This window comes from Spinacia oleracea, chromosome 3 (assembly GCF_020520425.1).
Source record: "Spinacia oleracea cultivar Varoflay chromosome 3, BTI_SOV_V1, whole genome shotgun sequence".
Lineage (NCBI taxonomy): Eukaryota > Viridiplantae > Streptophyta > Magnoliopsida > Caryophyllales > Amaranthaceae > Spinacia > Spinacia oleracea.
The window spans coordinates 31,744,020-31,816,108 of NC_079489.1; the positions used below are offsets into that span (position 1 = coordinate 31,744,020).

At 37.1% G+C, this 72,089-nt stretch overlaps 4 protein-coding genes across 5 annotated transcripts; 2 read left to right on the forward strand and 2 right to left on the reverse strand.

Moving 5' to 3' along the window:
* Positions 1–8,038: 8,038 nt before the first annotated feature.
* On the forward strand, positions 8,039–10,674 carry LOC130468916 (uncharacterized). The gene is made up of 2 exons (XM_056837968.1): positions 8,039–8,519; positions 9,919–10,674. Exons 1-2 carry the CDS (start codon positions 8,493–8,495, stop codon positions 10,252–10,254), a joined length of 363 nt encoding a protein of 120 aa, XP_056693946.1. The 5' UTR covers positions 8,039–8,492; the 3' UTR covers positions 10,255–10,674.
* A 14,216-nt stretch (positions 10,675–24,890) lies between these two features.
* Positions 24,891–30,569, reverse strand: LOC110788041 (adenylyl-sulfate kinase 3). Of its 2 annotated transcripts, none has more exons than XM_056840076.1 (7): positions 30,440–30,569; positions 29,187–29,329; positions 28,093–28,242; positions 26,777–26,895; positions 26,615–26,699; positions 25,426–25,472; positions 24,891–25,291 (listed from the first exon to the last, which is right to left on the reverse strand). In XM_056840076.1, exons 2-7 carry the CDS (start codon positions 29,308–29,310, stop codon positions 25,190–25,192), a joined length of 627 nt encoding a protein of 208 aa, XP_056696054.1. In that variant the 5' UTR covers positions 29,311–29,329; positions 30,440–30,569; the 3' UTR covers positions 24,891–25,189. The 2 variants fall into 2 exon arrangements, with proteins under 2 accessions (XP_056696054.1, XP_021848372.1); XM_021992680.2 differs by having other exon boundaries at positions 30,294–30,524.
* An 11,681-nt stretch (positions 30,570–42,250) lies between these two features.
* LOC110788039 (uncharacterized) lies at positions 42,251–47,294 on the forward strand. Its single transcript, XM_021992678.2, has 3 exons — positions 42,251–42,668; positions 46,304–46,372; positions 46,475–47,294. The coding sequence occupies exons 1-3, from the start codon at positions 42,432–42,434 to the stop codon at positions 47,072–47,074; spliced, it is 906 nt and encodes a 301-aa protein (XP_021848370.1). The 5' UTR covers positions 42,251–42,431; the 3' UTR covers positions 47,075–47,294.
* Positions 47,295–47,561: 267 nt separating this feature from the next.
* On the reverse strand, positions 47,562–48,424 carry LOC110788040 (uncharacterized). The gene is made up of 2 exons (XM_056837969.1): positions 48,053–48,424; positions 47,562–47,954 (listed from the first exon to the last, which is right to left on the reverse strand). Exons 1-2 carry the CDS (start codon positions 48,221–48,223, stop codon positions 47,850–47,852), a joined length of 276 nt encoding a protein of 91 aa, XP_056693947.1. The 5' UTR covers positions 48,224–48,424; the 3' UTR covers positions 47,562–47,849.
* Positions 48,425–72,089: the final 23,665 nt, after the last annotated feature.

Here is a 72,089-nt window from a genome sequence, read left to right on the forward strand (position 1 = left end):
TTTGAGAGGTAACTTCAGCTGGATTAGAAAATGCTTGGGTATATGTTGTTGGATCAACAATAGCAGCAGTACACAAACTTGCAGGCTCCGTTGGAACAACAACAGAAGGTTGAGGAGCAATGGTAACAACTGGATTGTTACTTTCACCAAAAATACCATCCCAACCATTTGGTAGATTCTTCACCAATTGATGAATCTCCACCAACTCATCAACCATCTTTTGATAAGTGGAATTCTCCAAAATATCATCGCCATGGCTCTGCGTCGGCATCGAAGCCTTTATTTTGAACAGCTATTCAGCATGGATGGCTGAAACGACATCCAAATCTCTCTTCATCAACAACCACTGACCATGAAAATCCTGTAAAACAAAATACATAAATTTAAATATGGAACATATTAGGAAATTTTAATTAAAAGTACAACAAATATTATAAGAAAAGGTATCTATAGTATATAAATATAACTATGTAAAAGGTAACTATAGTATATGAAAGATAACTATAGTGAATAAAAGATAACTATAGTAAATAAAAGGTAACTATAGTATATAAAAGATATCTATAGTATACAAAAGATAACTATAGTACATAAAAGATAACTCTAGTATATAAAATATAACTATAATATATCTACAATTACTAAAACAAAGATAATGATAACTATAGTGTATAAAAGATAAGTATAGGATATTTCATGAAATGCCCCCGAGTTTTGCTGTAATTCACCAAACGCCCATCAAGTTTCAACAATTCATAAAATACCCCTCACAATCTGTACAAATACCCACCATACCCTTACTAATGACGGGCCGTTAAGTCCGTCGTTAGCCAAGTTTCCAATTCTCCAAATACCCCTATTCTGAAACTTAATTCACTAAACACCCCTATTCTGAAAACTTATTTCACCAAATGCCCCAAACTTCAAAACCCCTTTAATTTGTTGGATTGTTCGTGCAATTTAGATGTTGTTTTGTTTGCTTTAAGATTTTTGTCATGAGTTTGTTATAATTGCAGCAATCTAGATACTGTAATTCCAGTGTTGCATCAGATATTTAAATTTATGACTTTTATCCTTGTGTAAATGTTTCATTTTATTTTGGACCTGAGTGGACTCGAACCACCAACCTATTTGCTCTACCATTTTGAGCTTACAGTTCCAGAATTATATCAGAAATATTTGAACATTTATCATCATTGTCACCATCACATTAAAGCAAGTTTTTCACATTTTCAAGGTTGAAACCCTAACATCGGAAGCAAATAAGAGCCTAAGTTGTCCTCAACTCTCATTGCTTGAAGTGTTTGAATAGGAAAAAGAAGGTTTCGTTTCAGCAAAACCAATCAAACCAATGAGCACACAACACACTTTGACATTTCCAAATCTAGAACATAGTTAGTGAATCAAATAATTAATCATAGTGGTCAAATCCATAGAAATTTGGAGCAGAAGAATCAGGGAGCAACCCATAAAGAAGTGCAACTAAAGAAGTTGAATCCCACACTATAAGAGTTGCATTGACAACAGACAAGCATCAAGTCTAATCCATACAACAACAACAACAACAACAACAACAACAACAACAACAACAACAGGAAAAATACTAACATTATGACAGGACTTGTGATAGCTATGTTAACAACAATATGTCTGCATCAAGCTCACAGTACATATCATACAGATAATCAAGTCACCATACTAGCAGAAGCTACACATTGCCCAAGGTGTAAGGATTGATTGAAGTAATTTATGAAGCTGAGAATGGACAACGAAACACATGAATAAACAATAATCAAAGCTCAAGTATCCACCAAAATTTTACTCCTCATCTATTCATTCCATACTAATCACATTTGAATATTTGATTATACTCAATCTCTAAAGTTCATTTTGTTTACCAACAATCAATTTTTCTCTCTTTACTATTTGCCAAAAGAAAAAAAAAATTCTCTCTTTACTAAACATAAAACCCCAAAATAGAATGAAAATCATCAAACATTCAAATACCACAACCAATCAATATCCACTAATAACTAAAGCACGATCAGTTGTCTTTTTGATAGAATTCCAAATAAACATAAATCCCGAAAAAAGAGCAAAAATCATCAAAACTTCAAACACAACAACAAAATCAATGAACATAAAACACGGATGAAGTACAAAGGTGGTCAAATTAACATTAAAACACAACTAGTGCTAAATAATACCGCATAAAAATAAATGAAAAAACATTACAATTAACCCTAATTCCACGATTAGAGGAACAAGATTTCCAAAAAAAATTAAAAATTAGAAAAAGGATAAATTAGAGGGGAAACTTTAGGGTCTTTGATGTGGGCGTTCTTACAGAGCTGAGAGGCGATGGTGGTTCGAAGCTGAGAGATGGTGGCGACATCGTCAAGATTGTAGATATCCATGACTTTTGGAAGTGACATGCGGGCTAATTTGAAGAAATCGAATACTCGTTTTCTACTTTCTTCTAGATTTGCTGAGTTTGGGGCACCTTTGCTCTAGATTTGTGTTTTTTGGTGATTAATGGATGCTATTATGGTGGACAAGAAGCAGTTGAAGGAGGAAGAACATGGGGGAGAGAGAAGTCAGTTGAATAAGGAAGAATAGGAGGAAGATCGACCAGGGATGGGTAAATAACATCAAAAGAGAAAATAAGGGCATAAAGGTAAATTCACACTAACAGCGACTTAACGCCTGTTATCAGTAAGGGTATGGTGGGTATTTGTACAGATTGTGAGGGGTATTTTATGAATTGTTGAAACTTGATGGGCGTTTGGTGAATTACAGCAAAACTCGGGGGCATTTCATGAAATATCCGTAAAAAATAACTATAGTATATAATGACAAATATATCAACTATAAAGTAAACTTACATAAGTGGCTTTGGAGAGAATTTCTTCATCAGTAGGATGAGATTGAGGGAGCTCAAACTGAAGAATCCTAGGACGCCGACTTTTAAGTCGACGACCAACAGAGGGCTTTTCAGCTCTTCTCCCACTGCTGCCAGGTTCACTTTCTTTGGAAATAGATTTTATTTGTGTCAAATCTATTTGACCATCAACAAAAACAATTTTTTTGGAAATTGGATACTTCTCCTTCTCCAAAATTCCAGAACCATATAATGCACTCATATTTGCATTTTCAGCATGAATCCGATCGGTTACCATCTTCGATGTCCAATGCTGAATAAGAAGTAATTGATCAGGAATACTACTGGAATTCCTAAACTTAATCCTCTGAAAATAAACAAGTTGCAAAAACACAACACAGCCTCCAAATGTCTTTTGATCTCTGCCTTTCAATAAACAATTTTTAAATTTCACAGTTTCCTCACATAATACGTCAAGAACGTATTTACACCAATTGTATTTGGGAATCATTTTAGGATCTTCCAAAGCCTTAGCCAATCGTAAATCTACAGTCATATTGGCTGTAGGAGTCATAAATGTAGAAAAAGCAACAAAAACAAACAATTGTTTAAACAGATCACCACCCTCTGTCAACAATTTGATTCTTTCCTTAAGCAACCTCACAGGAATTTGAGCATTTACTTCTTCAAAACCAAACTCCTTTCGCCACTTGACCTTCAAATCCAAATCAGGATTAGTAGAATTCCGCCCACGTTTAACCCCTTCAACCTCCAGCTCAGAAAGGGGGAGCATAAACATATCGTACACATCATAATCAGTGATTTCAAACTGCTTGGAATCACTGATAGTGAACAAAGAGCTCACTCCATCAAAAAATTTGATGCACCAGTACATCATTTGAGTATTTTTTCGACTTAATTGCAGGCCTAACAATCCTCCAAAGCCTATCTCTTGCACAACTGCCTTTTGTTCAGGAGAGAAGTCTTTAATTAATTTACACAATGATCCTCCTGAATATTGTGTATCAAAATTAAGCCTGAAAATAATGAAAGTAAGTCAGGTATTTAATATATAGATATGAAAAAATAACTAATATAATGATATAATTGTCATGTTATAATTCATATGACAAAACATAAATCATGCGGAAAAACCATAAAGCCAGGAAAACATATTATTTACACATAATCATTTAGCATAGTTTAGATGCATACACTTTGTTGCGTGCCCTCCCTAGCTGCGCCCGAACCAAATAAGAACAAGTCTTTAGGACTCCAAGTGTCGTCCCTCCGTAGATAATCCACAGCACGTCCGGATCCGCCTTAAGCTTGACCAACTAGAATCGCCCTTAAGGTTGCTTAGGAATTTCGGCTATTTAGGTGCAAGTGTATGGCTGATTTTTCTTCAAAATATTACCTTTAGAATACTTCAATTGTCTCTATAAATTATGACCATAGGCACCTATTTATAGAGGTATGGAAAAGGAATTATAATCCTACTAGGATTTGGATTTATTAATTAGAATCCAACTTGAACTCTAAATAATAAATTTAATCTATTAGGATTAGGATTTAATCAATACACGAATTCCGATAGGATTAGAATTCGTTACGAACATGAGCATCGTATGGCCACGAGCATCGCACCACCCGCGCAGGCCTTGCGGCCCACACGAGCAGTCGCTGCTCGCAGCCCAACAGCACGCTGAGCGTGCGCGCGCCAAAGGCCTTGCTGGGCCTGGCCTTGTGCTGGGCCTGGCGAGGTTGTGGCAGCTCCATGTTGGGTGCTCGGCTTGCTGGGCGCGGGCCTGGCTTCGTGCTGGGCCTTCGTCTAGCAAGCCTCGTCCGATGCTAATTCGTACGATGCGCTTCCGATTAAATTCCCGGTTCCGGAATTCATTTCCGATACGAACAATATTTAATATTTCCGATTCCGGAATTAATTTCCGTTTCGAACAAATATTTAATATTTCCGTTTCCGGAATTATTTTCCGATTCCGATAATATTTCCGATTCTGACAATATTTTCGTTTCCGGCAATATTTCCGATTCCGGTAATATTTCCATTTCCAATAATATTTTCCGATACGTACCATGTTTCCGTTTCCGGCAACATCTACGACTTGGATAATATTTATATTTCCGATACGATCCATATTTCCGTTTCCGGCAATATCATCGTTTCCGGAGTATTCATTTCTTGCTTGTGACGATCTCAGCTCCCACTGAAACCAAGATCCGTCGATTCCGAATATCCATAGATGGAGTATTTAATGTCATTAAATACTTGATCCGTTTACGTACTATTTGTGTGACCCTACGGGTTCAGTCAAGAGTAAGCTGTGGATTAATATCATTAATTCCACTTGAACTGAAGCGGCCTCTAGCTAGGCATTCAGCTCACTTGATCTCACTGAATTATTAACTTGTTAATTAATACTGAACCGCATTTATTAGACTTAATATTATATGCATACTTGGACCAAGGGCACTATTTCCTTCAATAATAACTATTGTACAAATATAGTAACTACTAAAAACATATAGTAACTATTTAAAACATATAGTAACTGTTAAAACATGATATAATAACCATTGTACACATATAGTAACTATTTAGAACATATAGTTACTATTTAAAACATATAGTAACTATTTTAATATAGAGTAACTATTTAAAACATATAGTAACTGTTTAAACAAGATATAATAACTATTGGACACATATAGTAACATTTAGAACGTAGAGTAACTATTTAGAAAATATAGTAATTATTTAAACATGATATAATAACTATTATACACATATATTAACTATTTATCATATAGTAACTGTTTAAACATGATATAATAACTATTGTACACATATAGTTACTATTTAGAAAATATAGTAACTATTTAAAACATATAGTAAATGTTTAAACATGATATAATAACTATTGTACACATATACTAATTATTTAACACGTATAGTAACTATTGACAACATATAGTAACTGTTTAAAATATATAGTAACTGTTTAAAACATATAGTAACTGTTTAAAAATAAAGATACTATTGTACCTATTACAAAGATATAGTAACTACTTAAAACATATAGTAACTATATATAAATTAAATTAACACTTACACAATTGGCAGGCCATCAGCGCCAACTTCTTTCAAAACTTGTGCCTGGAGTTGATGAGATTCAGGCTGTGGAACGTCAACCAAAGAAGAATTTTGTAAAACTAGTTGATTAGATTCTGGTTCTTCAATTGGTTCTGTTTCAGGTTCAAGCTCAATATCTTTTGTTTTGCGCTTGTCAGCCTTTTTGTTCTTTTTTATAGCCACAGAATCCTTAGCAACTGAAAACAAAACAATTATAAGACAAAATATTACTATATAGTAATCATTACAATCATATAGTAACCATTAAAATCATATAGCAACCATAATAGAATATAGTAACCATTAGAATCATATAGTAACTATTCCAAACATATAGTAACCTTTGAATTCATATAGTAACTAATGTACAAATAATAAGTTCTAAAATAGTATAGTAATTATTTAACACGTATAGTAACTATTTATAACACATAGTAACTATTTATTAGACATAGTAACTGTTTAAATTTATAATAACATTTAAGAAAGATAGTAACTATTTATAACATATAGTAACTATTGTACATATATAGTAACCGTTTAAATCATAGAGTAACTATTGTACACATAAGAAACATACAAAAACATACTCTAAAAATATAGTAACTAATATAATAATATAGTAACTATGTTTTAGCAGAAAGTTACTTTAAATATGTTGATAATATAAAAAGCCATATATACTAGTTTAAACACATAATAACTATTTTAAACACATAGTTGCTATTTTAAAATAATAGTAACTGTTGTTAAAAATATAATTAATGTAAAAACTACTACTAAAATAACCACAACGAACATTAAGGTAACTATAAAAACACTTCAAAACATAAAATAAAGGTAACTATATCATTCATATACTAACTATATTAAATACAAACCCTAATTTCAACAAAACAACATGAAAGTCAAATCACTCAAAAAATAAACCATTGAAATCACTTCAAAAACATACCAGAAGGTTGATTACGCCGTGGACGAGTTTGAACAACTTCATTAGGCGGTTGTTCCGACGAAGCGAGGACAACGTCCTTTGTAGAAACAGTAATTGCCTTCTTTTTCACCATTGTAACACAAATTCAAACAACACAATGATTTTTTGATGAGTTTTGAGTGGTTTGTTGAGTTAATTTCGACACAAAACCTAGAAATTATTGATGAAACTGAATGAAAGAGGGAAATTGAGAAACAGTTGAGAGAGGAGAGAGAAATTGAGAGAGAATTGAAGGAAGTTGAAACGCGCAAAAAATGAAATAAAAAAATTCAAATTAGTTTATATATTACACGCAACCGCACGTGACAGTTACAACTTACTCACACACGCAAAATGCCTATAATACCCTGGTCCATGCTATGGACCCGGTTTATTATAGTGTAAATAAATTATTTATCTAAGTAGCACCCAACTTTTTTAATTCAAAAATAAATTAGAAATCTTAATTTTCATTGGACGAAATCATTTGATTTCCTACGTGACGGTGTAATAATTCATCAAATGTGCCTACTTTATTTAGATATATACTAGTTCATGATCCTGGGCGATGCCCCGGGTCATTACATAAAAGACCATATTTATGCCATTACATATAAAACCGTGATTAAATGCTTCTATTATTTTACTCCCTCCATCCCAAAATTATAGTCCCGCTTTCTAAATCGGTCATCCAAAATTATAGTCCTGTTTCTAATTTTGGCTATTAAGGTCCCTATTTTCTCATGTAATATATTAATTAAAAACGAATTGAAAACCCCACCCGTGTACTATATTACACTTTCATATGTACTATATTCTCTTTTCCATCTACTTTATTCCAATTTTCATCAAACTCAATCAACATTTGTACTTATTCTACTTTTCCATGTACTATATTCCATTTTCTTAAATTCGTGCTTTTGGTCAAACGGGACTATAAATATGGGACGGAGGGAGTACTTTCTTTACTATTTTGTCATTTATTAAATTTTGTTTGGAAAAAAAAAATTAAATATGATATGTAGTTTGGTGGATAAGTCTTTATTGTTTGAAACTTGAGGTCAAGAGTTCGAGTCTTATCTAAACATATTTCTATTTTTTTTATTGTAAGCAAATGCATAGAGTAGGAAAAAGGGAGAGCAGCACGTGGCTGATAAACTTGATTATAAAGGCCTTTTAATATATAGTATAGATTAGATTATATTCTTTTACGGAATAATTGGTAATGAGGAATCAATGCAAACCTATGGTTGATATAATCTTGGCGACTTGCCTAACTGATGGCTAGTCAGTGGACTATCCTTTTGCAACTTTTTGGAATTTCTTAAAATATAATTGATGGCCAATGTTTAATTGATGGAACATATGTTTAGAAAGTATCAAATGATACGTTTGTAAAGTTGGTTATGGAATTCTGTCTCATATTCTACTACGGAGTACTATAATGCAAGAATCTTCACCATGGAACAATCCAAAATTCCTTCACCATGGAAAAGCCGAGTAAAGGAATCAAGGTATGACGTACTATGTCAGTTCTTTCTTTGAAAATATACCGATTTATATTTATAGTGTATTTGGGAACTCTAGTTTAATGAGGAAAAGTGTAAAGTTGTAGAGATAGGAGAATTTTTTAATTTCAACTTGCTTGGTAATTTAAATGGAAAATTGAGGAATTAAAATTGTGTGGAAACTCTTGGATGTTATGAATATAATACGGATACTCATTATACCTCATCAATATCTCCGTAATATTCTAGGATTTTTGTTCTCCTTCTTATCTATTTCGTTTATTCACAACACGTTATCAGCACCAACTCTAACCGACTAAAGCAGACAAAAAACAAAGGAAACCCTACCCGCCGATCGAATAGAAAAGAAAGAAATTGTCATCACACCATAAATATAAGTTTACTTTAATTGTTTGATTGTTTAAATTTGATCAATATACTCATGGTAAAATTATATTATTCGATGGTTCTATACATGTTTTAATAATTTGGGATTTGCAATTTATAGAGTCCAACGTGTGCCATAAGTTTATATACTTGGATGAGTTGGATCTGCATGATTCCGCAATTGGTCGTTTTCATGATTTTGATTTTTCTGAAACTTTGTTCAATCATCGGGTACCAAGCAATTTGTATTGAGTAGGAACTTTGTGGCCTTGAAATTACTTTTGTTCTTTGATTCCGATGGAGGTCTATTAAATGGTATTTAATTTACGAAACTCCGATCCGCATTATGATTCTAAATTTTGGTTTTCTTTTTTTGTTTGGCACTCTGCATTAATGTATTATAATAGCAAAAGTTACGTGCCAGATCTGTGCTTTTAGCATAATGTTTATAATCAATGGGTTTAAAGTCATGCTTCTTGCATTGTTTTATTTTGCATCTAAATGTATGCTTCTTATCAAGTTTTATATTGTCGTTTGAGAGCCCTAATTATTATCATTATCTTGTATGGTGAATTATACCTTATAAAACTTGAATTTGGGCTCTTGATATTACTGGAAAGAATTATTTGTCTTGGGTGTTAGATATCGAAATTCACCTAGGTGCAATATAATTTGGTGATACAATCAAAGAAGAAAATAAAGCAACAAATCAAAACAAGGCTAAGGCTATGATATTTGTTCGCCATCACCTCCATGAGGGTTTTAAGATTGAGTATATGACTGTAATCCACAAGTCTTTTGTAGTAATTTAAAGTTAAGGTATGACCACCGGAATATTGTGATAATCTTGTTTTGACCGGTTAAATTTAAGGCTACAAGACTTTAAGTCTGCAACGGAATATAACTCTACTATGTTCAGAATTACTTCACATTGAAATAATGTGGAGAGAAAATTACTGATGCAGAAATACTGGAGAAAACATATTCTACCTTTCACGCAAATAATATTGTCCTGCAGACACAATACCTTGAAAAAAGATTTAAGAAATGTTTTGGACTTATATCTTGTCTCCTTGTGGCTGAGCAAAACAACGAGCTATGGATGAAAAATCATGAATCACGTCCAACTACTTCTGCTCCATTCCCTGAAGCGAGTGCAACATCCATATTGGGAAAGAACAATATCATGCCAACAATAGTGGTCAAGGAAGTGGTCGCGAATACAGATATGATCGAGATCGAGGTCGAGAAGGTTCTTTCAAGAACTTATATTTCTACCAGAAGTGGGACAATAAAAATGGTAACAAACAAGAGAAAGATAAACAAATTCTCTCATGATCAAGTTACTACCTAAGATCCAAATTTCCCTTCTCAAAATAACGAGGGGGAATATGGGGCTAGGGACCCTTCTGCTGGTATCGGGCGTTTGGCTTATGAGATGTAAGAAATCTATGTTACCGCTGTGGAGGAAAAGGTCATTGGTCTCGTACATGTCTTACACTAGAACACTTGGTTGACCTTTATCGACAATTATTGAAGCAAAAGGTAAAGAAAGTAGAAACAAATCTTGTATACGAAGGGGCGAAAGTTACTTTGATTGTGGTGATACAACTCATATGAAATTGCTGATTTCTTCACCACCCCTGAAGGGAATAATTAATCCTTGGAGTCGATTATGGTCATTTAAAGAATAAAACTTTTTTTTTTCTTGAATTCATGTTATTTTATTATAGTTTTTATTTGTTCGTATTATGATATTATAAAGACAGTTAAATTTGGGTAATTTTACTAAGTTATTCTTACATACATGTCTATTAATTTATTTACTTGAAGAATGCCCCTCAAGTTCAGTTAGAAATTAATGGTGAAGATTTATGCCTAGAAGACAGTACAACTACTCATACCATATTTAAAGACAAGAGACATTTCTCTCATTTGACAATGAAAGAAACTACTGTGAGTACTATATCAGGTAGTACAAAGATTATGAAGGCTCTGGAAGAGAAAATATATTATTGCCTATGGAAAGGAAATTTGAAATCATTGATGCATTGTACTCTCTCAAGTCTCAAAGAAATTTTTTGAGTTTTAAAGATATTCACCATAATGGATATCACGTCGAGTGCCTCCAAATGACGAGTTTTACCCAAGACACTAAACATTTGTTAGAGAATTTACATCCATTCTGCACTAGTTTTTCACACACGAAAATTAATACATTTGAAATATATTCTATAGTAAACCAAGAGTTTACATATAATCTCACCGTTTAGCATGACCGGTTGGGAAACCCCCGGTTCAATAATGATGCAAAAAAATAATTGAACCATGTGGACATTCATTGAAGAACCAAAAGATTATTCCTAATTACTTCTTATGTGTTGCTTGCTCACAAGGCAAGTTGATAATACGACTCTCACCAGCCAAAATAAATTTTGAATCTATACAAGGACATATTTGTGGGCCAATACCCAACTTATGGAACATTTAGATACTTTTATGGTTTTCATTGATGCATCGAGTAGATGGTCACAGGTATCATATCCTTGTTATCGACTCGCAACCTAACGTTTGCGAGACTACTTGCTCAATTGATTAGATCACGAGCACATTTCCAGATTTTTCTATAAAGGCAATTCGTCTTGATAACGCTACTGAATTCACTTCTCAAGCCTTTAATGATTATTTCATGGCCATTGAGATACGTGTTTAGCATCTTGTAGCACGTGTTCATACACAAAATGGTCTACCTGAATCATTAATCAAACGCCTAAGTTGATTGCTAGACCATTACTTATGAAATTCAAACCCCCAATGTCTACCTGAGGACATGTTATATTACATGCAACATCATTTATTCGCATCACGACAACGAGTAATTAAAAGTTCTTCCCATCACAATTGGTTTTTGGGCAGGAACCAAATATTTTCCATCTGAATTTTTTTTGAATGTGTTGTATATGCTTCAATTACTCCTCCTAGGGGTGTGCACATGTCCAAAACCGGATCGGATCGGACTGGAACTGGTTGGACCGGTGGATCTGAATTTTCAGAATTCACGGACCGAGGACCAGATCGGAAAGAATCCGGTCGGGACCGGACCCGGACCGGAAAATTCAAGTCCGGTCCGGATTTGGACAGGCTTAGACCGGTTTGTTTTTTAATTTTTGCGATTTACGAGCTTAAACTCAATTTTTTGTTACAATTTTATCTTTTCATAACCTGTATTTCACTTGAAGTATCTCATACATCACATCATAAAGTTAATATAAAGGGGATAAAGGTCAATGACATATAAAAAATACCGAAGGTCTTTTTTTGTGTTGGGGAGATTAATGTACGTGGGTTACAAGTTGGGTTATTCTATCTAAAAAATTTATTATAAAAATTATATTCCGGGTCACCGGTCCGAACCGGAAGATTCCGGGTTTTGACCGGACCGGACCAAACCGAAATCTATTGGTCTGGTCCGATCCGGTCCAATTTTCGGTCCGGGCTAGACCGTGCACACCCCTAGATCCACCACAACTCTCAAAGCTCGGTCCTCAAAGGAGGCTAGGAATATATGTTGGAGATGAATGTCCATCAATAATTAAATATCTAGAGCCATCCACAGGGAATTTATTTAAGGCTCAATTTGCACAATTAATGAGCTAGTTTTTCCAACATTAGGGGGAGAAAATAAACAGATGTAGAAGGAAATCAGTAGGAATGAATTATGATTATCTCATTTGATCATCGTACTAAACAATGTGATTCATAAGTCCAAAAGATAATTCATTTACAAAGCTTAGAAAATCAATTACCAGCCACATTTACTGGCCCAAATAGAGTGACCAAGTTACATCTACCGGCTGTAAATGCTCCAGTTAAAATTGATGTTCAAAAAGGAAAATATCAAACTGCTAGTGAGTCTGCAGCATGCCTAAAGCGTGTTAGACTTATTGGTTCCGAAGATAAGAATCCTTGGAAAAGAAAAGGAGAAGAAATTGAGAACGCCAGGCTGAGGAAGCAAATAATTTTGAAGGATGTCCAGAAGATACGTTAGACATGTACCTGACAATAAAGATATTTCAACTCATTATGTCATGTATGGAATAAAATCGAACTGAAATCAAATCAACGTCGATGAAATTTTTGCATGCAATGTAGTAGTTGATGTTATGGGTGAAAGTGAGGATCATGAACCAAAGTTTATTAAAGAGTGTACACAAAGATATGATTGGACAAAATGGAAGGAAGAAATTGAGGAAGAAATAAAATCTCTTGCAAAGAAACAAGTATTTGGACCAGTAGTTCGTACACCTAAATGTGTAAAACCAGCGGGACATAAATGGGTCTTTGTGCGAAAGAAGAATGAAGATGGGAAAATTGTGAGATACAAAACACGTTTAGTTGCACAAGAATTATCACAAAGACCTGGAATTGACTATGAAGAAACTTACTCTCCTTGGTGGATGCAACTACTTACAGATTTCTCATCAATCTGGTAATAAGAGAAGGACTTGATTTATGTTTTAATGGATATATTCACAACCTACTTATATGGGACACTAGACAATGACATTTATATGAAAGTCCTAGAAGAACTTAAATTTCAATAAGCAACAAAGTCTAGTTCTCGAGGACATTACACATAAAATTAACGGTTTTTTCATGAAATGCCCATGAGGTTTAACGAAATGCACCAAATACACCCGCGTCTTTCGAATCACATAATATAGCCCTATTTTTTCGTACTCTTCACCAAATGCACTTAGACTTAACGTCAGTTAAGTCTCCGTTAGCAGAAATTTACGTTTTTGCCCTTATTATTGTGTTTCACTAAAAAAAACCCATTCATCTGCAACCTTTTTCTCTCCTCCCACTCAACCCACCCAACCTTCCCCACTGAACCAACACTACTCCTCACCGCCGTCACCACCTTCGCCCCCGCTACCGTCGCCAACCTAGGTCCAGTGTTCGACTTCCTTGGTTGCACCGTCCCGGTTAACTCTCCGATCCATTTCCTCCATTTCCGGCGACGGTTCTTCCAAACTCTCGAAAGATGCCCTTCTCAATTGCGCTGGATCTCCGCCCTCTCCGCCATGAAGCTCCTCAATATTGGCTTCGTTGGCCGTTCTCTATCTCTTCAAAAAGGAGAAATTTCACAAGAAAATGGCGAAATTGGTGATACACAGATTGTTCAGGTTAGCCTCCTCTCATTACATCTCTCTCCCAGTATAATGCAATTGTTTCTCTTACCTATCCAAATTTGCGACTTTACCTGCAATTCACTTGTCCATTATATGATTTATTATAGATTACTCTTTTTTTTCCTTTTTTGTTCATCATTTGTGAGATTATTCCTATTGTTCAGTAAAATAATTCGATTTTCCTAAAAGAATACCCAATGGTTATGGGTAGTGAATTATTGTTATTATGGTTTATTTTTGGAGAGAACAGGGTGAAAATGGAAAATTACTGCTCAGTCTTCTAGTTGTGTATTCTTGTGGTTTTTGTGTTTGCATAAGCTGGGCTAATTGTTTAATTATTGTTAGAAGACTGTGTATCTCGTTAATGCCATGAGTTAAAGATTAAAAATTCTAGGTAGCTTTATGAAACATGGTCTTAGCATTGGATTAATTTGTTGTATGGAGAATAACTAGCCGGGACAAATTTGAAGTATTTATTGTTATTCTTAAATCTTAATCTGCCTTAGAATTGAAAACCATGATCTGTAGAATAGTAATCGAATTATGCTAGGACTTCAGTTTTGAGAAAAAAAGAAGTCATGAAATACTTTAGAATGTGGTATCTTCAGAATGTTTGGATTGTAGATATTTACACTAATGCATGACTACTGATGTTTGATTTTCAAATGTTGGTGGAAGTAATGTTGTCGTTCCAATGTCAAATGAGCTAGTGCCACTTGGTTGATAGTGTTAACTCTTCGAGTTGTCTGGTTATTTATGTTGCTATATTTTAGAAGCAAGCAATGTGAGGCTTTATACTTGATATTGTCAAATCTTTCAGTTTTCCGGTCTTTTGCTGCACGTATAGTTTGTGTTGCTAGAAGGCTAGAACATAATAGCAAGCGATGTGTGAGGATTTGTAGTTGTGTAACCATGAGGATAGCATGCTGAATATGGGTTGAACAAGTTATCAGTTATGTAGTCATTCAGAATTTTACTATGCAAGCATTAGGGTCGTAGCATCAGGGTTGTAGATCTGTTAAACGGAACAAATGCTGTGAAAATATCCTGATCTTGGGTTGATTGGTGGAAAAATGTCTTTCTAATCAAAATTGGACTGAAAGATGTCTCTTGTTTCCTTGTGCATTGCAGATGCTTTTATTGGAGTTAATATAGGAACAGACCATACCTCACCCCAATCAAGTGGTTGCGCTTCTGAAATTCCAGCATATCAGACAATAGACATGTTTGACTCTATGATGCAGACAGGGGAATGCTCATTTCCCTTGCCAACACTGGAATACAAGTTGAAATCTCTATTCCTAATGATCAACTCCTTGGTATCGGGAAATCCAACTCCACTGCAGCCAGGTGGGTGTCATGTTTGATGCTCAGTTTGATATTGAGCCATTTGGGGAGAAGGGTCGTGCAGAGACTTTGTTAGGCGGAGAATGAACAATGCCCCTTCGGATGTGAAAATGTTGTAGTGTTTCTCTGATAGCTCTCTGGCCTGAATTGTGATACTCGCATATATAATATATTTGTGCATAGAGGTTATTTTGTAACTGTTGCTGGATCTTATCCATAGCTAATTTATATTGGACGTTCAACCCAGAGGATTCTTGATAGTTGTTAGATGCAATTAAACTAATAACTTTGTGAGCTTCTTTGTTTAGGAATTTCCTAATACTAGTAGTCTTTATGGGATAAAATCTTAACTCATAAGTACCAAATTAGAATAGTTGTAGATATTACTCTGTGTCCTAAGATAATTTAAAATAGTTTGAGATTAAATAGGGAGACTTTGGAGTTTTTGGTGCATTATTGCAACATAACTTTTATTGCCTTCGGGTGTACGATTAGCCGATTGAATTCAGATTTTTTGGCACTTGTATAATTGTATAGTCATACCTTGAAAATCCATTCTTTAACTAATTCGTATAAGAGGGGTGATTGGTGGTTTGCTTACATAAAGATGAAAAACCCCACGTCCTCATAGCTTCATCAATTCATTCTTTTGATTTATAAGCAGCAAGAACATAACAGCTATATTTTGATCCCTAGGTTTAATAAAACTAGCCATTAAATTTAAATTCCTGTAATTTGGGTATTTGGTGCAACTAAGTTCAAAAATATGGGCATGCTGTGAATTATACACATGACTTAACGGAGGACTAACGGAAGGTCATATTAGGGGTATTTGGTGCAAACTTAGGCAAAAATAGGGGTATATTATGTGATTTGAAAGACGCGGGTGTATTTGGTGCATTATTGCAAACCTCGTGGGCATTTCATGAAAAAACCGTAAAATTAAATAGATCTCTTTATGAATTGAAACAATCAGGATGTATGTGGTGTGATTACTTGTTAAGAGAAGGATATATGAATGGCCCTATCAGTCCTTGCATTTTCATAAAGAGATTTGTGTCAAGATTTGTAATAATTGTAGTTTATGTTGATGATTTAAACATTATTGGGACTCCTTGAGAGATTTCACAAACAGTGGAATATTTGAAGAAATAATTTGAGATGAAAGATCCTGAAAAGCCAAATTTTTGTTTGGGGCTACAAATTGAGCACCTAAATAATGGAATCCTTGTGCATCACACAACATACACACAAAAGGTGCTAAAACGTTTCTATCTGGATCAAGCACATCTATTGAGTAACGCAATGGTCGTAAGATCACTTGATGTGGATAAAGACCCATTCCGCCTTGAGAAACAATGAAGAAATCCTTGGTCCTGAAGTACCGTACTTAAGTGCAATAGGGGAATTTATGTACCTTGCTAGTCATACGAGACATGACATATTATTTTCTGTGAATCTGTTAGCAAGGTTTAACTCATGTCCAACTCGAAGGAATTGCAATGGGATAAAACATGCAACTCGTTGCTTCCAAGGTACAAAAGGTATGGGTTTTATAAATAAAAAAAAACGGTACAAAAGGTATTGGTTTATTCTTTTCTAACCCGTCCAAAGAAGAATTAATTGGTTTTGCAGATGCAGAGTATTCGTCTGATCCCGATAATGCTCAATCACAAACACGATAGTGGTGGTACTGCCATTTCTTGGCGTTTCATGAAATAAATTATTACAGCTACTTCTTCTAACCATGCAGAATTTTCAGCTATCCATGAAGCTAGTTGTGAATGCGTATGGTTAAGGTCTGTAATCCAACATATAAGTGAAGTTTGTGGTATTTTCACAGGGAAAGAAGCTCCAATCGTTATGTATGAGGATAATGCAGCATGCATCACACAAATCAAGGAAGGATACATCAAATGTGATAGAACAAAGTACATTTTACCAAAATTATTCTCCACTCATGATCTGCAGAAGAATGGCGATATACAAGTTCTACATATTAGTTCAAGTGAAACTTTGGCAGACTTATTTACCAAGGCGCTTCAAACTGCTAGGCTACTTTGAAATTATTTCACCATATTGGATTGCATCGTCTCAGAGATCTCAAGTTATGTAACCACGAGAGGAGTAAATACGCGTTTCACTCTTTTTTCCTTAACCATGGTTTTTCCCACTGAGTTTTCCTGGCAAGATTTTTATTGAGGCATCATCTCACGTGCAATAGGAAATATTTTATTTTAGGAGAGATTTTATTTTGTGTAATGGACATCCAAGGGGGAGTGTTATAAATATAATATGGACGTCCATTATACCTCCGTCAATATCTACAGAATATTATGGGGTTCTTGTTCTCCAAACAAACCATAACTATATATATATATACATATATATATACCCCGTACTATATGGAATAATACACACAACAATATTCTCTCTCTTATTTCTCTCGTTTATTCACAGCGTACAACTAGTTGTGTTTTCCACACTTTTTCTTTCAAAAGTGACAGAAACCCCGTGAAAAACAAAACTAAACAAGTGAAAAATATGTTATATTTCATTTTTCATAGTTTTTCATAATAATTAGCCAAACAAATTAAAATTTAGAGATCCCCACATTTTTATTCAGATTTATTTTTCCTCATGTTTCCACATTAACTGGATTTACATAGGTTTAAAACTTTAACCGGTTTTAATAACTTACACTCACAAATAAAAAAAATATTAAAATGTATGATTTTGTTACATTCATTTTAATGTGAGGTAAATTCTTAAGTGGATTTGGTCCACACCAAATTTATTGTGGACCATGCCTTAAAATAAAATCAACAACTTGTTCCTAATTTATTTTGGCATTTTATTAGGATTACTATGAAAAAAATATATCAAACGTTGATGCATATTTTGCTTGAATAATGTGATTTTAAGTCACAATTTGCTTTTAAAAATATAGGGTTACTATACTTCAAAAAATGGTTACTATATCTAAGAATTTTGGTGTTTAATTTATTATAGTTACTATATGAACAATAAAGGTCACTATGTGTGGAAAAATGGTGCTAGAAAAAACTATTGGTTTTCGGTCCACACTAATATTATTGTGGACCAGGTCCACGCAAGAATAATCCTTAATGTGACATGATTACCCAACAATCTTCGATAACAACTCCATTGTACGTACACATTTAAGGATAAGTACCCTATGATTATCTAGACCACTATATGATTATTGTTATTTTTTAGAACTCTATAAAATTATTGATTTAAGAAAGACAAATTTACTAAACATAACCTTTTATAATCCAAAATTTGGGAGAAATAACCTTAGAAAAAATTTGCGAAAAACTAAACTATAAAAATTTTGCGAGAGACAACCAACACCCGTTTTTAGGTGTTGACTCAAATATTCCGGCCATTGACTCTTCAATTTGGCTAACCACACCCGTTTTCCCATCAATTTTCCATCTTAAAAGCCAATCCTTTAACAAAAATAACCAAAAAAATAATAATATCTCTGACATTTCACTACCTTAAACAACTCTACGAACTTCCTTCCATGGTTTTCATGAGTCTAAACCGTCTTCTTTAGCAACAGGAAACCTACATTCACATTTTACTACCTTCATAGGAGTCATGGTTACTGCAACTGCACCAATTAACAAGCGTCCATTTCAGCCAAATCGATTCAATTCAAAAATCTTGGGGAAAAAACTCTAACCTTCCTACATTACAATTCCACTAAATTAACAAACACCATACTTACCAAAATCTAGTTCTATACATTCGAACTATGCTGGAGAAACCTTTGGAGCTTGCAATTTCTTCGATTTTGTATGAGCAGGAAAAAAAATGTGGGGAAGAAGAACAGAGAGGAGAAATGTGAGTTTTTTTTTGTTATTTTTATTAAAGGATTGACTTTTTAGAGGGAAATTGGAGGAAAATGGGTGTGGTTAGCCAAATTGAAGAGTCAATGACCGAAATGTTTGAGTCAACGCTTGAAAATAGGTTTTGATTGTGTCTCGCATTTTATTTTCATTTAAGGACTTTTTTCGCAAAAAAAAATAAAAAATGTAGTTTCTCGCAAATTTTAGGTTATAAAAGGTTGTTTTTAGTAAATGTTTCTTTATGAAATCATGTATATTTCTATTCTATTTGGTAGAGTGGATCGCCCTTTATTCGTTAATGTTGGAATTGGATTAATTAGTAAGAGAACCACTCAACCACTAAACAGTTTATTATGCAAATCTGGAAACCCAAAATTTAGGAAAGCCTTACTGACAATGACATAACACCTGTTTTCAATAAGCCATTAGCCTTTTGAAGGTTAATGAATACTGTTAAAGTTGTTAATTATACATCTTAGATTTAATTAATTGATTTTTTTTTTGGTGTTAGCACCCGGTTCACCCTTAAGGCTAATCCGGATTCAGGGCGAGTTTTAGGTGGATAGGTTCCAGTCCCCTCCCAATTGTTGTTACGGGGGATCGAACACGAATTCTCCCTACCAAGTTCAGCCCCAATCACCACTGAATCAACAGGCAATTGGTATTTAATTAATTGATGAATGATGGTTAAGGTCATTTTAGTTGTTTGTCCAATAAGTGCAACCTTTGGGGTTCAATTTGGCTAAACATCACTGACCCACTAAATATATCATCTTTCTACTTCCTCCGATCGTTAATACTTGCAACATGTTGACTTTTACACCCATTTGACTATCTATTAGAATGAATCATTGTTTTTTTTATATAAGTATGAATAACATAAACATATTTTGGCATTTTACAGTGATGATTTCACCCTCGGTTCCTGTTCCCATAGTAGCTTGTTCTTACTGAACCGGAGTAGCAGACACATAATGATTAATGAATAAGTAATTCTTAAAAGGATCTTCCACTGATGATATCCTTTACCTTGCAAACAGCAAAGTGACATCCGCTTCAACGAGCACTCATGGATTCTAGTTTGGTTAATGCTTCATTCATCAGCAAAAAAGTATTACATAGCAGATTAGAGCTCATCCAATCACCCTTGCCTGTCAGTATGTCACTCTTGAAATGATACATAGCAGATTACTGGCCCTGAATAATGTTACTATGCCTTGTTCATTTAAGGATTACTTCGGGAGGCTTATTAGTAATTGATTTAAGGATCACATCACCATATTTGATCCGACTCGAATTACCATAGTCCTCCATATAACTTTGTACAAACATCATTTTAAAGATCAAAACAACCTTTGTAGATATCAATTTTACAGATTCCACATAACCGATCTACTCCCTGTGGCCCTATGTATCACAATTCACAATCCGCTCACCAAAATACTTATGCTTTGCTTTCGATTCTTAAACAAATCTATTGTAAAATGCTATTCTATCTTTTCTTTTTCTTAATGCAAATGATTAAAGGATTTTATGACATGATAAAAATCATGGAAAACAAAGTTAAAGTTTACAAAACTCGAATACAAAAGCCACATAGAAAATACTTGGTACTACTACGTATAAAATAAATACGGTTTTTTCATGAAATGCCCATGAGTTTTCACGGAACGCACCAAATACCCCTCATGTTTTCAAAAACCATAATATATCCCTATTTAAACCTTTTTTTTTTTGAGGGACCCCCTATTTAATCTTAAGTGCACCAAATACCCCTCATTTTAACGGTCTGTTAGGGCTCCGTTAAGTCGTGTTTATAATTCACCAAATACACCTATTAATGAACTTATTGCACTATATATACCCCCTATTTTGAACTACTTGTTCCAAATACCCAATTGGCTTTGTTGAATTAGCTTCTAACAACTAGATTTCTGAACCCTAAAAAACTAAATATAGCCATTATGTTCTTTGTGCTTATAAAAGTATATTTCTTCACATAAATTCTTCATTTTTCCCTCTTTTTCTTTTGTAATATTCTTCTAACTTGCCATGAGTTCTCATTCAAAAACCAAATCCTCTCCCATCACAAATTTATCATGCATAGAGTTCCAAACAAAAATTGCTATTGTGGGAGAATGGTTGCCGTAAGGAGCTAGGAAACGACTAAAATCCACAAAAGCTTTACTATATGTGCGATCCATGTGACAATTTCAAAGCTCGAAAACGACTAAAAATCCACAAAAGTTTTACTATATGTGCGATCCATGTGACAATTTCAAGTGGTGCAAAGGATATGCTGAGCAGAAACATAAAGAAGTGCATAACAAGGGAAGCAGAGATGAACATGGGCATGAAGTAAACAGGGGAATGCACGAAGAATACAAGCAATTGATGAAGAAGATGACATAGCAGAAATAATAAATCAATTTAGCAATAAAAATAGGAGTATTAATGTTAGCATTTCGATTTTTCTAGCAATGAAGTAGAGAAGTTTGTAACAAATTTAAAGCAATAAACATGGATTTTATTCCACAAATACTTGCTTTTGTAAAGTCTTTGCATAGTATCTTTACAAAAACCACTCACTAATTTGTATGTGCACAAATGCCACTGAAACTGCATAAAAACTTATTGTTTACGCATTGGCTTGCTCACAAAAACTGATTCTAACCAACTATGCACCTAACTGACTCACTGATGTTAACTTTGTGCACCTACACTTTACAAAAAATGAGTCCAACACATGGTCAGACATCAAGCAGCTGTCTATGACCTCTTCCTAGACTTTGAGGCCCCTTTGAAGTAATTGATTATGTTGTAGGTCCCTTTGAAATACTTTCTCCTATTGCAGGTCCCTTTGAATTACTTGCTCCTGTTGCAGGCCTCTTTGAAGTACTTGATCCCGTTGCAGCTGCTCCTCCACTCTTACATGTCCTTGAATTGTGATCAACTTCTTTGCACTTCTCACATTTGACAGAGCTATTCCTCTTCCCCTTCTTGGGTTCATTTCCCCCCCCTCTCTTTCTCTTCTTAGTAGGTATGCTGCTGCTCTTTTAATGATTGAAGGTTGAATGGTAGGGAGAACAAAAGCAAGTCACTGAGTTGGATTTAACATGGGGTGAATGTGGTCGATTTGAAGAAAGGGGAGACAAAATCATTAGGTTTGAGCCAAAGGCTGACTTATGATATACAACCAAAGGCTCAAAGAACCTAACGGCTATATTTAGTTCTTTAGGGTTCAGAATAGTAGTCGTTAGAAGCTAATTATCTATGTCTATATATATTATTAAAACTCCAAGGCACTTCATGTCATGTCGCCATATGTCCCGATGACTTGGTAAGTGACATGGTGATGTCGCCATGTCATATGCACATTATTGTTTATTGTGTTCTCACAAAAAATGTTGTCATGCATCATCGAACTCATGACCTCTCACATGTTAATGCAAAGTTTTATCCATCACTCCACAATATACTTATGACTTTAAAACAATTTAAAAAGAGAAAATTTGTTCTTATGTATGTATAAAATTTAATGCCCAAATTTATGTTTATGTAAGTATAAAAATTTAATGCCAAAATTGATGTATTTGAGTAACAATTTATGATAACAATTTTTTTCTTCATTTTTATTCACTAAAAAAAATACTATAAAACTATTGGAGTTAACATAGAAAATAATATAAGAAAATAATGTTGCACTTTCTTTTAGCTAATAAAGTGTGTTATTTTTCCTTCCAAAATGTACTGCGACTTTGTATCTCAATGTACAATTATAACTTCAAAAATTTCTAAGTTATAATAATAGTACAGAAACTAAAGTTTTACACAAATAATGTAAGTTACTCAAAATTTTTGTTTACCGATGGTAGGTTTTATTCTTAAACTGCATATATAATGAAATTCATGATATTCTCAAACTGAATATACAAATAAATTTATAAGTGAATTTAAAATGGGTAAAAGAAACTCAAAATATCCGACACTCTGGGGCATCGCTCGATCCACTGACTAGTTCAACACTTTAAAATCCAGTTATAAACATGACTTAACGGAACTCTAACAGACCATGAAAATGAGGGGTATTTGGTGCACTTAAGTTTAAATAAGGGTATATAGAAAACATAAAGGGTATTTGATGCATTGCGTGAAATCTAAAAGATATTTTAGGGAAAAATACCCTAAATGAATAAATAAATAAAACCCACTTCGTACCTTTATAAAAATAGTTACTTCGTATTCTTATTACATTGTCTTAGTTGTTTCACTCTTGGTGAAGTACGTGACCATTAATCATAGAATGAGCAAAAGGTCTTGCGCACATAAGGTGTACAATAAATTTATTGTACACCAATATAACTTTTATGCAGTTTTTTTTGTAACTTTAACCTAGTTTTTTTATAACTTTTATATTATAAAAAAAGTTGATAGATTAACATTTTAAATGGTTAAATGATTAATACTATACATTATTAGTGATTTTGAAGAAATAATTTTATTAAAATGAAACAATTTATCACTGAAAATAAATAGCTTTTACATATATAAAAGTAAATTTCAAGCATTTTGAATCAACTTTTAATCCAATATACAATATTTATTATATACCACTTGTAAATAAAAATTTGGGTAGAATGAGAGATATGAAGTTATAAAAACCAAGTGAGGTGCACCCAAAATAAAGGCATAAGTGCACAAAACATTAGTACACCAGATGGCAGATAGTCGTGGACTCGTGGTATGGAAATATTTTGGTATTTTTTAATCTTTTTCTCCAAAAAGCAATCTCTTTATCGGTTTTTCTCCAATAGTCTAAGGTAATATTCCAACTTGCATTTACCTCCATGGATCCATATTACGGAGTACCAACTTACAATACCAAGTATGAATATAGGATAATATGATATGAGTATCATCACCGACCATCAATTTCACAAAATTTCTCAATTCCTTGGCAAACCAAAAATTAGCGTCTGAAGAACAAGGTAAATATGACAAGGATACTATGTCCGAAATTAGTTGTCATATTAGGGCTCCGTTTGGTAGGGCGTAAAACGTTTTCATGTAAAATGGTTTTCCATGAAAAACATTTTTCAAGGGAAAATACAATTTCAAACTAGTTTTGCTTTATTTGGTAGCTTAAAGGAAAATAGAAGAAGATGGTGAAGATTGAAGGGAAGAAAGGAGAGGGAGGTAAAGAGTAAAGAAGGAAAAGTGGTTTCCCTCATTTTCAAATGGAAAAGGGTTTTCCACCTTTGAGGGAGTAATGGAAAATTGTTTTCCATCCCTTACCCAACCAAACAACGTAAAATAATTGAAAAGGGGAAAATCGTTTTCCATGAAAACGTTTTACGCCCTACCAAACGGAGCCTAGATCAACAAAATCATTGAGACACGGTTTTCAAATTTTAAGAATATATGTAATACAGAGTGAAACACCAACATCCCGCGCTGTGTAAAGACCAGACAAGCAAAGGTCACTGAACAAGTTTGATGACATCAACTGTATCTAACATACTTGCAAAACCTTGAAATACAGCATATTATGGGCTTAATTCCAAAAATTAAAACGAAACCAGATAAACAACTCTTATAAAAACTTGACTATAACCCAGAATTCCTAGCAAAAAAGATCAAAATACACATGTTACCTTTTAAACAGGAAGAATGAGAGTCATCTGAAGATTCTATAGATACAATCCTCGTAACTTTTACAGCGAGTAAACCTATTGCACCACTTCAGATAAATCCAACATCACAACAATACTTGGATTGTCCTTGTGAACGACGCCTTGTTTCAGAAGCATTCTATGTTATGAGAGCACAAGGTTGAACACGGACAGAAATATTCCAGTGTAGCTAATCATTCATAATGCAAGAAGCCCTTTTCTCCTAAATATGATGCTACTTTCCCGGCCATATCAATTGGTGTAGGGCAGATACCGTCCGCCATTTTCAATTCTATCTGTCAAAAGTACACACCACATAACTACAAGGGTAGAAGCAAAGATTCCAGGTAGGACTTGGGAGATTTGGAAATATGTTGGACTCTATTCAATCGAAAATAATTGGTGCAGTAACTAAGGACATACTCCGTACCTCACAATTCAATGGCGGCTCGTAAGGGTCATCGATTCCAGTAAAACCTGCAACCCATGCACTATTTAGTACATAGTAACAATTTACGAACTAGTTCTTAAAACCAATACTACCAAATCCTTTGTTTTAGAGAAAGATAACCTTTTCTCCTCTATTTTTAGTTGTACAACTTTGACTTTTGCACTTTTACCCTTTTTTTCCTTCTACTAGACAGAAACATCATTATCAAATGTTTCTTCGTATTGGATTTTTCACGATGTATATTTTCAAAAGATCAACTTTTTGTAATTTTTACTGATAGATAAAGATGACCAATGAGGCGGGTTGGTTTGGTGGATTGTGGGTCGGGGATAGTTGACACACGATCAACACAGTGAAAGTCAAGTGGGTCGGGTCGTGGGTTGTGTCGGAAAAAATGGACACAATACGTGATGGGTTGTGCGGGTCGAGTGGGTCTAATGAGTTTTGTGGTTCGGATAGGTTGTCGGGCTAGATGTGGCCCCGATGGGTCAAATGTGTTTGGTGGGTTTAGACGTTTTTGGGGGGCTGATGTGGGTCCGGTGGATCTGGACATTATTTAAGCATTTAAATAAATTACAAAATTCATACGAACTTCAATTAATTATTCTTTATGTTATTGACATACTCACATATATGTAGTTAAAATATATATTAACAATAAAATTAAAATTTATTAGCCTTTTAACATACAAAATAGTTTAAATTAGGATGGCGGGTCGGGTAGGTCAAAGGGGTTAGGTGGGGTGGGTTCGTGTGTCGTGTGGGCTGTCTTCATGTGTGGGGTACTTGGGTGGGTCGGGTGTGCCGTAGTGAGTTGTGTATGGTTGTGTAATTGGGTAGAGTGGGTCGAAATGGGTTGTGTTGAAAAACTCGACTCACAACACATAAAAAAATACTATCTAGGTTGGGCGGGTTGTGTCATGGGTCATAAGTGGGTCCAACCCATGTAACCCACTACACGTTGTGTCAGGGTGGGTTGGGCCAAACCCGGCCCACTGGCCATCTCCACTGATAGACAGTTGAAGGTATTTTTAATGGTCAAAGTTGTATTTCGGAAGTCGGAGGCCTTGGAATCAAAATATGGTGGTAGAAGTAACTTGAGTAATCATAAAGCACAAAAGTTTTGCCTTATCAAGAGATATGCATGAAAATAACAAAAAATGAGAACCTTTAATCTTTCCAGCACGCGCAAGCTTGTACAACCCTTTGACATCTCTTTCTTCACAAACTTCTAAGGGCATGTTCATGAAAACCTGAAGATATACCATGTTAACAGCTCATCTTGAGAGAAATATAACCAAGTTCCACACAGAAGGTAGTCATAGAACACCTCAATGAAACTTCCGTCAGGCAACATTCCACGACAAGCATCACGGTCTTTTCTGTAGGGAGATATCAGACTTGCTATACAAATCAAGCCAGCATCTGCAAATAGCTTACCAACCTCCCCTGCAACATTAGTTATAACTAAATTAGGTCCCGCACACGCACGGATATTTTAAAATTATTTTTTGAGCATTTTTTTACAAAATATTTAACTGAATTATACCTCCAAGCTACTGCAGTGAACATACTTATTTATTCATCTGATATAAAACTTCGCTCTACTGCATATTACATGTTTTATATGCTTAATATGCTAATTTGACTTAAATATTCGATATGCTTAATATGCTAATTTGACCAAAATATTAAGTTAATATATTTTTCATTATATTAATATACCGGTTTGACTGAAATATTACCAAAAAAAATTAGCAAATTATTATTACGTTATATCTATTATTTCCATAATTTATAAACCAATATTTTTTTCCGCACATTAACAGTTTATAAAAAGTATAGATAAAAACAAAAATAAAACAGATACTTCTTAGGAAAATGGTTTTTGGCGAAAAAATTTTACACCGAGAACTGACATGTCTGTTTTAGTATAAAGTTACAGAGTACAGCTTTTGGAAACACCATCCTTTAATGATTATGTAGAGCAGGTTCAAGTGGAACATAGTCCAAATGTCCAATATATCACTCATGAGTCATCACTCTCATAATTAAGTTCTCTTTCTCAAGCGTTCTACACTATTCCTTTCTCTTCGGAGAACATTCCGTTTCTTTCAAATTATATTTTCGACACATGACATATTGCTTATTCCTCATTTGAGATTGAACCTATTTCTTATAATTGTATACCTATTGACAGGGAGAACAGCAAAGTGTGCATGTAACTTGCAATTATGAGTTCTATAATCTAGACACGCAAAAGTAACTTATTTGGAGTAGATAATTTGAAGGACGGGTGAAGGATAAACGGTTCAAAAACAGATCAAGAGGCAAAAGCATGGATTCCAAGGGCTTAATGTTTGTTGTAGTTGACTTCAAAGGTGAAGGATTAAAAAGGAATTTGAATCCTCCGGACAATATCAACTTTCATTCCTATTGTCTTCCCTTGTTGCCACAACCCTTTGTACCAGCAACATAATCCCAACAGTAAGTAATATGGTTGAGCTAGAAATACAATGTTACAATGAGTATCAGATGATATGGATGTTGAATCAAATAAGTGAATCAACTCCAGAAACAAAAGTGTAAAATGTGTAACATCCATAAACTTGAGAAGTAAAACATCCAGTGAAATCAGATACTTACCAACTCTGCGTATGTTTTCAGTACGGTCCTCCGCGGAAAAGCCAAGATTCTTGTTTAAACCATGCCTAAGATTGTCTCCATCGAGAACATAAGATAGCTTCCCCCTTGAATGCAGTTCTCTACCTAACGAGCAAGCTAGCGTGCTTTTTCCTGCCCTCACACAAGAAACACAAGTAACTTAATAGAACCACAATATTCATAGCTTTAACTGAATTCAATTATTCTGATTTGCTACAAAGCTTCCCTCTTTTAAGATGCATGGACTAAGTAGAAACTCCATACAGGAATGGAAACTATTATCTCTTCCACAAGCTGGGTCATTATATTCCATTTTAGAGTATTGTAACAATATCAATAGTATATTCATGGAAGTCAATCAAGTCTCTAACATCAGTAATATGTTCACCTTGCTAAACTTTTTACTTAATTCTGTTGGCATCCGATCACCTCTGAGTTCTGACCCAACCAAAATGACCTAAACCGTATCAGAAAGATTCAGACTAAAAGAATGTATATCATACTAAATCAAATCTTAAGATTCGAGCTAGATCAACTTATCTCGGATGAAGAGAACATGACAGGCCACGTACGTTTCACTTTTTCGGAAACTGAACACTTTTTCAAGTTCGAACTAAATCAAATCACACCCAACACCCCAGACAAGAAAAAATAGACTACACTATATCTTGTTTAAGAAATTACTCAGAACAAACCAGAAAGATACAAACCACACTAGACCCACTTGACCTTAAAACACTTACAATAGATCACCTTATTTGAGAGGAGAATATAACCCAAATGAACCACTAGAAAAAAGATACTTCAGAAACTAGTAGTAAACCAACAATTGAACAATACTGAATTAAGCACCAATCAATCTATCAAGGTCCTAAATTATCAAGGTTTACCCATCTATCAAGGTTTACCTAAATTTTCAATACCAAGATTCCTGAGGTAATCAAAAGTTAAGATTGCAATGTAAAATGGGCAAGGAAAGGCCCTAAATTGTCCAAAATAGAAAATACCGAAAATGTGCAACAAAATCATGCAAAATAAAGAGGGCAAGCAATAACAAATTAACAAGAAATATATACCTGATCCACTGAGACCAGTTATCCAGACAACACATCCCTTCTGATTAAGTAGCTTTTGCCTATCAATATTTCCAACTGCACACTCATGCCAGAAAATATTTGTCGAGTTTCCCACAGTAGACATGAGAAAAATCACTTATTCCCTATTGGAATGCAAAAGTATATCAATGGTTAGACACACAATTTCCACCACATCAATACAGGGTTTATAATCGAAAGAACAGGACATGGGCTGTAATTAGAAAGTGGCAAGGAATCAGAAATTTTGTCGAATGCCAAAGCTGGAGGAGAAGCACAATCAAACAAAAGTCAATCAACTTTGTGGCAATATCATGTAAGCGTGCACAAACCAGATTAAATCTCTCATCATTCACTTCCTATCAATTACGAATTCAGAACATTGCAGCACAAAAACGCCTAAAGTATTCAACTTCGGGTACAAGAAGAAAGGGCACTCAGAAATAGTCAGAACATTCTAATACGAAGTATTACAATCAAACGAAACCTTCAAAACAAAAAAAACCAGAACCCCTCCTCTTGCAACAATATAATATTTAAAACAATGCAGAATCCCCATCTTCATTTAATATTTATAACAATGCAGAATCCCCATCCTCATTCACAACTTCACAATGGCCGACCTATTGCGGTCAGTGAAGCCTTTTTTCTATTTACCTAGACATGCTCACTACATTAACTCAGGAGCTGAGCATATATACCAATGCAGACAATTGGAATGCCTTCATCAGGTTTCCACAAATTATGCATGATCTCATAAATCTTCCTGCAACCCAATACACAAAGATTATTCTTATCCATGAACAAACCCATTTATAGTTGTTTCAATTAATTTTTTTTATTTTTTTCAAAAATTACAAAAATCTGATCAATACCCAGTCACGAATTCATAATCAAAGTGATAAAACACAACAATAGTCATACAAATAAGCCTATTCAATAACCCAATTAACAAACAATTGCAGGGAAAAAACACATTTGCATCAACTAAAATCAAAACAAATTGATTCAACAATCATCAATAACATAATAAAATCAAATCACAGATTAAAAATACTTGTATGATGAGAAAGAGCATTAAAAATTTACCCAAAAATTTTCTCTGATAACGGAGCTAATGTGAGTGAGAAGATCTTGTATATAAAAAAAAAAAAAGGAAAAATAGAGGGGTTTTTAGAGGAAAAACTCCATGAATTGAACGAAATTCGAGGAGAGGTAATTAGACAGAAACGTACGTGGAGTGTGTTTGAATTGAATGCGCCAGGCTCTACGCCCCTCATAAATCGGGAAAATATATTATCAACAAAGTTCCAACTTTCCAATTTTGAACTTTTAATGTTAACTCTTCCTTTCTGACAGGAATCCGTGTTTATTTTACACTCGAGTGTATCTTACGCACAATATATCTATGTTCGCTTTTGAGTTTATATGAAACCCTTTCGAATTATTATATAATAATGAGATTTTGCCAAATACAATCCAATACCTTAAACTTTCAGCAGTGTGTCTCCTGTGTGACTGGCCACATCATTAATTTAAAGGTGAGACATGCGTGTGACATGCGTGTAACACAATCGTGCGAAAAGCGCGTTCAACAAAAATAAACGAAAAAGAAACGTAGTTAAATAGTGGACATCTCTTTCTCCACCGCGCAGTAACACCAAAAACCAAGGTTTCGAGCTGCTTCTACTCGAGATCTACAAAAACAACTCATAATTCCAGATTTTGAGCTACATATCTACTTGGGATTGTTAATAGTGGAGTTCGAACATACTCTACAACTTTCAATGGACAATATACAGCTTTCGGATTTGAATAACAATGGAGAACATGAAAAAACAACAAGCAATGGTGACGATATTGAAGATTTCACCATTGCTGAAGATGGAATTCAAGATTTAACAATTATGGAAGAAAAAATCGAAGACCTAACAATTATGGAAGAAGAAATCGAAGACCTAAATTGACTTCTAACGAAAACAAAGGTATTTCAATTATAGTAACGTGTTGTTATAAAAGTACATGTTCTAACACTATTAAAATATCTGGCCTTAATCTATAGAAGTAATAGCGCTAACACTATAAAAGTACTTGACCTTAAACTTTAAAAGCACATGGGCAAAAAATAAAAATAAAATACATGTTCTAACACTGTAAAAGTATCTGTTGTAAAACTATAAATGTACATGCCCTTAATCTATAAAATAACAACCTTTTCACTACAAAAGTACTTGGCCTAAAACTATAAAAGTACTTGGGTTAAAAATAAATAAATAAAAATATATGTTGTAAAACTATTAAAGTATCTGCCCTTAATCTATAAAAGTAGCAGCCCTCACACTACAAAAATACTTGGTGTAAAAGTATAAAAGTCGTTGTGTTAGAAATAAAAAAGTACCTGCCCTAAAACTATAAAGTAAATTAAAGTAATTGCACTAAAAAAACTATAAAATTAAATGCTTTACAACTATAAAAGTATATGGACTAAAACTATTAAAGAAAATAAAAGTAATTACGCTAAACTATTAAAGTAAGAACCCTAAAACTAGTATTTGGCAGAATACTATAAAAGTACATGGACTAAAACTATAAAAGAGAATAATGAATATAAGTATTGTCTAAAAGTATAATTGTAATTGAACTAAAACTATAAAAGCACGTGCTCTAAAACAATAAAAGTAACAACCCTAAAACTATAAAAGAAAATTAAAGTATTTGGTGTAAAAGTATAAAAGTACTTGGACTAAAACTATAAAAGTACATGTCCTAAAAGAATAAAAGTCAATAAATGTAATTACCCTAAAACATAAAAGTACATGGCCTAAAACTATAAAAGCAACTGACCTAAAACTATAAAAGCAAATGACCTAAAACTATAAAACTACCTGGTCTAAAAGTATAAAAGTACTTGGAATAAAACTATGAAACTACCTGGCCTAAAACTAAAAAAGTAATTCACTTATAACTATAATAGTACCTTCCTTAAAAATATAAAAGTACTTTCTCTAACATTATAAAACTATAAAAATAACTTCACTAAAACTATAAAAGTACTTGGCCTACAACTATAAAAGTAACTTCCCTAAAACTCTAAAAGTACCTGGTCTACTTTGATAGCTTATTCAAAAAGTTTTGGTGGGAGATAAGGAAATCAAGGATAGATGGAGGTTCTACTTTGATAGCTTGTTCAACGGGGATCAAGGGCGCGATATTGGGGATACAAATATCCCTAGGGATATGGTTAACCTAGACTTTATGCGAAGAATTCAAAAGAGAGAAGTCGAAATGGCACTGGAAAAGATGGGACGCAAGAGGGCAGTGGGGCCCGATGGTATACTTATCGAAGTCTGGAGATGCTTGGGAGAGAGAGGGTTGTATGGTTAACAACTCTTTTCAACAAGATTTGGGGAAGTAATAGGATGCCATTAGAGTGGAGGAAGAGTACTATCATCCCCTTGTACAAGAATAAGGGTGATGTCCAGGATTGTGCCAACTATCGAGGAATCAAACTAATGAGTCATACTATGAAACTTTGGGAGCGGATTATTGAGCAAAGACTGAGGAAAACTGTGAAAATTTCGGAGAACCAGTTTGGATTTATGCCTGGGAGATCGACTATGGAGGCCATTCACCTTATAAGGCAACTAATGGAGAATTATCGGGATAAGAAGAAGGACTTACATATGGTTTTCATAGATTTGGAGAAGGCGTATGATAAGGTACCAAGGGAAATCCCTTGGTGGGCATTAAGTAAGAAAGGAATTCCGAGGAAGTATATTGATATCATCAAGGACATGTATGAGGGAGTTAGCACGAGTGTGAGAACTAGTGTTGGTAAGACCGAAGAATTCCCCATTACGATTGGAGTGCATCAAGGTTCCGCACTTAGCCCGTTTCTTTTTGCTATAGTCATGGAGGAATTGACGAGGTCAATCCAAGATGGTATTTCCTGGTGCATGATGTTTGCAGATGATATTGTGTTGATTGATGAAACAAAAGAAGGAGTGGAAAGTAAGTTGGAGTTATGGAGACAAACGTTGGAATCTCGGGGTTTTAGGCTGAGTAGAAAAGAGACGGAATATATAGAGTGTAAGTTTAGTGGAGTCCAAGTTAGAGAGACAAGGGAGATTACCTTAGATGGGAAAATTGTCCAAGGCTCTGAAATGTTCCGTTATTTAGGATCTATTATCCAAAAGGATGGAGAATTGGATGGCGATGTGGCCCATAGAATCAAAGCAGGTTGGTTGAAGTGGAAAGGTGCCACGGGGTTCCTATGTGATTCAGGCATGCCCCAAAGTTTGAAGGGAAAATTTTACCGCACGGCAATTCGACCGGCTTTGTTATACGGCACAGAATGCTGGGCAGTGAAACATTGTCACGTGCACAAGATGAATGTGGCGGAGATGCGCATGTTACGTTGGATGTGTGGGCATACAAGAAAGGATCGTTTTAGGAATGAGATTATTAGGAAGAAAGTAGGGGTTGCACCGATTGAGTTTAAGATGATGGAAAATCGTTTGAGATGGTTTGGACATGTGAGCAGAAGACCAAGTGATGCTCCGGTTAGGAGGATAGAAGGGGGGCAAAGTGATAGAATTGCAAGGGGTATGGGAAGACCTAAGAAAACTTGGAGGAAGGTGATTGAGCACGATATGAGCTTTCTTGGGATTGAGGAAAATATGGCGTTGGATAGGACAGAGTGGAGGGAGAGAATATACATTGATGACTTCAGTTGATTTATACATATTTCATGTTTTTGTTTCTTTCTATTTTTATTTTTATTTTTATTTTTAAAATTCTTTAAATTTTTTTTAATTTACATGCTATTTTGAAATATACTCATTTTACTTATTCATTTGTTTTAAACTTTACTTATTTTTTTATCATCTCTTACAATATTTCTTCTATAGTATATATACATTTTTATCTTATCTTACTTTCATTAATTCCACTTTCTCTTCCTTGTTTTTTTGACGATCTCATACGACGATTCATGTTAGCCGACCCCAAATCATGTTGGGACTAAGGCTTTGTTGTTGTTGTTGTTGTTGTTGTTGTTGTTGTTGAGTGGTGCTTGGTTTTTTTTAGATGTGTAGGTGCAAGATCGAGTTAATTCCGGAAACTTTGATGCATCGACAAGCCGCAAGCTCGCAAAACCCAGCGCCTACCAAGCGTGCGCGCTGGCCTATATCCTCTCCAATTGAGTGCCCCTGCCTTGCCCGCTGGCAATCAAGCGTGAGCGCTGGACTCGTCGCCAGCAAGAGAGCAGTCGACGCATCGAGCGAGCACTCGATGCCTTCGCTGCCCATGCCTGCCAGCCCACGCACCAGCTCAATGCTCGCAGCAGCCTGCGCCCTGCTCTTCGTCTCTCGCCGATGCTCGCAGTACCAGCGAGCGCTGGCTCGACGCCAGCGATCGAGATCGCGCAGCCCGCTCGTCTGCCAGCCTTCACTGCCCCTCGCCAATGCCCGCACTCGATGCTCGCAGCTCCCAGCGAGCGCTGGCTCGACGCCAGCGAGAGAACTCGCGCAGCCATGCCTGTCAGCCGACCCTCATGCCTCGCCATTCCACATCCATGCCAGTGCTCGATGCTCGATGCTCCAGCGAGCGATGGCTCGTCCACAGCGAGGGATCTCGCGCAACTCTTCATTGCCCCTCGCCCACATGCCAGCCCACCCAAACAAAACACTCTCACTCTCTTGCCTCACGCAAACAGCCACCCCCACCTTACTTCGAACTCCCCTTCTCTCTCAACCTCACCTTCCAACACCAACCCCATCACCCAACATCCCATCGCCACCCACGCCGCCGGCGACCACCCCTGTTGTCGGCGCCGCCCCAACCCAGCCACCCGCCCTCAAAAATCCTTCACCTTTTCCCCCCTTTAACACCATAAACCCTAGACTTAATCAATTTGGGGGTTTTTGTTTCTCATGGTTGGAGTTCGGATTGGTTGAATTGTGAACTTCATAAGGGTCAAAGGAGGAGATTTACATCAATTTCATTCTCTATTCATCACCAAATTGGTAGTAAGATTTGAATTACTCCCTCTATTTTACTCTTTGACATTATTCAAGAATTTCTATGCTTATGGTTAAATTGAATTACATGAATTACTTGATTGTCAATTGAAATTGATTGAGGGACAAATTACTTCCTTGTGAATTCTGGTTTCATTGATTTGATTGTTGCGTGGAGTACCGGAGTTTTGATTTACTTGGATTATTGGCATTGTTGATTACGGTGACACTTATCACAGATTTCATACACCATGACACCACCAAGACGCTCAAATCCTAAGCGTAATGCCACTAAACCAACTGCACCCAAACAAGCCACATTCAAAAAGCCACCCACCCCAAAAGCCCCACCACCAAAAGTCACCCCACCCATATTACCACCACCCTTACAAGCCCCCACACCCATAATACCACCACCACCACCACATCTAAATCCTGAGCTTCGCCAACAAACTTTGCTAGCCGCCTTGCACAAAAGACCAGTTTGTTCTACACTTTTCTACTCCATAGATGCGGCTACCAAATTTGGGACTTCATTCTAGTATTGTCGAACTTCTTTCTGGTTTGTCTTGGGAGAAATTTCTTGGTATTACTGAGCTTACTTTTGCAGATTGGACTTATGAATTCCTAGCTTCCTTTGAGTTTAAAGGAGAGCCCTCAAAGCTGTATTTTAAACTTGGTGGTGTAGCTCGTGAATTGACTGTCAATGAGGTAAATGATATATTTGGATGGGGGAAAGGATGCATAATTGATTCATACGGGTTCACCACCTTCTTGGATGACAAGATAACTGAGGATGATACGCCTTGTGATCTCTCTCACTTTTGGTTTCGAATAATTGGAAAAAAGGATTGGAATCCCGGCCATAGCAAGTGTGGCTCGATCATCAATCCATCCTCAGATTACTCCATCTGGTGATTAAGAGTGTCTTCTACCCTAAAAAGGAGATGAATCAAGTCACCACATCTGACCTCAGACACTTATTGGCTTTCACTATTGAAAGGCACCCGGACCTTCCTACGATTGATTATGGTTCTTTCTTGGTCTCAGCCTTTCATACTGCTGAGATGTTGGAGATATCCATTGTGGCGGTTTTATCACTTGTATTGCCAAGCATTTTGGGTTGTCAACTGAGGGCAAGAAGCCGGTTTCATCGAAAAACTATTTGCTTGACATTAAGGCATTGGGTCGTTTTGGTTAGCTCAAATAGACAGGAGATCGTTATGTTTGGAACGTGAAACGAGGGGGACACCGCCTGGCCGACTCCCCTTATGCCTATCTCCCGTGTTCTCGGGCAGATCTCACTACCTCGGGATGTTTGACATTCTCACCTGACTTTCGACGATCGGGGAGCCGGACGGCAGACTCCGCGCATCCACCCCCCGGACCCTCAGTGAGTACTCCTGCGTCTCACATTGCTGCTACCCCCGAGGGTCCAGCATCACCTACTCCTGTTACCGGCTCTGTACCACTTGAGCACCAGCTGGGAGCCTTTGTTTCGCTTTGCGAAACTTTTCATACTGCTGTCTTTGAGCGTCTCTCTGCTCTTGACGACCAGGTTGCCTCTTTGCGACAGGATGTTTCCACCATTCTTGCACGGCTTCCAGCTCCTGCCCCGACTCTTGCTGAGTGAGACGTTCCTTTTCTCTTTCCCTTGCATTACTATGTATTGTCGCAGTGGGGTCACTGCATCATTCTAGCTTGGGGGGAGGGATATCCTATCCTTTATTGCTTTCTTAGTATACTTTTTATCGCTTTCATAGGTGTTGTACGCTTTGTACCATCCATTAGGGGTGGGAGTTTACGTGCAACGAAAAAAATGTACTGCTTTCCTAGTATTATTGATTAGTTTAGTTGTTTTTCTTTACTTGCATTCATACTTCTTTATACCCTGCATAGTGTATTTGACTTTCAAACCATGTTCGGACTTTATTTGACTCTCTGGAGCTTCTCTTGAACTTAGCTATGATTCTGAAATTCAGTCGGTTGTGCTATACATTGATAACTGCTTGGCATTTTGTGAACCAATTGAATGGTATGCGGTAAGATGTTGGTCTCGTGTCAAGAATAGCTAGCCAATTACCTTGTAAGTCACCTTACTACGTGTTTGTGTGATTGATGTGACTTGTTATCATATGATTCTGGCTTGAGATTCATTAGTAGTTTAGTTGTAACTCACGCATGCCGCGTATGACAGAGGCCATTCTCTTAGGAAGCCTTCAGACGAATTTAGAAACATCAGTTCCTGCCTTTCATACCCATGTTGTAGCCTTATCCGTTTATTCTTTTAACTCCACAAAATTAAGCCCTATTAGCCCCGTTGGTTACTTGTCCCGAGTCTAGCTTGGGGGAGCTTCGGTGTTCGTAATGGTTTCATTGATGTTGATTGATTGGCACACTAAGCCAATAGTTCGTGGTTCGAGGCTATGGTTGGATATGTGGTTTGGAGATGGTGCATATTATTGTTGGCACCCAAGCTTGTAATAGTTAGCATTAGATTTATATATGTCATTTCGTTTTCATTATTTTGTTTCAATTTCATAAAAAAAAAAAAAAAAAGATAGAATCAAAGAAAAAAAATGTATGTTTTTCGTTTTTGTATATAGTTTGAAGGCAAGGAAAGGGGATTGAAGAAAGATCATTTGACATTATATTATGTTCTTCCCCTTGGTTATAATTTAGTTGATTGTTCGGATTTCATGTTTCGATGGAGTTGGATTTTCGGCATTATCGCCGACGCATATAGTTCACCTTTGCTCCCCAAGTTGGACCTTACTCTCACTTTTTCCCAAATTATATCCTACCCTTCCTTTTCACCTAGCCCCATTACAAGCTTATTATAAAGACCTCTTGATCGGCATGTTTGTTTTGTGATTGAGCGAAAATTGTTTCTTGCTATTGTCATCTTACCCCACGTTGCATCATATATTTATATTCTACAAGGTATGCGGCGACGACTAGCTTGATTGAGAACAGTTTGTGGCTAAGCTTGGTTGTTTCAATTGTGGATCATGATGCTTTGTGGTTCTATTTGTATCCGAACTAGATTTCTGTCTTAATAACTTTGTTTGATTGTTTGCCCAAGAGTTGAGTAGGGTTGTTCAGGTTCAATGAAAGTCATGTGCGTCTCATTTCTCTATCTTTGGTCTAGTGTTGCTTGGGGCAAGCAACAGTTTAGCTTGGGGGAATTTGATGAATCATATTTATACAGGGTATTCTAGGCTCATTTAGGTTGCATTTCTAGGCATTTGTCTCATTTTAGTTGCATTTAGAGTCATAATTGCATAAGTCTTCGTTATTGTACTCTATAACGCTCTGTTTGTGTTTCCTTTGATATTTCAGGTGATTTTACAATTATTTGGGTGCTTTCAGAGTGTTTGGAGGTGGATCGAATGATCACCGGATGGTTTGAGTCCGAGACGAAGTGTTTGATCGGAGAATTGAGCTTTCCGGGGATGATTAGCTCGATGTATCGCTTGTGCATAGCCTCGCAAGATCTCTCGTTGGCTCGCAAGATCTCTCATTGGCTCGCAAGATCCCTCGTTGGCTCGCTACATCTATCGTCGTGCCTCGTCGCTTCATGGCAGCCTGCTATGCATCTCACTAGGCCAGCGAGGGACGGCTCGCTAGCTCCCTCGCTGCCTCGTTGCTCTGCCTTGCATCACTTCAATTGGCCAGCGAGGGATGGTGCGCGAGATCCCTCGCTGCCTCGTTGCTCCGTCGCCTTGTCTTGCCGCACTTCACTCGGCTAGCGAGGGATGGCTCGCTAGCTCCCTCGCTGCCTTGCCTCGCCCCTTGCTCTACATTGCTACATTCCATTGGGCCAGCGAGGGATGGTGCGCGAGATCCCTCGCTGCCCATGCCTCGCCATCTCTCTTGCTGTGTGGGCGGCTCGTGCTCGGGTTTGGCTGCCACGTCATCGCTCCATCGACCAATCATCGACGACTTTTATCTTTATTTTCTTATTTATTTATTATTTATTTTATTTTAGAAAATAGGGAGCATATAAATACTCAAGGGAATTAATTTATTTCCCTCATGTTATTTTTTTCCTTAGAATTCTTTTAAACGCTTAGTTTTATTTTTCTCTCTTCATATTATTTAGCCCTAGTACACTCCATTCGATCGATCAATATAGAGGTATTTTTCATAATTCTTCTTGCTTTGAATTATTGTTTTCTATTATTGTGCATTATGAATTTCATTGTTATTTCATATTTCATGTTCGTTAGTTTAGTCATGAGCGAGTAGTTTTATTCTAGGGCTAAGTAAGGGAAGCCATGTTTATACCATGATTGTTATGCATTAAAGTTTATTAATTTATATATTACGCTTGAGTAATTCCAATTGATTTGTTATTAATTGTTGATTCATGTAATTGGCCAATATCGTGGATTGATTATCTAGCTAATAGGAATTAGAATTGAAAGATCATATTCTTAGAGGCTTTGTGCAATTGGCAATTCTGATTATGTTAGCGACCGTACTGCATATGTTGGATTGAAAGTGTTAAGACCCGACCGTAGGATTAACATATACTTTAATTACTCGGCCTAGCCTATTCATTGTCGAATTGATTTGTGTTCTTGGATTTGTATAAGCATGGTGAACCGAACAGACGCCCTAGACCTTTAATTCATCGATAAATTACGCATTTTTATTATTGATTTAGTTTTACTAGTTAACACTCAAAATCAACTTTCGTTATTGAAATAGTTCGTATAATTGGGTAAAAAAACAAATAGAACTTGTCTCCCTGTGGGATCGACCCGTATTTGCTAAGTATCTGCTAACAACAGACACCGTGCACTTGCGATATCACTTTTTAATTCATCAACGAGCAAGGCTCAGGGCTGGGCTGTGCGCGGACGAGAGAAAAAGAGAGAGGATGGGGTGCCGTGTGGTACAAGTGAAGGATAGAGAGAAAATAATGTGAGGGTTTAATGAGGGGATGCAATTGAATTATAAGGAGTAGGCTTGCCTAATCCCTAGTGGGCTAGGCTTAGTAAGTTGGATATTGGGCTTATACGCCACGTCACCACTAATTATAAGTATCATGACATGTTTATTAACAACCAAAAAACATGTACTTCGTAACAAGGATCGAACATCCAATCTCAATGAATTAAAAATTACACCCCTACCCTCTTAGCTCCCTCTTATCTAGATACAATGTATATTACTAGTCTTATATGCACGGGATCCGTGCAAATACGAGAAACAGATTTGTGTAATTACATTTAAACCTGAAGTAACATGTAAAAAATATAATATAAATGCAATGCGTGCGAATATAAGAAACATATAAGTTAGATAGAGTCGAACGCATATAAACAAATTGATTAAAATGGTAAGAATTTACTTAAGGGGCTAGATTGATTAAATTGATTCTTTGGCTTTTCCTATTGGAAAAATTACTTTTAATAATCCAACCTTTTGACGATTTTCCTTTATTAATCCAACATTTCGATTATTATCTAATAATCCAACCTTTATACCCTATTAATTTTTATTGTACCCGACCGATCATCAACCCAATATAGCAGGTTACATGTACATGTGCCGTGCATCCATTCGCTATGATTTTTTATATTTTAAAAATAAGTTTTTTCTCTTTTCCTACCTTCTTTCTAACTTTTTTCTTTCTTCTTCCTTCCTACTTCATTCATGCCTGCTATTATTGCTCTAGTGGAGAGCTTAGCCCTCCTCCCCAGTCTCTGTCTATCCACCACCACCACCACCACTATAAAACCATCGCCTTCCTCCGCTCTTCCACCACCTCCCCCCACTACCGCCACCCTCATCTCCTTTCCCCTTTCGTCCACCTCGTAACCCATTGTGTTATTTTCTCCTCTCACTCTCACCGTCACCACCGCGGCTCCACCGTCACTGGCATGTCGTCAATCTCCCTGAAAACCTTTCGGCTTCCACCACCTGAATCTAAACAAACTTTACCCATATATACCTGCCTAATTAAAGCACACGTTAATGGAAAATCGCTACACAAAATCACGCACAATCCCTCTTTTCTCTCTCCTCGATCTGGTGCACCGCCACACAACCTCGGCTCCACCACCTTTGCACCACCCAACAACGTGCCTCCAACCACCTTTATTAAACACCGCTAATTTTCTCCCAACACATCTCACCTCATGAATGCCCATCCCATTTTCTAATCTTCCTCTGTTTCGTGCCTCACCAAGTATTTGTGTTGAAACCCATTACCGTAGACATAAATCAAATATCAACCTTTACTTCCCTTTATGGGTTTTTAAAAATAAAATAATAAAAAAAACCCGACCTTTTTAGCCGGTTTCCGGTCATGTTGGTGCAATAAAAGTTAATGGGGTTGCAAAGGTTGGATTATTAGATAATAATCTAAAAGTTGGATTATTAACGGAAAATCGTCAAAAGGTTGAATTATTTAAAACAAATTTTCCTTTCCTATTGGATAGGTTGTCATTATATTCTCTATTCTATAAATATGAAGGATATTTTATTATTTTAAAGGGGACACCAAAAATAAATTTACTAAAATAACCTCGCCTCTTCATTTATATAACAGAGATATAATAAATATATTTTTTCATATAAATATAAAATACAATTTTTTTCAAATAGGTTAATGTTTACCCAAAATAAAACCCCTAACAATGCCCGGCCGCAGACTAGTTTCGACTTAAATCCGATTTATGATATTTGTTGCCGTGCTTCTCTAAGGCTCTGTTTGGTAGGGCGTAAAACGTTTTCAATGTAAAATGATTTTTTATGGAAAATATTTTTCAAGGGAAAACACAATTGCAACCTACTTTTCCTTTGATTGGTAATTTAAAGGAAAATGGGAGAAGATGGTGAAGATTGAAGGGAAGAAAGGAGAGGGAGGTAAAGAGGAAAGAAGGAAAAGTGCTTTCCCTCCCTTTCAAATAGAAAAGTGTTTTACACCTTTGAGGGAGTCGTGAAAAATTGTTTTCCGTTCCTTATCCAACCAAACAACGTAAAATGATTGAAAAGGTTAAAATCGAGCCCTCACTCTCAAGTAAGTCTCAAGTCTCAAGTTCTCACCCCCAAAATTCCAAACATCTCGCACACTGCAGACACTGAATCATCATCTTCTTCTTTTACCTTCTTCAATAACGATGCTGACGTCATATTGATGGTACAATTCATAAACTCACAAAAACACTTAGCTTTCCATTAGGAAGAAGAAATGCTAACGGGGCAACTGGCGGTGTGGTCCAGTTCCACCAACGTATTCGGCGGCGTTGGTGGATTGCTGTTGTGGAGTGGGCGAAGGCGGAATCGACGGAGAAGAGATATTTTCTGGGTTGCGGCTGTTGTCGACGGCCACAACAGAAACCAGCAGAATCACTACGCAGTTTTGGGGGTTTCGTCTTCTGCTTCTTCTGCTGATATCAAAAAGGCATATCGCCTTCTCGCCCGTAAGGTAGTTTCCTTTCTCTCACTAAATTTCTTAGCTCTTTTGAGTAAATGTTCGATGATGAATTTTGATGATCAATTATGTTGTAGTGAAATTTCTAAGATATGTTTTTTTGTTGATATAATTCCCCTATATGATTAATGTAACAGTGAATTTACAGTGTTAGATGACCAAAATTATCGTATTCGGACTTTAATACTTCCTCCATTTTTTTATAATTGCACCATCTTAGGTTTTGACACTATTCACATATTCTTATATAGTTATTTTTTGTGATTTATATGTAAAGAAAAATATATTCATGTGGGATCTTGTTAGATTCGTCTCGAGATATACTTTCAAATTATCAAATTTTTATAATTTTTTCAATTGTATAATGAGAGATATTAATGGTTAAAATAGTGCATTGGCAAGCGTGAAATCTAAGATGGTGCAATTAAAAAAAATGGAGGAAGTAATTATGAACGGGGAAGCTTTATGTTCGGAAATTCGGTCCTTTTAATTTGAAAATTTGATTGAGTAGAACAAGAAAGGAACAGAGAGAGGATGTTTTTGCATCATATGGTAGGAGGGATAATATGCATTTCTAGAATTCTAGGGTAGGCTGGTCGATGCATCGCAACAAGTTCAGTGATATTTGGAAGGCATTAGTACGGAATCCAAGTGTTCTTTGTGATCAATCTAGAGGACCCTTTTCATACTCCGCATATGGTAATGAAATGTTGATGAAAATCACTTTATACCATAATCCTGTACTCATATAGGAAGGTGGGAATTGATGGTAAGATGAGTAAGTAAAAGGAAACGGGCTTGGTTTGTCATGAAAAGGGTTTATTACCTTCTTTTACTCTTAGGAACACAAACCAGCAATTTGTACATTGTGTAGTCGGTGTTTATTTGAGACATCCATATCTGTTTGTCGTAGGATTGTTGTAAAAGCCTATAAAAACTGATGGTATGGTGAGTGGTGACTGTAGCAGCATAAATCTCTAACTATGAAGTGCTGATTGTATGCACCTAAGTGGCAGCTCATCATTCTACATATGAGATTGTATTATGTCACTGAGTTTGGAAACCATCAAATGAGCTATGATTGTCGATTGGTGTGCTTTGGTTGAGTTTGATCGGTTTCTAAGCAACAAAGAGTTAATCAAGAAACTATCAAATTAGATTATACCTTGGCCAACAAGCTTACACAAAAACAGAAGAAAAAGACTAAGGCATAAATCTACTCAAATTCTTCCTTTGAATACAACAAGAACAATCAGTGATCTTCAATTGTGTTATCAACATTTCTAGAGCTTGTCGAATAGACTGCTGAAACTTCCTAGCATTCCTCTCTCTTCAAATAAGATAAAGTGCAATTCACATTGCCATTCTGTACAGCTGGTGCTTATCAAAATTGGTATTGCAATTAGACAGCATAAACTGCAACTCAAGATTCCAGTTCCCAGGAAATATGTGCATACCAACCCATTCCAGAACTGTTTTCCTTATACCAGTAGAATAGTCACACTTAAAAAAGAGATGGGTGATAGACTCATCTTTCACTTTGCACCTAACACACAGTGGTTCGCTCACAATTCCGATTTAAAGAATTGTGAACCTTAATCACACACATTGGAGGAGCAGGGCTATTGCATACAATTTCTTCCACGTTAATTTAGGCACTATCCCTCTCATATCGTGACGGACCTTCCTGATAGAAAAAGTAGGATGTTGCCAAATATTTCTGTTCAGAGACACTCAATAAACTTCACACTTCACAGCATCTGAGGTTTTCCTCACCAGCTACCAAGATGCCAACCATTGTTTGAGGTTAATCTGCTTCACATAATAGATATTAATCTATCTTATCCAAACCTTCCCCTTCTTTTAAGCAAGATTTCATAGAAGCTTACAGAAGGCTGCCTAATTTATGTTTTTATGCAAGTAAGATTAAGGCCACCAGCTGTCTTTGGTAATAATGCTACAAGGCTCTCTTTGAAGTACCAACTACCAACACTACCTGTCCGAAGAAAAGATCTACAAGCAGTCTGTATTAGCTTCAGAACTTTTTATGGCATCAGGAACACTTGACACCAATAGGCTTGAAATCTAAACAGTACAGACTATGTCAATTGTACCCTTCCTGCATATAACAGCAACTTTGAGACCAGGTATCAAACTAAGCAAGAAACTTCTTTACTAGTGGTTGAAATTGAATTACAGTGAGTCTAGAGGACCAAACCCCGCAAGGATATTCTCCTGTACATCTCTAGTCACCCTACCAAAATAAATAGAACTTTTAACCTGCTTTGCCTCGAGTCCTGAAGCACTGATAACTACTCCCTCCGTCCCTTAATACTCGACCTATTTTGACTTTTTGCACTATTCACATAATTCACTTTGACCCTATTTTATTTCTAGTATATGAAAATAAATGTTAGTATATAATATATTGTTGGATTCATCTTAATATATATTTTCAAAATATTAATATCTTTATAAGTTTTTATAATGTGTAGTTAAAGAAATTGGTGGTCAAAGTTGTGCATTGGCAAGCGTGTCCGGTCAAAATGGGTCGAGTATTAAGGGACGGAGGGAGTATTTAAAACCACTGAATGGTTGCCTAGCAGACTTTATTATGTGTCTTCTAGTAAACAAGAGGAGATCATCTGCTAAACAAACATGGGCCAAGTTGATCTTCTTGCATTTGGGATGAAACTTGAATTTTGCATTCTGAACTAACTGAGAGAGACACCTATTAAGGTATTCCATGCATAGAACAAAATAGCAAGGGTATACAGGATCACCTTGTCTCAATCCCTTCCTCCCCTCCAAAGGCACTGTAAGGAGTGAACAAACAGGTAGCACTGTAGGAGTGAATTTTAAATCCACTCTGTAGTGGTATTTGTTACCGCTAGAGTCAGAGAAAAGATTAATTTTCTTAAGTTATTTCAGAAAAGATACTAAAGTTCCTGTTAGAGAAAAAAAGTCACCTAGTAGAGTACTAAAAGAAATACTCTTTGTCTAATTTGTAAAGTGGAGCAAGGAAAAGTCTACTTAATGGTGTGAGCTGTAATTTTACTGAAACTGCAGCTTGAAGGAAATATTAACGAATATTTTTGCAGTTGCTACTAATCTTGTCCACCACGTAGGAGTATCATTGAAACCATAAGCTGCTGATTGAAATAGCCTTTTATGTTCTGATGGCCATATGCTTTATTTTCTATGTAAATTCTGGTGTAGTCAAAGGTCAACAATTGTTTGCCTCCTGCTGAAAAGCTCACTCCAAGGGATGCTTGTAATGTTTTCTATTATAGTGTATCATTTAATGTAAATCAATCGATACTTTTCATATAACTGTGAAGTTGTGTGACCTTAAGGCTAGATGCTAAATTACCATGAACATTTTTTTATCAAAAAAGAAGAAGAAAGACATTACCCTATACATTATGTGGAGATGATATCCATTACTGCATGAAGTACTTGAATGGGCACAAGTTAAAAGCTTGCCTGATTTGGAGCCTATTTATGGTTATTGGGAATTGCTTTCAAAGTGGTGATGGAAACCATTGGTCTTAACGTGTTAATTCTTGATTGCAGTTGATAATAAGAAATTATTGTCTGCCTGTCTTGACCCTTGCCTGTGGTTGCAGTGGCATCCCGATGTTAGCAAGGATTCACGAGCTGCTGATGTTTTTAAAAGTATTCATCTCGCCTACCAAGTGAGCAAGTCTTTTTTCCCCTTATGGATTGTGTATTTAGTTTTGGATTCTTTTACTTTTCAATTTCATGGTCAAGTTGTTCTTTGCTCTTTTTTAAAATAGGTGCTATCTAATGAAGCTACAAAGGTTCATTATGATAGAAACCTCAAATCTGATCCCGTCAAGAGAACTACTAGTCCCAATTTCGACTTGGAAGATGAATATATAATGCAAAGATGGAGTGAAATAAGGCAGAAGATGCGAAATGATAGACATCGTAAAGGATATGGTAATGGAGGCGAAAGTTTTTCCTTTGACATTAATTCTGACGAAGAGCCTGAAGCCAAAACAGAGGAAGAAAGGGGGTCATTGTTTGAAGTCCTTCAATCCATTTCCCTCTCCATATTTCTGATGCAAACAGTTGGCTGCCAGTTATCTCTTATTTTCAGCAGCCTAACGGCATGGTTTGATGGGAAATTAGATACGGGTTATAAAATGGGTCACCTGATTGCTTGGTTAATGGGTGGTAGAGCTGGTGTTTTGCTTTCATTGTGTCTCTCTATTGCAAGCTGGGCATTTGGCAAAAATAGCAGCAGTGAAGTCTCTGTAGTGGCCACTGCCATTTGGATTGGATCAAATATTTTGAGTTATACACCACTTCCCCAAGGTCCACTCCTTGTGCTTCTCTACATGTCTATTAAACTGCATGTTGATCTAAGCTAAGCTACAACCTGCCTTTCTTTGTACTAATGTTTTCTCAAGTGCTGTACATATTTTGTGTTTAAAAAAAAAGATAAATGGTCTACTGATAAATTTTGATTACTCCGTTAAAGTTTCCGGTGCGACCATTTGCTATCTCATGTAATATTGTGCCTTGTAAGAATTGTAACAATGGACAATTCATCAATCTCTGGAAAATCCAATCTCAATTACATTATTTTTATTTTTTTTGTGTGTGTATCTAGGCATTGCTTGTTTTATCTTTTCCTTACCTTAATTGGAAAAAAAAAGTATATTCATTGCAGTCACGTTTTGAGCAAATCAGAACTTATACATTACAGGATTGAGTAATATTCTGCTTCTCTGCTGTAAAGCTGCAAGAGGATGATTAAACAATCTTTCCAAAGTGTCGGTTGACTTTAAGTTGAACCATTAACGGATAACAAAATAGCCAAAAATTCAGCCCAAGATATATAGTCACATTTTGCAATTAAAAGTTAAACTGGGTATAAATTTCTTTAGCAGAAATCATGCACAATTGCAAGTAGTACAAAGTTATTCGACATAGAAAATTTTCCCAGATTCTTAAAGTCAGAATAACAAATTTACACACTTTGGCAACTTACAAAGTAACTCGTACTCATATCAATGACGTTTGATCGAATCCTGTCTATGTAATCGCGGTTCCTTTTACACAAAAAAGAAAAAGAAGAGAAAGATGTAATCTGTAACTCATATTCAACAAAGTGAAAAATGCAAGGATTCTGAAATTGAGATTTTAGCAGTTCTTTACTTTCTCCACTGTCTTCATCCCCTTTAAATTTCTCCACAAGTATCTCCCACTAGCCATGTCAACAAATACCCAGAAACCGTCTTGAATTATCTGGAAATTTCCAAAAACGTAAATAAAATGTACTTTAGAAAACAAATTACAGAAAAAAAATCCCAAAAAAAGAAAATAAAAAGGAATAGGATATTTACCATTTTAAGGTTCTTTTCTTGGTGATCATCCATTGACGACGCTGGTTTATCTGCCACCAAATCTTCAGAAAAGGCGGTATCGAGCTCGGGTGCAGAACGAAATGATTTCCATGCCAAAAATCCAGCCAAAATTGCAGAGAAAAACACTAAAATGAATCTTAAAGGGCACATTTTTTAGAAATATACAAACAATTTCTGGGTTATTTTCAAATTTCCCACCCTTCTGCCTAAGTAATTCCGGCAAGATTATTAGAGAGAGAAAAATAATTGAAATACCTTTGTTGCAGAAAGAATATTGGAAGAGAGGGATGTTTTATTGTTTGTGCAAGGTTGTAAATACTTGTATTATTATTATTAATCTTGTAAGAAGGAGATAATAAATTAGGGATTTAATTATTGTATTTTAATGTATAAGATTGGAAAAAAAATGACAAGAAAATTGTGGATTAGGTAACGCGGTAGGAGGCTTGCACCTTGTCTTCTTTTGACTTGTTATTGTTTTTTACAAAGTCAAATTGTTACGCCACCCACTATTGATCATTTGATATCCTACGTGGTGTGCAACCACTTTTCATTTTCAACTTAGTCATCTCATTCAGTCATTCTCATGTGTTTGTTGTCGTCATTTGCCCGATGTCTATTACAATACGGAGTATACATTCGGAATGTATCATGCATACAGTATAACTGTATAACCAATTGTATAATAATAATAATAAAATTGTTTATTTATTCTGATTCTTAAAATGCATCATACAAACAACAATCTACATATTTTAGATGAATAAAAGATAATTTTGGGTATATTCTATATTTGAATGCAAGCAGAGGTGCAGTTAGGATGTTAACTGTTACCCACCTGAAAATTTATAAACGTATCTTATTGGAACTTACGTACCTTATTGGGCTTGAATGAAACTTATTAAGCTTGAATGAAACTTGTTTGAAAAAGTAAATGTGAAAAAATACTTATCTAAACTTATTGAATCCGAAACTTATCTCATAGTAAGGTAGACATTTTCCTAATCTAATCAAAGGATAATAACAAGCAACTAGGCCAATAGGGTACACTAAACACTACTAGTGCCTTACCAAATTCAGTTGTAGTCTTTAAAAATAACATTAAAATAACAAAGTTGGATCATGATGTGATTACTAGATGAGTAGATGTGTGGGTATTTAATGGATGATAAGATCCATTATCTTAAGGGTGGAATGCTTTCATTGGTTTAATTTAAGGATGATATTGGATACTCCCTCCGTCTCAAAATACTCGCACCATTTTGACTGGACACGGTTGTCAATACACAATTTTGACCACCAATATTTTTAACTGCATATTATAAAAACTTATCAAATATTAGGAATTTTTTTCATAAATGACCTTTTATAGTCCAAAAGTTGTGACAAAGGACCTTTTTTTAAAAAAAGTTGTGAGATATGAACCAATTCTAGTTTTTTTTTTTTTTTTGTGAATAAGGACCAAAACCCATTTTCCGATGATCAACGCCATTTTTCCGGCGTTGACTGACACGTGATTCATATATATATATATATATATATATATATATATATATATATATATATATATATATATATATATATATATATATATATATATATATATATATATATATATATATATATATTTAAAATTCCCTCCAAATTTTTCCCCACCCCCAACTAACTACACTGGCCTAAAAAAGATTGTGTTTCTCTCTCCTTTGTTGCTTCACCTTCCTCCACCACATTAATGGCAATTCAATTCTCCAATCAGAATTCAATGAAGAATGGTTGTTGAAGACGATATTAAAGTCTCTCATCATTGATTAAGGTTCGAATTTTCTCCCCTCTGTCATTTTCGCTTGATTTCTACCCAAATTTACGAAGGAATATTGCCTGAAATATTGGTCCTTTTTTTCTGTGTCAATGGTGAAAATGAGTAAAGGCAAGGAAAGGGGGACCAACAACGCAAGGGGGGAAAAGCAACCAGTCATATTTACCTTCAAAAGAATCCAAAAGACAAGGTCAATATTAGTTTAATCGGGTGTTCGGTGAATTAAGGGTTTGTTTAATGGATAGTGGATTCATTCGATTAATTTAAGTGATTATTTAATTAGTTAAAGTATTTTGTATGCTAATTAACCTAGTTTGTTGAAAACCCCCAAATTTTTGTCCCCAATTTAAACGAAAGTGGTTTTAGGGTTTTGTTTTTGTTGCTGTTTATCTGCCTAATTAGTGTTAATTCGATTTATATGCCTAATTAGTGTTAATTTTGTCCCCAATTAGCTTGATTGGTTTCATATTTGGTATTGTAATTAAGGGATAATGGGACTGAAATTATTGGTTGCTTTTTGTTTGGTAATGTTTGTGTAAACCAGATTTAACGGAAGGATACCGGCTGATTATCCGATTTACAGAATGAAGGATCCTATAGACATAAGGCTTTTTCATGGGGGTACATTTGTTACTCGTAATGGAAAAACAACGTATAAGAAAGGTGAAAGTAGTAAGTACGCATTATCATTGTACCCTAATGTTCAAGAAGTTTGTTACTTTGAATTTGTGGGGTGAATTAAGGGGGATTTAGGGTATAATAATGAGGGGATCATAGTGTAATACCTCGTATTTTTATAATATTTATAAATATATTTTATTATATTTATAAAGCATTTTACGATTTATTATCGTTTAAATAATATTTAAACGCATTGCATTTAATGTATTTTAATTAATTAGAATATTTATTATTTTAATTAATTACGAAACGAATTTAATTCTTGAGTCGGGAAATTAAATGAGTTGCAAATGATTTTTAAAGCTTCGAGTTTTAAATAAAAAGTCCAATTCGTTTTATTAATCGAGCCCAATCCAAACAGTTTAATTTAAATCCTAAGCTAGCCCAATTCATTTAATTCCTAAGCCCAACTCAAATATCCTAAGCCTAGCCCATCAAGGGATTAGGGAGCCTATAAATAGACTCCCCCATCATTAAATGAGCCCCTAAAATTCATAAACCCTATTTTTGCCTTGCTTGCCCAACACTCCTCTCCCTCTTTTCTCTCGTCCGCACGCACGCAAACCGTGCTCGACCTCACGCCCCGCGCGCTGCCCTGTGCCTTCGAGTGTGTCGCGCCCCGCGCTGCACTCCCTCTCGCCCTCGCTCGCTCCCTCTTCGCGTGCGCCCAGCGCCCACACCCCCTTGTCTCTCGCAGCCCGCCCAGCCAGCACGCATAGCTGCTGGTGCTGTGCTGCTGTGTTGTTGTTGCTCGTGTGCATCGCACACCCCTTCTCTCTCTCTCCCTCTCGCGCGCAGCGCCCAGCGCTCGCGCCCTCGCCCACCTGTCTCGCGCGCCCCAGCGCGCTGCTGAGCCTGTCCCTCGCCCGCGTGCACGCACGTCGAGTGTGTGTGTGTGTGTTGTTCGTTCGTTCAATCCTTTTCGCCCAATCACATTAATTCGTGGTTGTTCCGTGCTATAGGCCGGATTGGTATAATTCTCTTCTTCCTTACCTATTCTATTTAAATTCCGTATTTTAAATTACTATATTAATATTGTTTTGAGTAATTAAAATGCTGGGAACCGGTTATGAATACCGTGGTTTGAGGATTTGTGTGTTGTGATTCATTAGGTTTATTTTAATTATCAAAGGATGAATTTTCAGATTTGTTTATTGAATAAAGCATTGATTTTTATAATATTAAACTAGTGCTATTGGGATTTTTAAGTTAGGGTTTTAACCTAGACCTAATGAGTCAATTGATTAGCATAATTAGGTGATGATTTTAATTATGATAATCAATTATATTTTCAGATTTGAATAAAGGTTTAAAGTGTCGATTTTTATTGATTTTAAATGCGGTAAAAGTATGTTTTCGTACTAGGGATTGATTTTGCAAATTGAGACGATTTTATTATTGAAAAACGATTGAATTCTAAAGTATAAAGGAGGTTTTAATTTTTATAAAGTTGCTGGAAATTTAATGAACATGGAAATAATTTAAGTTTCATTATTTTGATGATAGGAGGTGATTTCTAGTTGAGTGCTCGTTATTGCAAAGTAGCCCCTACGCTTAGGTATTCAAGGTACGTACAAGTCTAGGGCGACCACACCTTTTGTCAATGACATTACATGATTGTTGATGATGTGAATTACATTATGTGGAATCATGTTTATTTTGGTGAACGAGCATGTGATTTGTGATGTTGGATTGATTGGATTAATTGGTGAACAAGCATGTTGAAATTATTATGAGTATGGATTTCATTGTCAATCATGTTGTTCAATATTTATGCATGTATGGTTTATTTCACATGCAGGGGATGGATTATTTATTTGTATGCTATTGTACGGGATGTCTAGCATACTTTGAGCCATTTATTTGTACCTCGTTGTACTATTTATTTTACCACATGTGAAGGGTTAGCTCACGTAAGCCACCGCACATGTAGGGTTCAGTTGGGAATATTATGTCTGAAATGAATTAGGATTTGTCGTGCAAGGGCACAACCCTCATGTTAATGTGCATGATGTGGAGTCTCACTTTGGTGAGGAGGAACATGGTAGTAATATCACAAGTGTCTTGCTTAGTTGATCACAAGTCTTAAAGCATTAAAATAAGATTGTTTTGGTTGTTGTTTATTAATTGTATGTATGCATGTTGTCGAGTCTTGAGTTCGCCTTTATTAAAATATTAATAAACGTAAAGTGCAACTGGAACAAGCTTCAAAACTCTTGGAACGTATATACCTTGAGTATGAACAATGGGGGGAGTCTTGCCGGAAAGCTCGTACTCCTACTAATGATACAAGACGTTGTTTCATTTATATTATGCGCAGGAATTCCGTCGGTATGGCCCGATTTTATTATTATTATTATATTTGGTGTATGGTTGGCTCCCATCACCTTTTCCCTTTGTGGATTATTCTTTTGGCCCGTTCGAAGCGTATTCTAATTAAATTTTGAGTCAAGAGTCGAGTCTTGTATCTCATGATTGTTTGTTAAGTATTATATGGCTTTTGCATGTTGATTAGTACTTAGTGAGTGATGCATGTTTTAGTTTCATTTACTCTATGCTTGTAAGTACTCAGCTTTTGCTGACTACGTGCTTTGTGTGTTTCTGGTCATGGCCTTTGCCTTAATGACCCTATGATGATCCATCATTTGCACTTGCATTGTTGGGGAGTAGAATAATATAGCAGGTTGGTAGATCAAGTACGATCGAAATCATGTGGCTTGGGATGATTGAGAGAGTTGCATGCTTTCGTTCTTTGAAACTATTTTATTTAATATTTTAATTATGTTTGAAATGTTTGAATAATTTATACTTTGGTTTTGGGCCATTATGGTTCCAAATTGTAGGAGGCCTCAATATTTCATTAATTATGGTTTTTTAAAAGTTAGTTGACATTTAATTCTGCTGCGTAATTCTGGTAATAGCCTTAACCGTTATCACGGTGGCGGTAATGCTTTAGTAATTCCTTTATTTTAAGTTGGAAAATGATTTTATAAAAGCAAGGAATTATTAGGGTGTTACAAAGTGGTATTTGCAGAGCTCTAGTTTGAGAGCTGCTTTGCATTAACTAATAGTGCAAAGTGGTAAATCCTTAAACTACGATTGCGGAACTTTAGGATTTTCGAAAATTATTTTCCTAAAGTCAAAACGTATTATTTTGAGTACTCAATATTTTAAAGGTCAAATATCAATTATTTTGGGTCGTTTGAAATGAGTTGAAAAGTTGGATTATTACGTAAAATTAATTTTTTAAAAAAATTCCGAATTTTTTTTTATTTATTCGAAATTTTCGAATTTAATTCTAATTTATTTTAATAATCTCGGAATTTCTTTTAATCATCCGAATTAGTTTAATTATTTACTTATTTATTTATTTATTTATTTATTCGAATTTCTTTTTTTTTCGGATTCTTTTTATTTTTTTATTTTAATTGTCCGAAATTTATTTATTTATTTATTTAATTAATCAATAATTCTTATTAATTTTCGATTTTAATTTAAATAATTTCAACAAAGTTAGGAGTTATTTATTAATTAATTTTGAAAATTAATATTATTTTCAAGTGAGAAATGGGTAGATTAAGAAAGGGCATATTAGTCTAAGAATGCATATTATGTGACAATGTGATTTATTTAAGTGCCATGTATATGTTCTAACCATGTTTTATCTTGCTTTATATGATTAATTGCATCATATTTCATGTTGAGCATATATCTGTGCATTGAAATTGTATGGCTCCACGAACTATTTATTGTATCCTTTTGGGGTTGGAATTTCTATGGAAACGCGTAGTAAGACTTTTGAGTTGTGAATTTTCAGGAATTAAGGATGCTACCTTCTAAGTTCACCAGTCTAGGATACTTAGAGAAGATGGATAATAAGACTCCTCGCACGTATGTTCAAAATATCGTGTTTGCTTGTGACTATTTGGCTTCGATCAAGAATATGCCCCACCTTAGGCACAAAGATATGATGGCTAGTATGATTATACATTGTTTACCACATAAAACCCCTACATAGACCACAAGAATAGGTTCAGTGACATGCATTATGGTGATGGTACCCCTAATTGGTACAAGTATGGGACTAGTGATGGTAGGTGGAAGTATGATTCTGAGGTTCTTGCTACTATCCTAGAGGTTGCGGAAATTAGCTATGAGGATGGGAAGTATTCTGCGGGTCTAGGTATGAGCTATGGAGGAGTAGAAAGTGATGGTGAGGATGGCATGATCCATGATGAGCAAGCTAGTGATGTTGAGGAGGATAGTGATGATGATGTGGTAGAGATTGAAAATCCTAACCCTATAGTTCCTGAACCAACCATTGAGATATCCAGTGGGTCTGAAGATGAGCTCAAAGAGAATGATGTGGTTGATAGTGAGCCACAGCAAAATGATGAGGCTATGGATGAAGACTCGGGTCCGGAAGAAGACTTGGATGATCCTAATGATCAAGACTTTACTCCAGAGCAATACAAGGAAAGAAATGATCGTCGTGATGACGTTAGTCTCTAGAGAAATGTAATCCTTAGTTTTATTTTTCGTTGATTAATAAAGTGGCAAAGCTACTATTTATGGTTTTAGTTTTATCATAGTTGGAAGACTAAATGTTATGGCATTGGTGGATGTAAGACTTATTCATTGGAGTTTTAATAAAAGAATAGAATTTCCTTTTTCGTTATCCTTTAAGTTTAATTCTCAATCCTAAGTCTTGTGGGTATCGCAAAGGGATTAATTGTTATTTCTTCAATGAAATTTTATGTGCAAGGTGGTTTAGTAACAACCATCTAAATCTACTTGCATCGAATAGTGGGGTGAGAAGTGTAGACACCTACTTTTGTCCCCATTCCCGAAAGGGAAGGTTCGATGATGAGAACATAAATCTCCACTTGACAACGCATCTCCTATAAAATAACGAATCTCAATCACCCTTTTCATTTCACCCGAAACCTGCTATTTATAGAAACCTGCTATTTATGGAAACCTGCTAAAAATAGTAACTGCCGTAATGGGTAGTTGTTAAAAGTGGCAAGTCATAAAAGATAGAAACCTGTCAGAATTAGGTGTTGCACTCCAACATAAATCCTAAATGAGATAGAAATTGCGAGAGAATCCTATTCCTAATACGATTCAAAAATAAGAGTCACGTATTGATTGAAATCCTAACGAGCCTAGAGTTCGTAACGGGCCCAGACGCATTCCGTCATAAAATTAATTCTAAAAGACTCGATTAAGTCTCATACACTCCGGATTCTAAGAGTCCGAATCTGACAAAGAAACGGCCCAAACATCAATTTCAACGCCCAGTCCTGGGCACTGAAATTGCCTGGATCCTATTTTCAACGCCCAGAGCTGGGCGCCGGAATCTTTGACGCCCAGCCCTGGGCGCTGAAAATACCTGGGACGTGTTCTTTCCTAATTCCTCGTGGATTAGAGTTCTACAATTCTATCTTTCCACGAACTCTTTTCTATAAATATGACCCCAAGTTCGACGTGACACAACACACAATTATTATTCTGAGTATTGACTCTAAACCCCTAAGCCTAAGCCTCACGCTGCGAAATTGATCACGCGTTCTGTCGCAATCGATCCAAAAATCGAACAGAACGTATCTTGTCCCGTAATTTGAGATTCGTTAAATAAAAGGAGAAATAGCAAAGTCAAAGTGGTTAGTTTTCTGAGAACCGTGACGCATCTCTCAAGGGTGCGTCGTAATGTGTCCCTTTTCCATGATTTAATTGCTTTCCTCGCCCTTTTATGAACTGTTAAACTAATTAAATCTGATTGTTCTATCACGCCTAATAAAGATAATATGTTGGGAAATTGGATTATCATGCTAGGTCCCTTAAAACAATCTAAATCAGATAATCGCGATCGATCTAGTATTATATGTTGCATATTGTTAAAATCAACTCAGATTAGTTTAATAGTTAACGCATGTCCCTTCAATTATTTATGCTGAGCTAGTAAGGATATCCTGCCTCTGGAGTTATCGAAGAGCTAGTACTCCTCTCGGTAGTTACAGTCCCCCGAACCCTCAATCTCTACCTTGCGGGTGTATGTTGAGAGATCCCCACACCAGGGATCATAAGGGAACCTATGGCCGTCGTGGTCAAACATAATTGCACTCCCTTTATGTCACGATAACCGGGTTTTGTCAGTTTTTCTCATTGTCGTTAAAAACTGAATGGCGACTCCTATATTTCTAGTCAATTGGGTGTAAACTCACAGGAAATCCAATTACACTTGGTTTGACAAAAAGAAACGTCACACCCACGAGGGACGAGGTCACGCATTAGCCTCGCGCTTTTTCGACCCCTTCACAGTGGCGACTCCACTGGGTTAGTGAAGGAAATACTCGTGCTTGTAGGTAATCAAAATAGCCGAAGGGTGAAACGATCCTACCCCGCGTTTATTTCCCCATCAAGTTGGGACAACCTGAAAATCAGCATATTAATGTGAACGGGCAGAACCGCATGGCGAATCTTGGCTCCCTCAGGGAGTTTGGACTAAGGATACCCATCGCCAACCGGGTGGTGCATACGCTTCGAATGTTGTCCATTCGGCACTTTCGCTAGTAGTACACCCGTCCCAAACCCAATCGCTCGCCCATTAGGTCCCTCTCATTGGTGCATGCCCCCTTGGCTTACATCGTGATTGGCCTCTTGGGTGAAATTCGTCTGTTGAAGGCACTACCTCGACCGGGGCATGTGTTGGATCTGCGATAGAAGCGGTACCAAGCCAGGCGCAAATACTACCCATAGAAGCCTATCATAAACTACATGACATATTATTATTCTGCCTCATGTTGTAATGTTAGTTATGTGTAGCGAATTATGTGATTGTGTGTGCAAATAATCTAGAAAACCAACGACCTTAAAAAATTGCTCAAACATTCATAACCACCAATTGGCCAAAGAGTTATACCAAGATACGTGTTCCGCAACCCCGAACGATCGCCACAAAAATAAGCGACGCTCAGGAGGGCCCGTAATGAATCTCACAACGCTGCACAACGCGTAAAGGACGTTATTAGGCAAGCACGCAAAATCAAAGTCGCATAAACAAAAAATATACGTAAACAGAAAACGAAAACCAGCCAGGGACGCATTTTCAACGCCCCTGGCTGGGCGCCATTATTTCTAACGCCCTTCGCTGGGCGCTGAAGTTGCTGCCTGGCCTTTTGGTCAGGCACAGCAGCCTCGGTGCCCGCGCATAAAAAAATACGTAGCAAAAAAAAAAACTTTTCGTAAAAAAAATTGCTGCGAAGGCGTATGAAAAGGCACTCGATTCTAAAAGAGACTTGTAAAAAATACAATAACTCTTTGTGTCGTTGTTAGGCCTCCTATGACAATAATGTTCGGCTCCAAAACCGAGCACGCTAATTGAAATAACCTTGAATGTCACATGGGCAAAGTATTCAAAAAATGATGTTCGAATAAAGTCTTCAAGAAAAAAATAATGTTCAAATAAAAAATAAATAAATCCGAGTCTAGACTAGGCTATGCCAAAGTAAAATCTAAATCCTAAGTCTTAGTTGTCTTATCCATAGAATCGGTCCTAATGCTTGGTGTCGTTTTGCAAGTTAAAAGGTTAAACCATATTGAGCCTCCCTTCCTAACATTTAAATCAATAAGCACCATATGTAATTGTCATCCCTTGCTAAGAATCTACGGCCTCAATACTCTCTCTCACCAATAAAAAGAATATATTATAGTATTTGCAAAATGGAAACGGTCACATTCTGAATATCATTCCCCCATAGTCGCACAACCCCCAAAGTGAACCTAAGGTGTCAATACCATTGGCACAGAAAAAATTAATGGCCTCAAGGCTTGTGATCACATTGGGTCACGACTATCATAGTCCTCTCGATTCAGTCGCTCCTTGAAATACTACTAAGTACGGACTAAAAGATTTTCCATGAATGCAACATGACAAACCATGAAAATACCCAAATCGGCAGGCCATAAGGCTACCATTGGGGTAAAGCAATACACACTAAGAGAGAAGCCGCACTAATGATTCTAGTCTTGCAAAAATAAAATTCGATCTCCCCAATTAACTACCTTGCCAACATTAAGCAAAATGGCACATGACAAATGAACACCCAAGGGTTAAAATCTAAAGTGTCAACCAACGAAAGTTATGTTCCAATTAGCCTAAGTCTGAGAGTCGCTTGGTCAAGTGTTATAGGCTTACGCCACGTCATTATTTTGAGTCTAGGCCACCTCCTTATATTCATACACGGGTTATAATCAGAAAGATTAATGAAAGTTCGAGTCTAAATCACAACTTCCAATTAAATCCCAGAAACTGGAGTCTGAAAAGAAACAAAAAAAAATTATTATTTTCGATGTAATTCTTTCGTTAAATTTCAATAAGGTAAAAATAACATTTTGAATCTACGCTATTTGCACATTTTAAGAAATGACTAAATACGCTTGCAAAGTAAGACAATTAAAAGGTCCACCCTAGGCCTATTAAAGCTAAAGGTCCACCCTAGGCCTACTAAAATTAGAGGTCCACTATAGGCCTACCAAACGAGGCTCACTCAGTCTCGCCTCGTGACTCAAAGACCACAACCATCCACCTTTTAGCCCAAATAAAAAAATTTAAGGATTTATGTTGGGGAGAAATCCCAAGCAAAAAGAAAAAAAGAAAGAGAAAAGGGAGAGAGAAAAGAGCAAGCCATGAAATACTTAAAAAGAAAGAGAAAAGGGAGAGCGAAGAGAGCGAGCCATGAAATACTTAGCCCGTACCTTCCAAGGTGCGGAATTTACCAAGGTGGACGAAGGAAAAGAATTGAGTCAACCAATCCAAATCATGCCACAAAAGCTACATAAAGTTCTACGATGTCTACCCTTTCCAATCCTTATGTTCTTAGACACCTTCGCTCTGGGCCCCTGTTCATCTCATTTAACCCATCCATGTTCTCATTGCCATAACCCAAGAAACCATTACCTCGACTCTTGTTCCTGAACTTGTAGTCAACTACAAACCACGTACGGCCATTGACACGTGCGTCATACCCATTATTTCCAAAGCCCAAACCTGCTCTTACACCACCATTAGCATAATGACATATAACTTGTTTGGATACATCCTGTTGATATACCCTTGAGCCGTCCCCATGCTACTCATTGGCCTTAGTTGATGTAAACTCATGACACTAGCTTGAGGCTGCAAATTGTGAGTCCTAGCAGATATAATCCTCATGCTTGACCAATACCTATACAAATTATCCTATCTCATTCAACCCATCTTTCAAACCGTCTTGAGTCACGAATAAAAAAGAAGACAAATGAAAAGTACAAAAAAATAATAAATAATAAAAAAGCAAACTTTGCAAAGCGCCTTCAAAAGTTCGTCTAAAAAGAAAAAGAAGCATTTAGCGCACCAAAAAAAAAGATCCGTCCAGAAATCATTTTCAGCGCCCAGAGCTGGGCGCCGAAATCTTTAGCGCCCCATCCTGGGCGTTGAATCTCTCTGCTTGCTAAAATTTGTCCAGAAGTGCTCGTCACTTTATCCGCACATACACGGAAAAATAACGAACACTTGGGGGGTACAGCACGTATTCAGATATACATACCAAAAAAAATACATGAAAAGATTTGTGCTAATACATGTACTTAAAAAATGAAACAATTTTTTGGCCTACGGCAAAGCAGCAGATTAAAATAATAATAAACTTCACTTATTCTACCGTTTCAAATAATATGTTTCCACCTCAGAACGTACTTGTTTAAAATCGGCATTCTAAGAAACCATTTTCTAGGCTAAGAACTACGCAAGACCTGATTCCAAATTAAATCTATTTAAGGCGGATACGTAGGCAATCCATGATTCGGTCCAACCAATTTGCAAAAATATTAAAGCCTATAGAATAACAAGAATAAGAAATAGAGTCCCTTATTGAAATTTAATTACTTGCAATCCAAGTCGAAAGAAAAATTTAAGTCAAAGGAAGAATCCAAGTCATCAAGATGCCAAAACGAGCACACATCGAAAAATAATAAGGGCACGTACCCTTGCCAGAAGGAGCACTCACACTCCTAGGCACTTAGCCAAGACTCGAAAGATCGCTTTGCCTCAATTGAATGGGGGCTAGCGCAAGCGTTCATGACCTCTAAAGTACTCGACTTGACCCTCCTTAAAGCGAACTAACTCACTTAAAGACCTTCTTTCACCACTAGACATAGTCGTTCGCTTAAAGACCTTCTTTCACCACTAGACACATCATAATCGCCAACAAGTAGTAAAGGCAGTAAGCTTGCAATAAAGAGGATTGTTCTACGGCATCTCCCCATCGTTCCTTCGAACTCAGGGCACCCGTTCATGGTAATTCAAATTCTTGCTAATCCCCTTTGAAAAAAAATCAGACATTGTCAATAGGACTTGGCACTTAACCAGGGCTCACCCTACTCAGACATATGACACGGGCATCTAAAATCGAAATCTGAAAGCATCATTAATGGGAAGACATAACAGCAACTGGGGGCTAAAAATTGAAATGAAAAGCTAGGGAAAGAACTAAGTATACCTTGACCTTTTGTGCAGACATACACCAAGTAAATCTAAGTGATTTTGAAAACGGTTTATATCCCCGCAATTCTGGAAAAGATGGCCCTAAAAGCCTAAAGCATATGCCGCACGGGCACAGGTAAAATCTTGGCGCCTGCACCCTGGCTTCCAGCAAATCCTTAGACAGCATTCCAAAAAACGTAACAGTATTTTGATTCACTCATGTAATCCTGTACGAACCCTTCTATAAGTCAACTTACTTAGGACACCTCGGGTTGTACACAGTAGGACTCGGACTTCAAATAATTTTCAAAGACTTCTTCGAACATGATAAAGTGTCGTTGGTTTAAGCTAAGTATGCGTTTATCTCGATGTTGCAAGTGAGTCAAAAGATTTCTAAATATGATTATGGGTAAAGAAGGGCACCTAGCTTTTGGTCAAGGCACACTTCAACATGTGACTACCTTGACCATGGCGATGTCGCATAATACGACATTTACAAGAGAAGTAGCAGATCACTACTCGAACGTACCTCGCACTAAACGAGTCTGGTTCAAACTATTCATGATCCATGTCACCATGAATGCATAAAGACGTATGCAAAGCATCATAGCACCAAGCCCATCCCGTAGCTACAGTTGGAGGCTTAAGAAAAACACTCTAAAAATGCTCGAAATGACGATTTTATCGCAAATTCTCGACGCTAATGCTATACACACGTCATAAGGGCACAATCCTAAGGTTTGATCGTGTAAAACGAACCTTAGAATGGCTAAAACCCCTCCCAAATTCTAAGCACTACTTAGAATAAATAAAGTCACCCCACTAACAAGGGTAACTGAAAATCGCGAGTCACCAAAACTCCGATCAAACTACTGCACATAACGCTCGCCCTACAAGCGCCCGTTACACAGTCTACCTCGTTCCAAAGCAAAAGCGAAAGAAAAAATCAAGGATAAGAGCTGTCAAAATATAGCCAGAAATCATTTTCAACGCCCAGAGCTGGGCGCCGATATCTTTAACGCCCCAGCCTGGGCGCTGAATCTTTCTGCTAGCCAAGTTTTGCCCAGATATAAAAATAAGAAAGAAACACCTATGAATCCTCGCATCGAACGAAGTAATAATCCGTGCAAACCCACACAGAAGGTGCTACACTTGTTCGAACACCCGAACGAGGCGTGATGAAGTACTCCAATGCAAAAAATAATAATGTTATCCCAACACCTGGAGAAATGTTCTAATACATGCGGTTAGGCCACACAAGCCTACGTCGCACCATAAGTTCAACCATCCCACGGTAAAAGTCTAAAAAAAGAGAGAGTAAGGCATATTGCACTAATGCGGGCACGATCAAAGAGCATGTGTAAAAGAGGCAAAGACTACTTATCGCCCAAATTCAGAATGCAAGCCACACGACTTCTACATTAAGGATTAAAGGTAGCAAAATATTACCTACCACGAAAGGGATAGCTCGCACCTACACGAGCGGAACCCCAAGGCATCTTTCTCGAAAGAACCTAAAAAAATCGTACGCCAAAACGAAGCATCCCAATATGCATGCTTGGGGGCTCCAAGCTACAAAACAACCATAGCAAAATAAATGTAGAAGCAAATGTTTGAACAATCGAAAGGGCACGATGCTTGAGCCCACTTCATGAATGGGCCTGAACCCTATCAAGCTTCTAAGCAAACTATTCAAAATCAGTCATTGCTCAAAAAAAAAAAATGATTCAAGCAAACTGATTAATGGACCGCACACAACGGCCATTCTATGAACGCTCATTCGCACATTCATATCATCATTCTAAGTATCGAACATTTACGAACGCGTTCAAAAGAAAAAAAGAAAGGAAAACGAACGAACAAGAGGCCAACTGTGTCATCAAGAAACCTCGCCGGAATTCATTTTCAGCGCCCGGCGCTGGGCGTCGAAATCTTTAACACCCAGGCATGGGCGCCGAAAATGAACCCAGACCTAGAAAAGGCTCTGACTTCTATAGGGCCTTGCCGTATCTGTTCGACTCGAAAATTACCGATTTCTGAAAGTCGCACCTCATGGCTTTGTTAAGAGTAGCACACCACTACAAAGATTGCTCGCACTTACAAGCACGATCCCCAAACACGATCAAGGACATTACATAATGCATATCCCCAAGGAACCTCTTTGACAATGACCGTCAAGCACGAGTGCTTGGGGGCTCGAAAGAAAATATATAAAGGTAAAACAATATTGCCAGACTACGCTGTACGAAGTCCCGTGTCTGGATGTCTCAAAAGATAAAATCGGTTTACGACCTCAAGACAAAGGTCGCCGTTGATACCTATACGTAGTCCCCTAATCAAGGACCCAAGTAGTGGCAAAATTGAGCCGTAAAGACTAGCTCAAGACCATGAAAGATGATGACCACGAGACAATGGTCCGTCTAAGCACGTTGTCAACCCACGTTCAGGTTGTAACTGAATCCGAGCATCCCTCGAAAGAATTCGCTCCTACAAGAATGAATAAAAAGAAATTCTCAAGAGAAATCACAAGAAAAAATGAAATAGGGACTTGTCCACCTCAATCAGGCAAGACCGCGGCACGCGAATCCCAAATCAAAAAGACGAATTCAGGTTCGCTCACCTCCAGCGAGCGGGGCGTCCAACCTTAGCGGACAGGGCTCGCCCACCTTCAGCGGACGGGGTCTGCGTCACTAGCCATGCATGCAGGTCCTCAGTTTTCGAAAAATAAAATCTTCAAATTCAAAATAGGCTCGCCATCTTTAGCCGGCGGGGTCTACGTCACAAACCGCGTAGGTCCTTATTTTCAAAAAAAACCCAAACAAACTTCAAAACAGATTCGTCCACTTCTATCGGACGGGGTGTCCACCCTTAGCGGACAGGCTCGCCATCTTTAGCCGGCGGGGTCTGCGCCACTAACCACGCAGGTCCTTAGTCGCTGCAGCGATAACTTTTTCTGGTTTTCCCTTTTTCCAAAAATTAAAGGATCGGTTTTCCCTTTTTCCAAAAATTAAAGGATCGGTTTTCCCTTTTTCCAAAAATTAAAGGATCGGTTTTCCCTTTTTCCAAAAATTAAAGGATCGGTTTTCCCTTTTTCCAAAAATTAAAGGATTGGTTTTCCGTTTTTCCAAAAAAGAACGATGTGATTGGTTTTCCCTTTTTCCAAAAATTAAAGGATTGGTTTTCCGTTTTTCCAAAAAAGAACGATGTGCTGGATTTTCCTTCGTTTTACGTCCCATAAAAACAAGGGGGTTTTCTCGTTTAGCTAACCCTGAAAATGAGAATCTTTAAAAACATTTTTACCTCGTGATTGGGCTTGGCCAGGCCCAATTACACTTTATAGCTTTGATTTCGAAAACATCTGTAGCAACTCCCAATGACAAAGTGAGGGAGTTCCTACGCCTCTTTAGATACTTCCAATGACAAAGTAAGGAAGTTTCTATACTATCCGTTGACAAATCCCAATGACACGTGAGGGATATGTCGACACTTCAAGTGATGACCCTTAAGTCAAATGTTATCACTCGGGGGCTCGTGAGACCCTCGCAAAAGCAGGTCACCATGGCTTGTATGACGCACTCCGTCTAATACTTTGACCATCGTCTTACTCCAAGACTCAGTCAAAGTGGGGGCTAACTGTAGACACCTACTTTTCTCCACATTCCAGAAAGGGAAGGTTCGATGATGAGAACATAAATCTCCACTTGACAACGCATCTCCTATAAAATAACGAATCTCAATCACCCTTTTCATTTCACCCGAAACCTGCTATTTATAGAAACCTGCTATTTATGGAAACCTGCTAAAAATAGTAACTGCCGTAATGGGTAGTTGTTAAAAGTGGCAAGTCATAAAAGATAGAAACCTGTCAGAATTAGGTGTTGCACTCCAACATAAATCCTAAATGAGATAGAAATTGCGAGAGAATCCTATTCCTAATACGATTCGAAAATAAGAGTCACGTATTGATTGAAATCCTAACGAGCCTAGAGTTCGTAACGGGCCCAGACGCATTCCGTCATAAAATTAATACGCACTAAAAGACTCGATTAAGTCTCATACACTCCGGATTCTAAGAGTCCGAATCTGACAAAGAAACGGCCCAAACATCAATTTCAACGCCCAGCCCTGGGCGTTGAAATTGCCTGAATCCTATTTTCAACGCCCAGAGCTGGGCGCCGGAATCTTTGACGCCCAGCCCTGGGCGCTGAAAATACCTGGGACGTGTTCTTTCCTAATTCCTCGTGGATTAGAGTTCTACAATTCTATCTTTCCACGAACTCTTTTCTATAAATGTGACCCCAAGTTCGACGTGACACAACACACAATTATTATTCTGAGTATTGACTCTAAACCCCTAAGCCTAAGCCTCACGCTGCGAAATTGATCACGCGTTCTGTCGCAATCGATCCAAAAATCGAACAGAACGTATCCTGTCCCATAATTTGAGATTCATTAAATAAAAGGAGAAATAACAAAGTCAAAGTGGTTAGTTTTCTGAGAACCGTGACGCACCTCTCAAGGGTGCGTCGTAATGTGTCCCTTTTCCATGATTTAATTGCTTTCCTCGCCCTTTTATGAACTGTTAAACTAATTAAATCTGATTGTTCTATCACGCCTAATAAAGATAATATGTTGGGAAATTGGATTATCATGCTAGGTCCCTTAAAACAATCTAAATCAGATAATCGCGATCGATCTAGTATTATATGTTGCATATTGTTAAAATCAACTCAGATTAGTTTAATAGTTAACGCATGTCCCTTCAATTATTTATGCTGAGCTAGTAAGGATATCCTGCCTCTGGAGTTATCGAAGAGCGGGTACTCCTCTCGGTAGTTACAGTCCCCCGAACCCTCAATCTCTGCCTTGCGGGTGTATGTTGAGAGATCCCCACACCAGGGATCATAAGGGAACCTATGGCCGTCGTGGTCAAACATAATTGCACTCCCTTTATGTCACGATAACCGGGTTTTGTCAGTTTTTCTCATTGTCGTTAAAAACTGAATGGCGACTCCTATATTACTAGTCAATTGGGTGTAAACTCACAGGAAATCCAATTACACTTGATTTGACAAAAAGAAACATCACACCCACGAGGGACGAGGTCACGCATTAGCCTCGCGCTTTTTCGACCCCCTCACAAGAAGGCCCAAAGAATGGCGCCAACTCTTCCCCTAGGTTGCGCTTAAATGTGTTCTTGTTGTGAGTAGGTTCGTTGTCGAACTAGTGCCTTAGTGATGTCATGTCCAACCAATATTAAAGTTAGCCTTTTTATTTATTCAGGAGAAGGGATATGGCTAGCCAAGAGATTTCTGAAGTGGTTAGACAACTAGCTGAGGTAGTTCGTGACCTAGCTCAAACCAGAACAAACCCAATGCATGATCCGGCTGGGGAAATGTTTAAGAAAATAGCTCAAAGCAAGCCTCCACTGTATAGCGGAGAGATTGAACCCAATGTGTTGGAGAACTGGTTGAGAGAGTTTGATAAACTCATTGTAGCTGTGAATTGCCCTGAAAACCTTAGGGTGAATAGTGTTGTGTACTACCTGAGAGGTGAAGCTGATTTATGGTGGCAACCATGTGAAAATACCCTTAGAGCCACACCTAACTTTGGATGGGAAGCATTCAAAACTGCACTAAGGAACAAGTTTTACCCACCTTACCTGAAGAAGCAAAAGGCGCAGGAGTTCATTGAACTCAAAATGGGAGGTCTGTCTGTGACGGAATACTATTCTAAGTTTAAGAGGTGTCTAGGTTTGCACCTGAAGTGGTGGCAACGGAAGAGCTCAAGGCTCAAAGATTTGAGAATGGTTTGACCATAGACTTACAGTTGTTGTTGTCTTGAGAGACCTTTACCTCATTAGACACCCTGTACGGAAAAGCTGCTCACCTGTATGGGTTACAGCAAAGGAAGAATGGTAGTGCTGAAAAGAGAAAGGATGGTGGAAGCTCGAATCAAGGAAATAACCATCAGAACCAGGGGAATTTTAAGATGCACAAAGGAAATGGGAATTTTCAGTTTAGGGCTAACAATGGTAGTAATCGCAACAACCAAGGTGGTGGAAATCAGTCTGGAAGGAATGGAGTACGGACCTACGAATGTAGGCGCTGTAACATGAATCACCCTGGAAAAGATTGTGATGGAAATTTGGTGACTTGTAGATTCTGTCAGAAGTTAGGCCATAGGGAGTATGAATGCTATTCTAAGAATGGAAAGCCTAACCAAGATAATCACCAAGGCAATAACCGAAATAATCAGAACCGGAATGGGGGAAATGGAGGTGGAAACCAAAGGAACTACCAAGGTGGTAACAATGGCAATAGCAATGGCAATCACCAGAACCATGGAAAGCCTGGAGGGAACCAACAACAGAATGGGAATCGAAACAACAATGGGAACACCAATGGAGGTGGCCATAACAAAGGAGTTGCCCAAGGAAAGTTGAATGTGATATCTAGGCAAGAAGCGGAGACTTCCTCTGACGTCATAGCGGGTACTTTTTCTATTAATTCCGTTTCAGTTAAAGTTCTATTTGATTCTGGTGCGACTTACTCTTTTATATCAGTAGATTCTTTGGGGAAATTAGGGTTGAAAGAGCCTGAATCAATTGAAGTACCTATAGTCATACCTACTGGTAGTATAGTGAAGTGTACCAAAATCCATAGAGATGTGCCTATGACCATAGCCAAGACCGTGTTCTTATTTAACCTAATCGAATTCGAGTTAGGAGAGCTAGATGTAATTCTAGGAATGGATTGGTTGGCCAAGTTTAAAGCCAAAATAGATTGTGAGAAGCAGAAGGTTCACTTGAGGTGTAGCCTAGGCAAAGTAGTGTCATGTCGTCGTTTTGGTAAACCTAAGAACATAGGAATAATCACGGCAATGGAACTCGTGAAGCTAGTCAGTAAAGGGAACTCAGCCTTCTTATGTAATGTGAGGAACTTAGAGCATGTGATCAAGGATCAGCCTGAGGATATTGCAGTAGTCAATGAATTCCTTGATGTATTTCCAGAAGAGATCCCGGGGATGCCTCCCAATCGACCTATTGACTTTACCATAGATTTAGTGCTTGGAACCGCCCCTATTTCAAAAGCACCTTATCGAATGGCTCCAGCAGAAATGAATGAATTAAAAAGCCAACTAGAGGATCTATTGGAGAAAGGTTATATTAGGCCAAGTGCATCGCCTTGGGGAGCACCAGTGTTGTTTGTGAAGAAAAAGGATGGAAGTATGAGGCTCTGTATAGACTACAGGGAGCTCAATAAGGTCACAATCAAGAACAAATATCCATTACCTAGGATAGAAGACCTATTTGACCAACTAAAAGGAGCAGGAATCTTTTCGAATATCGATTTGCGTTCGGGTTATCATCAATTGAGAATCGCTGGCCATGACATACCAAAGACTGCATTCAGGACTAGATACGGACATTATGAGTTCACTGTTATGCCTTTTGGGTTAACCAATGCCCCTTCAATATTTATGGACTTAATGAACCGTGTATTCCATGCCTATTTGGACAAGTTTGTAGTGGTTTTCATAGATGACATCCTAGTGTATTCAAAGAGTGAAGAAGATCACGTGGAACACTTGAGATCGGTGTTGAGTACCTTGAGAGATAACCAGTTGTATGCCAAGTTCTCAAAGTGTGAGTTTTGGTTGGAAAGAGTTGCATTTTTGGGACATTTTGTGTCAAAAGAAGGAGTGGCAGTTGACCCTGCTAAGATCAAAGCTGTTAGTGAATGGCCTACACCCAAGAGTGTGACTGACATTCGTAGTTTTCTGGGATTAGCTGGCTACTATAGACGATTTGTGCAAGACTTCTCTAGGATAGCCAAGCCCATGACTACCTTGATGAAGAAGGAAACCAAGTTTGAATGGAGTGACCAGTGTGAGGAAGCATTCCAAGCCTTAAAGACGCGATTGACAACCGCGCCAGTGTTAACCTTACCAGATGAGAGTGGTGCATACGATGTATATAGTGATGCCTCTAAGAATGGTTTAGGGTGTGTATTGATGCAAAACGGGAAGGTTATTGCGTATGCGTCAAGGCAATTGAAGCCATATGAATCCAATTACCCTACCCATGATTTAGAGCTAGCGGCCATAGTATTCGCATTGAAAATATGGAGACACTATCTGTATGGTGTGAAGTGTAGGATATTTACGGATCACAAAAGTTTAAAATACATCTTCACACAGAAGGATTTTAATATGCGTCAACGAAGGTGGTTGGAGTTAATTAAGGACTATGATTTGGATATCCAGTACCATGAGGAAAAAGCCAATGTAGTTGCGGATGCCTTGAGTAGGAAATCAAGTCATAGTGTTAATGCGTTAGTAGTTGCTAACGAGCTGTGTAAGGACATGCAGCGTTTGAACCTTGAAATAGTAAGTGGTGAAAGCCTTGTGGGAATAATGAATGCCTTAACCATCCAACCGTCAATATTTGATGAGATTAGAGAGAATCAAGCTGGTGATGTAAAGTTGGAGCGAATCAAGGAAAAGATTTCGCAAGGTAAGGAGTTAGATTTCCGAATCCATGATGATGGAAGTTTGAGGTACAAAGGCAGGTGGTGCGTGCCTCAAAAGTGTGGAGAACTGAAAGAGAGATTGGTGAAAGAAGGGCATAATACGCCATATTCTGTGCACCCAGGTGGTGACAAGTTGTATAAGGACTTGAAAAAGGTCTATTGGTGGCCAAGGATGAAGAACGAAGTGGCTGAATTTGTGGCTAGATGTTTGACTTGTCAGAAGGTTAAAATTGAGCATAGGAGACCTCAAGGGAAGGTCCAACCTTTAGAGATTCCAAGCTGGAAATGGGACTGTATTTCTATGGACTTTGTCACTTGTTTACCTAAGTCAAAGACTGGGAATGATACAATTTGGGTTGTGGTAGATAGGTTGACCAAGTCAGCAGTGTTTATACCAATGAAGGAAACCTGGAAAATGGAACAACTTGCTAAAGCCTACATTAAGAATGTTGTGAGGTTACATGGAGTTCCTAAGGATATCGTATCAGATAGGGATTCAAGGTTTCTTTCGAATTTCTGGAAAAGTGTGCAGAAGAGTTTTGGTACGACATTGAAAATGAGTACAACCTTCCACCCAGCCACGGATGGACAAACTGAAAGGACTATCCAAACCCTGGAGGACATGCTTCGGGCATGCGTTATTGATTTCCAAGGAAGTTGGGAAGATAGCCTAGATCTGATTGAGTTTTCCTATAACAATAGCTATCATGCTAGCATTGGAATGGCACCATTTGAGGCTTTGTATGGACGAAAGTGTAGAAGTCCACTTTGTTGGAACGATATTAGTGAAACCGTAGTGTTGGGACCTCAAATTTTAGAGGACACCATGAACCAAATCAGAACCATCCAATCAAAGATTCAAGCGGCGCAGGATCGCCAAAAGAGTTATGCAAACTTGAAACGTAGGGATGAAGAGTTCAACATAGGTGATAAAGTGTTGCTCAAAGTGTCACCAATGAAAGGTGTCATGAGATTTGGGAAGAAAGGGAAGTTAAGCCCTAAGTACATAGGCCCATATGAGATCTTAGAAAGAATCGTAAAGGTAGCTTATAGACTAGCCTTGCCTATGGACTTGCATAGAGTGCATAATGTGTTCCACATATCTCAGTTAAGGAAATATATCCCGGATAAATCGCATGTGTTGCAACCGGAGACCATAGAATTAGACCAAAGTCTAACCTTTGAGGAAAGACCTGTCAAAATCCTTGATAGCAAAGTGCGTAGTACGCGTACTAAAGATGTGAAAATTGTCAAAGTGTTGTGGTCTAATCAAGAATCTGAGGAAGCCACTTGGGAAGCGGAAGACGAAATGAGAAAGAAATATCCCGAGCTTTTTCCCGAGGTTAGTTGAGTTACGGGGTCGTAACTCGTGTCTTTTAAGGGGGGTAGAGTGCGGTAGAATTTCGCGCTTTTTACCTTGTTTTCCCCTATTTTATGCTCAATTTAGTGCTTTCTATTGAATTTGCACTTATTATTGTCCTGTTTAATCATGTGAAGAGTACAGCAACTTAAAATTTTTGTAAATGAACGTATTGAAAGTCTCAGAAAGTCTCAAGTTTTGAGTTGAATTTTGATTTCCGAACCCAAGTTTCGGGACGAAACTTCTTTTAAGGAGGGTAGACTGTAATACCTCGTGTTTTTATAATATTTATAAATATATTTTATTATATTTATAAAGCATTTTACGATTTATTATCGTTTAAATAATATTTAAACGCATTGCATTTAATGTATTTTAATTAATTAGAATATTTATTATTTTAATTAATTACGAAACGAATTTAATTCTTGAGTCGGGAAATTAAATGAGTTGCAAATGATTTTTAAAGCTTCGGGTTTTAAATAAAAAGTCCAATTCGTTTTATTAATCGAGCCCAATCCAAACAGTTTAATTTAAATCCTAAGCTAGCCCAATTCATTTAATTCCTAAGCCCAACTCAAATATCCTAAGCCTAGCCCATCAAGGGATTAGGGAGCCTATAAATAGACTCCCCCATCATTAAATGAGCCCCTAAAATTCATAAACCCTATTTTTTCCTTGCTTGCCCAACACTCCTCTCCCTCTTTTCTCTCGTCCGCACGCACGCAAACCGTGCTCGTGCCTCGCGTGCTCGGCCTCATGCCCCGCGCGCTGCCCTGTGCCTTCGAGTGTGTCGCGCCCCGCGCTGCACTCCCTCTCGCCCTCGCTCGCTCCCTCTTCGCGCGCGCCCAGCGCCCACACCCCCTTGTCTCTCGCTCTTTCTTTCGCAGCCCGCCCAGCCAGCACGCATAGCTGTTGGTGCTGTGCTGCTGTGTTGTTGTTGCTCGTGTGCATCGCACACTCCTTCTCTCTCTCTCCCTCTCGCGCACAGCGCCCAGCGGTCGCGCCCTCGCCCAACCGTCCCGCGCGCCCTAACGCGCTGCTGAGCCTGTCCCTCGCCCGCACGCATGCACGTCGAGTGTGTGTGTGTGTGTGTGTGT

Bases quoted from the DNA above. Each gene is read 5' to 3' on its own strand.
- LOC130468916 (XM_056837968.1), top strand. From the start codon at position 8,493: ATGGAAAAGCCGAGTAAAGGAATCAAG. The intron at 8,520-9,918 runs GTATGACGTACT...ATTGTCCTGCAG, and splicing joins AGCCGAGTAAAGGAATCAAG to ACACAATACCTTGAAAAAAG.
- LOC110788041 (XM_056840076.1), bottom strand. From the start codon at position 29,310: ATGTCTACTGTGGGAAACTCGACAAATATTTTCTGGCATGAGTGTGCA. The intron at 28,243-29,186 runs GTATATATTTCT...GTGTGAGGGCAG, and splicing joins AACTGGTCTCAGTGGATCAG to GAAAAAGCACGCTAGCTTGC. The intron at 25,473-26,614 runs GTTCTCATTTTT...CATGGGTTGCAG, and splicing joins GCGTGCTGGAAAGATTAAAG to GTTTTACTGGAATCGATGAC.
- LOC110788040 (XM_056837969.1), bottom strand. From the start codon at position 48,223: ATGTGCCCTTTAAGATTCATTTTAGTGTTTTTCTCTGCAATTTTGGCT. The intron at 47,955-48,052 runs GTAAATATCCTA...GGAAATTTCCAG, and splicing joins AAGAAAAGAACCTTAAAATG to ATAATTCAAGACGGTTTCTG.
- LOC110788039 (XM_021992678.2), top strand. From the start codon at position 42,432: ATGCTAACGGGGCAACTGGCGGTGTGGTCCAGTTCCACCAACGTATTC. The intron at 42,669-46,303 runs GTAGTTTCCTTT...CTGTGGTTGCAG, and splicing joins ATCGCCTTCTCGCCCGTAAG to TGGCATCCCGATGTTAGCAA. The intron at 46,373-46,474 runs GTGAGCAAGTCT...TTTTTAAAATAG, and splicing joins GTATTCATCTCGCCTACCAA to GTGCTATCTAATGAAGCTAC.